The 72,089-nt window shown below is 40.4% G+C and overlaps 1 protein-coding gene and 1 pseudogene across 1 annotated transcript in view; one reads left to right on the forward strand and one right to left on the reverse strand.

Moving 5' to 3' along the window:
• Positions 1-33,680: 33,680 nt before the first annotated feature.
• Positions 33,681-33,907, reverse strand: LOC112134540 (small nucleolar RNA U3; annotated as a pseudogene).
• A 36,640-nt stretch (positions 33,908-70,547) lies between these two features.
• The window catches only part of NPVF (neuropeptide VF precursor), a 3,942-nt gene continuing 2,400 nt past the window's right edge, over positions 70,548-72,089 (forward strand). The window contains exons 1-2 of the mRNA XM_002818115.3: positions 70,548-70,732; positions 72,013-72,089. The exon at positions 72,013-72,089 is cut by the window's right edge and continues 324 nt beyond it. Of these exons, the coding sequence (XP_002818161.2) occupies positions 70,595-70,732; positions 72,013-72,089 (215 nt within the window). The 5' untranslated portion in view covers positions 70,548-70,594. The remainder of the gene's footprint in view (positions 70,733-72,012) is intronic.

A 72,089-nucleotide genomic window follows, 5' to 3' on the forward strand; every position in this document is an offset into this window, starting at 1 on the left:
TTTTTAAGGCTGGGCATGGTGGCTCATGCTTGTAATGCCAGCACTTTGGGAGGCTGAGGCTGGCAGATCACCTGAGGTCAAGAGTTCGAGACCAGCCTGACCAATACGGAGAAACCCGTCTCTATTAAAAATAGAAAATTAGCCAGGTATGGTGGCACATGCCTGTAATCCCAGCTACTCAGGAGGCTGAGGCAGGAGAATCACTTGAACCTGGAGGCCAAGGTTGCAGTCAGCCAAGATCGCACCATTGCACTCCAGCCTGGACAACAAGAGTGAAACTCCATCTCAAAAAAAACAAAAAAAAATGAAAAAGAAAAAAATATTTTTAAGGTATATTTTCCAACTCACTCATACCAAAGTTTAGGAACTAGCCAAAAATGAAGTCTCCCAGAATGCAGGTTTAAGTTACCCCTGGGGGACTCCTATGCAAAATGTTGACTGACCTAAATATGAATCTTCTTTTGTCCTTATCCTTGTATTTTCTCTGAACCACAAATGCTAGCAGAAATAGGTACCTTAAACCGTTCGAGCAGGATGCCCAGTAAAAGCTAGGTAAGGAAGAAAAGAAAAAGATTCCATGTGCTCTGGCAACAGCTTCCATGACTGCTCGTGGTAAGTTCTAATGGCTTATGGCTGACAGTGATGGCTAGAGAGCCATGATGTCGATCATTATAGGAAGATGGGCTTACACAGGAGGTTGATATTGGTATTATCCCTTTGCCCACCTCCTGCTTTAGCAAATACTAGTACAATGAAAACTGGGAGCAGGACAGGGAAAGACATAATAAACAGTTATATTACCTAACATTCTAACTGTCAAAGGGTACATCATTTTCATCTTAAAATAAAATCTAAAACCTTTGTGACAATTTGAATGTAAAATGAAGACTCTCTTCGTAAACCATACTTCCCTTCTTTGACATTTCTATTATCACTAATTTTCAATAATGTACAGTAGATCTTGCTAAGCAATAATAAAACCACCCGTGTTACAAGTTTAGTTTTATGTAACACTCCATATGGTGGATTCATAACAAATTTCTACTGGGAATACAATCATAAACCACTATTTTCTGCTGTAAAAAACCATTAAAGCACAGACATGCACAAACAAGGTAATCTGCAATAAATTTGGAAATGTTAAAATACCACAAATGCAAATGTATTGTGCCCCATTGCAATGCATGTAATTTCCATAGCTTTATTAGAAATCTTGCCTTAGCAGTGGTTTGGCCGATAGGTTATAAATATAGTAGGAATGAGTCAGCATGCAAATCCCTTCTGTGAAAAAACAATTTGAAAGGTTTTATAGCCCAAAGCTGTTTATTATTTTGTAAGAATAGTAATGCAAGTTTCTGTTTGGAACCTGCTGAGAAGAGAATTCTCGAAACATCTTGTTTATAAAACAGCAAGGGGGAAACATCGGCAAATTTAAAATAAAAAAGAACATGATTTATGTAAGGCCATAGAAATAGGATTTCCCAAATAAAGTCTGTAACTGATGGGAGTGTGCACACGTTAGAGTTGCACAAGAGGTGATCAACATATCCCGCCGCGAAGAGGAGAGCAGCATTAACCTGGAACATTTGAATCCTGGGGCAGATAGGTAAATGTCTTTGGAGATGGGAGGAGATGAGGTCACAGAGGTGAGGAATTGAGAAGTGAATTAAGGAAAGAACTGTCAGGAACAACTGCAGGAGAGGACGACATGAGGAAGAGAAATTGGCAGAGCAGGGGGTCACTGTGATACAAAGAATCTGAGGCCAACACAGGGGCTCTGAAGAGAGCAGCAAACTATAAAAAAGTTTATAGCCAGTGAAGGGGACAAGGCCAAAGATGCAAGAGACAGAAGGCATTCCCAACAGGGTGTGAGGTTCAGGCGGGACAAGGAGGAGGTAGGCTCAAAGACGCAGAGGGAGGGATTCCTTTAGACAGGAGGTGGAGCTGTTTTCTTAGAAAGGGCAAAACTACCAAAGATAAAATCTGCAGAGAGTAAGGAAAGAAGTTGGTGGAACTGAGGCCCGATGGCTTTGGACCACTTCAGAAAACCAAGAGGCAAACTCAGCTTATGACTTTCTTAAAGGTATGAGTTCCTTTTTAAAAGGTATTCTCATTTTTGGGCGAATATAAAGAGGGTTTATGTGTATGTTGTCAAGGAGTCAAAGACTATAAAAGATTCCAAACCATCTAAGCACATATGGCCATGCACGGACACACACACAGCAGAAATGCAAGCCCTTCTAAAAACTAGGTATCCCTGCTTATTGAACTGCTCATAGAACCAACTCATGACCTTTTCCCAATTTCTCCTTTCCCCTTGAGAGGCTCTTTCTAGAAAATTCCTGCCCATCTCAAGCAGGACAGAGCTGAGCACCAGCCAAATACATAAGTGCATAAGAAGCAGCACTTGTCTGCATACCAGGGCCAGGAAAGGACCCACTTAGCTCAAATTAGTTGTGGAAGGCCAGACATCTTTAAAGAATTGGAAAAGACAATGTTAAAAAAAAAAAAAAAGAGAGAGAGAGAGAAACAAATTAACCTCACCAAATGAAAAAAAATGGTGCACTTTCTTATCTAATTGTATGAAAAGAGGAGGACAGTGTGAATATGACCAGAAGGATATATGGGGATACTATTTCAGAATTCTGACCAAAAAAAATTAACAGAGTCATTCTTTTACATTAAGAGGATTGGAGAGGATTGCAAGAGAATGCACAAAAATACCAAGAGCTCTTTACTTAAAAGGAATTTAAAAAATTAATTAGAAGAAAATAAAGTGGTGATGTGGGTGAGCACAGAAAATTATTTAGTGAAGGGAAAAGTCAAAAGTATGAGCAAAAAGGTAACCAGAACTCATAGAGCTATTTTGAGAGTGAAAACCAAGTGAAAAATGTCAAGTATAAGATTATTCTTATTTGACATTTTTATACACCAGCAACTTATAAAAACATCAAACACTGACATAATCCTTCCTCTAGCATTTTAACACATCATTATATTGTTAACAACGTCAAATGGCTGTAGCTATTCATGTGACTTTTTAATAGATTACTTTTATCATAAAAACGTCATTTTTAGGATAATCTGCATTCTCACATTTTTATGCTCAGCTATGGTCTTAAAATGTCAAGTATGAGAGATATCTGTGTCTGCAATTCTTGAAATTGTCCTCGAGATCTTGAGAGTATCAGTATAAAACAAGCCTTAATCTGAGGCGGCTGCTGTACTCAAATTATTTTTTTTCTACAGTTTTTCTCCTTTTAAAAATAATTACAAGGTGCAAGGATCTGGTAAAGATGAGATTGTAGGTTAAAACCAGAATAGGCTGGAAATTAAGTCTGCTTTGGCCCACATGAAAAGCATCTTATAACATGTCCAATCATCCAGGGTTACATTCCCATAGGCGTGATTATATACGCAGCGTTTGACCCTCTTGCTCCGTTAGCAATGACGGTAATGTATCATTTCACTTCCAGGGGCTAACATGTGCCAAATGTCCAACCGAGTTTCTTTGACCATTCTTCTTAAATGTGAAGAAAACAAAGCAATTAAATAACGTATCAAAGATTAGGCAGCAAGTCGGTTGCAGAAGGGAGATTAGAACTCAACTGAGTCAATAGTCTAGTGCAAAGATTGGCAAACGCTTTCAGGAAAGGGTGAACAGTCAGTTTTTTAGACTTTGCAGGCCAAACACACTCTATCACAACTACTCAACTCTGATGCTGCAGCACAAAAGACAGCAGGGACTGTACATAAACAAATGGGTGTGACTGTGTTCCAATAAAACTTTATCGACAAAAACAAGCAGTGAGCTGGATTTGGCCCATGGGCCGTAGTTTGCTGACCTCTGATCTTGTGGACTTATCTATATATTCTGTCAAGATTTGCAGCTCAATCCTAAGCAAACAGTAACTTCATTTAGATTCAATAAGAATATCTAACATTACTGAGATCTTATCAAATGCCAAGCACCATGCTAGGTAATTTATACAAATTATCTCATTTTTCTCCTATTTCACTACTGTTACTATTCTCACTTTGCAGATGAGGAAATTCAAGTTCAGAGAGGTTATGTGAATTTCAGAAGGTCACTCAGCTTAAGTAATACAGACAGAATTTGAAACTGGGCATCTGGATCAAAGCCCAGGTTCTTAACCACCCACTGCCTGCTGTTCAATGCATGTAACTTATAGGTGTGAAGAAAACACGAAGCCATAGAAAACATGAGCATTTTCCCAAAAAGGGATCGTGGTGTGAAGTGACCTGTCCTCTTTAAACTGACAGAGCTAGACAGGAAACACTCTTACTGTCTAGGCATCTTGAGTTGGCCCCATCCTAATCTCCCTGATCCTGACTGTGCTACGTCAAGCCCATAAACACCACACTGGAAAACAAGAGCCTCCACAAGTTGAATTCTGCAGCCAGCTGATGCCCAGGTCAGTAGATGCTCTCAGCTGCCACTAGAAAGAGGCTGTTGACTAGGGCAGCAAGAAGAAACACAGTAATGAGCTTAAATAACAAACAAAACTGGGGAGGAACCTACCCCAGTACAGATACCTACAGAAGGGTTTGCGCACTAGATCTCTCACTTCATCCCCCACAACTCCATAGCCCCATGGAGATGAATGAAAGACTCTCCACATAAGTGACAACCAGCATGTGAAGTTTCCAGCACCTATTCGTCTAGCACATTCCTAACTCACAACACCCTCTGAAGCAGGCAAGTATTATTTTGTCTTTGTATTACAGATGGAATAAGAGGGGTCATTATGACTGAGTGAATTGCTTAAGGCCACATGATAAGAAAAGACTCAATGCTAGCCTTCTAAGTCAGTTTCGGGCCTCTTTCCACTCAGACTGCCTTCTCACCTTCCAAAGTGTCCCACAGTGATAATTCAGAAAGGCAAGCCCCATCAAAAATCGAACGGCATTAAACAAACATGGATATTTGTTCTTGTTCTTGAACTGAAAACACTGAAAAGACACGCGGAGTAATCCAAATCTTAGGTGATTCCCTCATCATAGTGAATTTCAGGCAGACTATCTATCATAATGAATAAAGGAGGGGGGATTTCTGGTTAAACTGAGCCCCAGAGGCCCAGAACGTACAAGATCTGCTCTCAACCCTTTTCACCCAAAAATACTCCTGGGATCAGGGTGACCTTAGTTGCCTTGGTCATGTCATGTCCAAGCCAATGTTTCAGTTGGAGGTCATAGGAGGAGGAGGGCAGCACCTCTATTCAGCCTCCCTGCACCTTTCCCATCATCACAGAAATTTACTCTTTGCCTACCTTCCCCAGTAACTCACTTCACTCCCAGACCCAAGGCGAAGAACACAAAACATCAAAGCAAGATCTACTTTTTGTCAACTAGATTATTTGACTATTCCTTCAAATAGTGAGACAAGCTTCTAGTCTAAGCAAAGTTAGCGGGAGCTGCAGATAAATAGCTGAGGACAAAGCTTGTCCCTATTTATACAAGATAAAAACTGTTTATCATTTCTCCTTAAAGCAGATGTGGGTGCTGTTTACATGCACACAGAGGCATTGCTTTTTCAAGTTTCCTTATTGAAGAAGAAAATGCCTAATTTACATGTACAGCCCACAAATTATAGCCATGCCAGACAAGGAAGCAGATGAAGATTGTGATTGATATTCCAAAATTTCCATCCTGATTCCCCCATCCTCAGAATTAGCCACTCTATAAATCAAACCGACATATGAACATCTGATGTCAAAACCAATAGGTCACATCTGCAAAAAGCATCAGAAACAAAGAACTAGATTCTGTTAGTCCAAAAACTACTCCTACTATCCCCACCACCACTTCCAACATTACCTTAAAATAGCCTGTCTGTTCTCAGGAAATATAGTTTTTCATATGCATATAGGTATAAATGATGGCCATTTTTTTTTCCTTCCTTGGTGTGCAGAAAACTGGGATTGGCACTATTTTCCAAGGTAAACCTGAATGAAACCTCAGCTGTTTTCTAGGTAAACAACTACTAGTGAAACACACATGTATATTGTTGACCAGTAACCTGACAGAGATGAAAATCCTTATCTATTATTTGGTAACAAACATTGCCTATTTCCCATTAGACTATGGATTCAATCTCTGAGGTCTATGAACCTTGACCCCTACTAACTGTGGAAATTCCTCATTTTTCAAGAGCATTTCTGCTGACCTGGGAAGTAAAGTATTTTAAAGTTAAAGGCACAGACTACAGATACAGGAGCATCCCCTTAGGAAACTCACTTAGTGATTCTGAGCATCAGGTCTTCTCTCTCCGGAGGCTCTAAGCATGGAAAGCTGGGCTGTTTCTCCTGCGTAAGCACAAATTGCTGACCTGCCATCCTCAGAACATGTGTTCCGAGCTCTTTTCCAGTAGTGGTGATGGGTTTATAATAGTAAAACTTTTAAATTTCAGGCCTCTTTCCACTCAGAATGCCTTCTCACCTTCCAAAGTGTCCCACAGTGATAATTCAGAAAGGTAAACCACCTCAAAAATCGAACGGCATTATACAAATATACTCACAGACCACCACAACCAAATTTCTCATTTACAGCTGTGGAATCTGAGCTATGAAGAAGGTGACTTCAAGGTCATATACCCTGTAGCCAAGCCACCCAGGTATCCTGATGTCCAAGTTCCATTCTTCCTCTCCTCTTTCTCCATTTTCAGCTGAGTTATCTGCACACCCACAAAGCCTCCTTGATGACCTTGGTACACACTTGCCAAATGGCTGGTAAGGATGAAAACAAGCTCTGGTCTTTCTAAAGCTAACTAGCCCCCGAAGCATCATGAGGTGGTCCGTGGCTCACTCCTACGGCCTGAGCCAAATGACTATAACATGTTGCATATACTATGAACCCAGTAAATAATCGTTCAGTAAATAAAATAAGCTAGTCAGCCCAGACCATAGAGCCAGATGGCTTATTTTGGGGTTATAAAGAGGCCAATGTATTAGTTTGTTCTCACGCTGCTAATAAAGACATACCCAAGTCTGGGTAATTTATAAAGGAAAAAGGTTTAATGGACTCACAATTCTACATGGCTGGGGAGGCCTCACAATTACGATGGAAGGCAAAGGAAAAGTAAAGGCATGTCTTACATGGCAGCAGGCAAAACAGCATGTGCAGGGGATCTGCCCTTTTATAAAACCATCAGATCTCATGAGACTTATTCACTAGCACAACAACAGCACAGGAAATCCCACCCCCATGATTCAATTACCTCCCACTGGGTCCCTCCCATGATTCGTGGGGATTATAGGAGCTACAATTCAAGATGAGATTTGGGTGGGGACACAGCCAAACCATATCAGCCAATACATTGTATTATAGCACATTGTAGAAATGAATACACCTTTCCCCATGTTGGGTTGGCTGTGTAGGAGCCATCACCAACTTCAGGGCCACAGAGGTTCTTGCTTTTTCATTTTATGGCTAAAGTTTCACCTATTATGGGAGAATTTAATGAAGTGCCTGTTGATCTGGAATTTGGAATCAGAGAATTACTAAACACATTAGAGAATTTTCAAGATCATGCTCTTATGTGTTTAAAATTCACAGACTCAGCTGATGGAATTCACCATGTTGACCCTGACCTCAAGTACAACTGTCTTTACACCACTGCAGGCTGCCTCCCACACACTGGAAGGCTTTTGCCCATGAGATTCAATCTCTGCAACATGGAAGCAGGGTCTAGAGTTCAATGTTCTACATAGAGCCCTTCAAACATCTACTGGCTAATTAAGGCTGGAAAGTCAGTCACTTTAGTCAGCCCCCACCACTGGGAGGATAAGACCCTGAGATTTCACGCTCTTATGATGTGTGGGTCAGCTAAAGCAAACTGAAGACTTCTTCCATCTGATTCGGACATGGCATCTGATTCAGCACCCCCTGAGAGACAAGCTTTGATTTCTGCTTGCAGGTGGGCTGAAATGCAACTGCCTCCTTTTCTCCTTTCTTATACTTTCCTAAGACTCTGCAAACGGCACCCACAGTGTGGGCAGTGAGAACACCCAGTCAATAATCACCAGGCTTATCATCATAAGTATGTCAGTCAGACCAGATGTTCTCTCCATAACCTCCTCCCCTAACCCCCCTCTTCACAAATATCTACAGGATAGATCGAGCTTTCTGCTCAAGGGGAATGGGGATTCTTTTCTTCCTGACTAACAGCTGAGAAAACAATAACTGTTTATGTGGGAGTGTCCAGAAGACATGGAAGGGAAGACATCCTCCATACCTTCTTCTCTTTATCCTGGGCAAGGGTCAGTCTGTAAACAGGGTCAAGCCCAATCCAGGGAACTACAGACCTTCCCATCCCCTCCAACACAGCCTCCCCAGCTAGAGTTGGTATGTGTACATCCCTACCACCTTTGAAGGTATGAAGGGATTTACCTGTGTGCACATTGCATGTCCAAGAAAACCCCTGCTCTGCCAGCTTCTCAAATGCTGCACCTTCTTCTATAGTCTCACTGATTTACCAGAGCCTTCTGCTTATTGACTCTACATGACTTCAGTCCTTTATCTGAAAGACCCATCTTTTTTAATATGTATATTTTATGTTGACCTGCAATGTAAGTGTTGTCCAGCAGATCATCCCAATCAACCTAGTGATGGGTGGAGTAACATCTTGCATCTAAATTGTTCTCATAATCCATTGGTTTGCTAACTGGCTTAAATTTTTTTTAAGTAGAGAAAAACCTCCTAAAGAAATAAGGTCAAGTAGGAAGGAACATTCTCGTGTCTGAGAAAAAAGTTGGCAGTGTGGAGTCAGCAACCTGGGCTGCAGTGCCAACTCTATTAGGTAGTAATTAATAACAACAGCCAAGCAGAATGAGGGTGATGACAGGTGGCTTCATTTATTGCATATTACTCACATGCCAGGCTACATTCTTAGTGCTTTACACACAATCACCTTTAATCATAGTTTTCAATGTAAGCAAATTGGTCTGATGCCTTTCTCTTTCTAAGGCTTTGAGCCTCAGATCTGTCATGCTGAAGTAATAGTCACATCACAAGGTGGTTGTGAAAATTAAGTGACATAGTACAGACAAATGCAATTATTAAACGCTAAAGTGCCTTAAAATATGCCTTATTGTTATCTTTATTATTAGGAAAGTTCCATTTCTTCTGGGAACACTCAAATATAAAGTCCCCAAGCCACCGCTGAGTTCTGACCAAGTGTAGAGATCTTTGGGTTAAATGTCTCCTGACAGTGGGCCATGTACCCTCAAACACAAACCAAGGAGGCCAAGTACCATATTTTAAAAACCAGCTTTCACAACATTTGACAGAAGCTTCTGAACTGATCATTCTAACATCAAGATTGGAAAAGTCAGTCTTCCAATGATGAAGCTAAAAGAATCTGCCTTGGTTTTGGCCCCCAGTAGATGTTTCCATGACAGCAGAAGGAGATGCCAGCATCCAAGTAAGCTTTGCTCTCTGGAAACTTTCCCAGACTGACCATGCCCTGGAAACCTGCTCCCTCCCACAGGCCCCCTCCAGCAGGGAAGGGCATCTTAAAGAGGCTTCAGGCCTGAGTGCTTCTCTCTGGGCTGCTTGCTCCAGAATAGAGTGTCCTGGTACAAATATGAACCTTGTTTTTAAAAATGTTTTAAATGGATTTTTTTCCTGCTAGTTATGATTTTAATTGTTTCCCCAGGGTTCATTTTTAAAAATAATCCCCTGTTCCTTCAAGAGCTGAATGGAAAAAGTTCACACTTTCCCTTGTTTCTCCCAGCACTGAGTTCCTGAAAAAGTGCCAAACTGAATGGTGCAGTCCTGCCGAAAAAGCCCCTGCGCTGTGCTGTGTTCTCAAAGGAATGAATGCATTTCACATCTCTACACCTCTGCAACTTGGGACAGTGTAGCTTTCCTATGTAAGTTGCCTGTTTAGGTAAAATGATTCACTTGAAGACATCAAGCCATATGTTCTTCTCTGTTGGATTTTCAAGAGGCCTCATGACCACCGCCTTAAAGCACTGAACACTATCAACTGTGGTGGAGAAAGAAGCGCTGGTCCCCCTGACCAATAAAGAAAATACCACACAGAAGTATGATATTTTGCCACCATGATACTGATAGGGAGGAGGAAGACTTTAGAGGTATATTGTTTTTAAGGGGGAGGGGGCTCTGGGTTTGAATCCTAGTTTCACTCCTTATTAGCTGTGTGACCTTGGGCCAGCTATTTAACCAACCTCTCTGAGCCTGAGTTTTCTAACCTGTAAAATGGAAATAATGATAGTACCTACTTCATCACATGGTCATTAAGAATAAAATAATGAATGTAAAACTTATTTAGGACTTGCAATAAATATTAGTGCTGCTGCTATACTCACTGTATTAGGTTCCCATGGCTGCATTAGATTATCATAGACTAGGTGCCTTAAAGCAGCAGAAACTTAGTCTCTCACAGTTCTGAAGGCCAGAAGTTCAAAATCAAGATGTTGTCAAGATTGGTTCTTTCTGGAGGTCCTAAGGGACTTCCCCCAGGCCCCACAGTTGTAAGATCACCTCCAGCTCTCCATAAGCCCATGGGGGAGGCCCACATGTTTCACACCTTACTCTATGCCCTGGTTAATTCTAAAGGCCACATTGATTTGGCCATAATGGGGTTCAGAATGCACTACCCCAAAGTATGGCACTTTGACATTTGAGAAGCAGGAAGAACTCTCTGATCTCCTCCTGCCCTTCTCCCATGAAGCAGGCCATAAAACCTAGAAAAGAGTCTTCTGACCATCTCCTGAAGTAGGTCACAGACCCTCAGGTGAGAGGTACCTGTTAAAAGGAAAACTTTAGCCGAATTAAATTTAAAAGAGTTTAATTGAGGAGGGGCACAGCGGCTCATGCCTATAATCCCAGCACTTTGGAAAGCCGATGCAGGTGGATCGCTTGAGCCCAGGAGTTCAGACAAGCCTGGGAAGCATAGGGAGAATTTGTCTCTTAAAAAAAAAAAAAAAAGAGTTTAATTGAGCAAAGAACCAGGCAACCTCCTGAGCCAGAGTAGGCTCAGATACTCCAGTGCAGCCATGTGGTGGAAGAAGATGATTTATGGACAGAAAAAGGAACATGACAAAGAGAAAATGGAAGCGAGGTACAGAAACAGCTGGATTGGTTGCAGTTTGTTGTTTGTCTTATTTGAACAGGGTTTGAACAGTTGGCCACTTTTGATCCACCAAAACTCGGTGATTGGCACAAGAGTAGGCTACAGTCTGTGTACAACTCCATTTAGGTTATAGTTCACCATGTATAGAGAAGCCTTTAGGCCGAACTTAAAATATGTAAGGAGGCAGCTTTAGGCTAAACTTGACTTAACATACCCATCTTATACAGAAAGGAAAGGAACATTCTTATCTCTGAAGACACAGAGACAGAAGAATCTAAACTGGCCTCAATTGCTCCCCGCCACCCCAGTTTATTACCATTAGATCATGCCCCTTTTTCCTAATCCTACTTCTCCACAACTAACCACTTTTTCATCAAACAGCATAGAAATACACAGGTTTCCCTATTTCTTTGGGTCTTCATTTCTGAAGGCTTTTGTGTCACATAAAACTTGTATTAGATAAATGTGTATGCTTTTCTCTTGTTAATGTGTCTTTTCTTATAAGTGAGAAAAATAAACATTTTTCATCCTCTACAGTTTCTGGCACCCAGCAAGGGACAGCTGATACACCTCTCTCACTCCAGACTCTGCAGATGAGATCTGGGACAGCTGACAAAAAGCTGGAGAAAGGTAAGAATTCTTGCCAAGGTCAGCTCTCCTGGATCTTTATCTGTAGCACCCCACGGAGAGAAGAAGGTTAAAAACTTTTTCTTGTCCCCTACTTCCCAAATTCTGATTATCAAGAGAAAATCATTTGTTTGAATTGTGACTCCTATGTAAATGTGATTTGGGGTACCCATTCATTATTGATCCTTTCCCTCCCAGGGACAGCTATAACTTTCCTGTTTGTCTTGTGTCCTGAGAACTTAGCTTGACTTTCTACCTGTCAGGGCATGCAAATTGTTGGCATTGTAGCCCATAAAATTAAGCTGTAAATAGCTAAAGTTAGACCAGCCAGGATGCCAATCAACTTCTGCTTTGCTTTGCTTTTCTGCATTTTGGGGTACATGGAGAAAGTCTGGAAGATGCTGCCCTGCCTACATAAGGACATTACAATCTTGTAACCTCACTTGAATCTTTGGTCATACAATCTCTCATATTCTAAAGATTCATCTGGTACACCAACTGTTTGAAACTCAAATACTCTGTTCTCTTGAATTGATGTTAACCATGAGTGAGTTACTAGGCTACAGGCCTTACAAAACCATAACAACAAAAAAAGAAATCAATATTAACAATAAATAATTATAGAAGGAAAACTTAAATTAAATTAGAAAGTTAATTCTTTTATTAATTTGCCTGGAATTTTAGCTTGAGGAAAAATGGACTTAATGAAAGGAAAATGAGGTGGAAGGGAGCTTTGGGTAAAGCAGATGAGGACTTCTGGGTATTTTCAAGGGCTTTCAAGGTCAGTTTTATTCCATTCCATTTTGAATTTATACATTTTTTTCCAAATGAAGAAATATTTTATAGCTCTTTACATTTTTTAAACTGCTTTCAACATAAAGTTTCATTTGTGAGAGCAACCAAATGAGTGGAGATTTTATAAGGCAACCACACTAGATGAATTCCAGCAACTCATAAATTGGCAATTGGGAAGAGATTACTGCTGCCCTAGCTCAAAACCTCACTACCCAGAGTTGGTCAGGGGCATCAGCATCACCTAGGAGCTGTTTAACAATAAAGAATTGCAGCTCCTGGTCCTAGGGAATCGGAATCTGCATTTAACAAGATCCCAAAGGACAGTTTGAGAAGCAGTGCTTCTGCCACTGAACAAGGGTGACTTTATGAAATAAAATGGCTAACCAAGGGAAAGTGCTCATAAAGAACATACACTTGATTTTTATTTCCAACAACATGGCAAATTGAACTAAGAAGATCCTCTTGACAAAGATACTAGAGGTGTAGATAAACTATTAAGTGTTTTCTAAAAGCCAAACTCAAAAGACAAAGGGAAATTTCCAGATACCCCCCAAAACACAATGAAATTCATAGCACACGAAATAATGCAGCAGAATCCCAGGGGGTATCAGACATGGTGAGAGGCTCTAACAGCAAGGGACTAGAATCATGAAATCCCCATGAAAATCAGAGATGAGGCCTTGAACCCAAGTGTGAGCTAGAACTCACACACTGCCTGCTTTGTGTAAGGGCAACAGGAGAACTTCCCAAGAGGGCCCAGGGTAGAAGCAAAGAAGCTTCAGGTCTGGTGGGCCCCAAAGCCCTAGCGTGTGCCACATGCAGATATGGACTCCAAATAAGTATCATCCACATGATGTTGGAATCTTAAACTCATAAAATACTGCAAAAATTCATCCTAGACAAATGAAACCCTTGGGATACTCAGCCATGGCAAATATAAAACCTCTAAAGATATTTCCACAGAACTGAACATACATGATTCACACAAATCAAAAATAATTCCAGTCGAAAATAAGCCCACACACAAAAATTAAAGCCACATAAAAAAGGGATTCATTATAAGGGGACATTATCAGGTACTACAATCAGTGGATTAGCATGCCTCAGAACATGAGATAACAGAACAATTCAATAGGGACTATAGTTTGAGTTTAGCTTCAAAGCAATTTACTAGCAGACAATTTATAGATTTTTTTAAAAAGTGAGGCTAACAGATAGCTTACAGATGAGGAAATTGAAGCTGAGAGAGACAGAGTGCTAATAAGGACCGAGAACTTAAAATAAATTTAGTCCCAGTGCCTTTTCTACCACATCACATTATCTGTTTGTTTGTTTGTTTGTTTCTGTCTTGCTTCATTTTTTATTTTTATTTTTTTGTAGATACAGGATCTCACTATGTTGCCCAGGCTGGTCTTGAACTCCTGACCTCAAGCCATCCTTCCTCCTGGGCATCCCAAAGCGCTGGGATTACAAGTGTGAGCCACCATGCCATGACACATTATTTGTTTCTAATAAATGTGTAACTCATACCTACTAGTTGAATCAATTCTTTGACTTGTGTAAAACAAAAGAGAGAAGTGATTCTTAGATGTAGAAAGGAGAATTCTCATCCAGTTTATTTGGTCTCCATCGGTCCTATTTCATATACACAGAAAGCAAACAAATGAGTAGGAATCTTTGTGTGCCCAAGAATTTTTGTTGAGAGAAAAAGGAGGTGACAACAATTTTGAGGCAGTTGAACAAAATAGGAGGTAATAGGTAAATAGACATCTGAATGTCCAGGATGTTTAAACGACAAGGATTTACACTTAGGAGTTGCTTTTATTTTTCCAAAGCAGAATGTCAGGTAATCACTGTAACCTGAGCTGAGCTGAGCTGAGCTTTTGCCTTTACTTCCAGAGCATTGGCATGGTGTCTCTGAAAACCTACTGCAAGCAGCAGCTCTAACTCACAAACCCTCACACACGGTGCTAAGGAATTGTTGTATAGCTCAGGCATTGCTGCAAAGCTGTAATTTCTCATTTCTTACCCCTTCACTAAATTATAATTTAAATTCCATCATTCAAAACTGCCTGATCTTGGGCCAGATGCATATATCACAAAAAGGCATTAAAATCTGACCTTTTATATCCCCAATAAGAAATGTCATGAGTCCATCACAGAATCGTAACTCCCTCTCGAATTAGAGCTAAGAAAGATTTGAACTTCAAAGGGGAACTCTTCAATTACAGGCAAATCTGAGGGCTTTTCTGGTAACCTCTTAAAATTCTGAATTCAAAAAACAAAGATGACTTGTATTTCAGAACAAAAGCAACCGTGAGTAAATAGCAGTCTGTCAAAGGATGCTACATGTGAAAGTGAGAAAGGAGCTCATTGGTTCATTTCTTTGAAGCCAGTCCCAGGATAACTGGCAACTCAAAACTCAGTAACATTTCAGCAGAGGCCCTAAAACCCAAAACAATTACCCACTGGCTCTTCTGCTGGCTAAGATTTACATCTAGTGGGTTCATCAAGACAGATACCACAGAGGCTCTGCAAAGAGTACTATGGGGCTTAGTGACTTCAGAGCTTGCTCTTGGAATATTTATCATTTTAGCTCAGTCAATAGCTAGTCCTTTGCCAGTGAGGAGATAAACAGGCAGTCTTATCAGTCTTGATCCTTTCAAAAGATTTTTGTTCCACAGAACACTGGGGAGCAACCATCTTCCCTCCAATGCCCATCCAAGCCCGGGAGAGCAAACAGGAGATATTTTAGACCTTCATAAAAATGATTCACTTAAATAAGAAAGAAAAATCTTAACTAAATAGGAAGAGATCAGGATAGAAATCATCCAGAGAGAGAGGTTTAAGAGCAGTGCCAGTTTGTTTTGGCATGATGGACAAAAAGGCGGCTTGTTCTAATTGTGACTTGTGGGGCAGTTCTAGTTGAGGAAGGTAGACGGAGGCACCTCCACCTACAGCCACATAAAAGCAGAGCTGGTGTCCAAGGGAAAACTATGACAGAGCAGGATGGGTTTCTCACAGTCCATTTTTGCCTTCATTCATTTAATAAATAAAGCTCCAACTCTGTATAGATTCATCTCTGACATATATAAAATAATATTTGAGCTGGGCTTTAAAGCATAGGTAAGATTTGGACCTACAGACAGACTATTGGAAAGTACAGTATTTTTCTCTGTACGACAAACAAGAAGCCAACTAAATCATTGGGTAGAGTGTTTGTCAACCTTCGCTGCATCTATGAATCCCCTGGGGAGAATTTTTAAAAAGCAGTGCTTGGGCCCCACCCTCAGCTATTTTGATCTAATTAATCTGGGATGAGACCCGGGTATGAGTAGTTTCTTTTTTTTGAGGGCTGCCCAGGTGATTCTAACGTGCAGCCAGCACTGAGCATCTTGAGCTAGAACACAGCAAACGTGGAACCAGTATTTACCTTTGGAAGTAAGTATGTTCCTACTAAAACCTGACAACAATCCAACTGCCAGTGTGCCATGGCTCACGAATTGACACAATTTCCTTATAGACAAGAGTAGGGGGAAAGACAATAATAAAACACTGACTTCAACATAGCCAAAGTCCTCCAGGAATTCCATTTCTCAGAAGAGGCAATAACACAGGAACTTTATGGACACCATTTGGTGCTCCGGTGGACTCGCTGCCAGAACAGCTCCTAGTGAGAGGAGCTGAGGGAGAAACTGGCCACATGGAGTCGTAGTGGGCAAATTCAGGGTGTGCACACGCTGCTTTGAAACCAGAGTCAGGAACACCTGATGGTCTCACCATTGCGATGGCCTCTGTGACAATTTAACAAAGAAAACATGGGATTTTTCTCAGTGAGAAGGAATCTTTCAAAGTTTGAACTTTAAGGGGTTATAATGTCCCAATCTTAGATGAGCCGAGTGCTTGCACTGGGCAACAACAGGGAGTGTTAAGTGTGAGGCTTGGGACTATGTCTGCAATGGATTCACATTGCTTTCAAGTGGTCTCCTACTATAAATAGGGTAACTTGTGTTCTAGTTATCTGTTGCTACATAACCTTCCACCCCAAACATCCAGTGGCTTAACGTGTTGTTCTCTCTGAGTTCTGTGAGTTGCCCGGCTCAGCTGGCTAGTTCTCCCTTGGTTCTGTTACACAGCTGTGGTCAGATAGTGGCTAGAGTCTTCTGAAGCCTCAACTGGACTGGACATCCAAGATGACGCACTCACATGGCTGGTTAGCCATTAGCTAGGAACTCAGTGAGAACTGTCCACTGTAGTGCCCATGTGAAGCCTCTTTATGTGGCTCAGTTCTAAGAGATAGGAAGTAGAAGCTTCCAGTCTCTAAAATCCTCAGAAAATTGCTCAGAAACTGGCAAACACTGCTTCCACCTTATTCTATTGGTCAAAGCAGTCACAGAGCCTGCCCATATTTACAAACAAGAGATGAGACATAGACCCCATGTCTCAAGGGTGAAATGTCGAAAAATGTATAGCAGTCTTTAATTCTCCATAACTTGTGAATAGATTAGCCCTTCTTATTCTCAACGCTGTATATTTGAGCTTTAAAAAGATATTTTTACTTGCTTCTCTGATAGCAACTCCCACAGCAAATATAAAAGGGCAATAACCATACTATTGCTCATTGCAGATGCGTTGCCTGTAAGTTTGAGTTGTTTTTTCCAGCAGTCAGGATGAGTTGGCATCAAGCATCTCTTCTCTCTGTTCAGTCCCCTTTTTGGCCAAAAGCAAACGTCTGCAAAGACAGGTGACCAGGATGAAAAACAGTCAGTGGACCAGGGCACAGGTCAGAGCCACACGCAAGGGCCAAACCCATAGTTTGGGCCTTATAGCTACTCTGGAATTTTTCCACAAATTGTCACTGTTGGAATTCTGCCAACGTCAGCCCCACAGTCCATAATGATCCAGTGCCCAACAGTTTCTGCATCACTAAATGTTTGTGGGGCTCAGAAATCAATATTTAATCACACTTAGCCAGAGCCCAATATTCTGTGCACTCAGCAGTGTATGTTTTTGGTTGCTGGGTATATAAAAGTTAACATGAGAAGCAGAACATTCATTGGAATGAGCTGCATTAAAAATATTACCACTGTGGTACAAATCACTGTTAATGACATTTATCGAGTGCTCATTTTGCAAGGGTCCCACCCTACCAAGAGTTTCAAGATGGTAGAAAGGAAATGGAAGACAGTTTTTTTTTTAACCTCAGAAGCTAATGTTTCTCCTTTTTTTACTTCCCCCTCAGCTCTTCACTAGGAACGTAACAGCTGGATTACTTTCCAAAATCTTTGTCAGCTTTAAAATCCTGTTCAGAGAAATGGGAATATCGGCTACACTTGATTTCCTGGTAGGCAACTGCTAGTTCAGCGAGGAGCGTATTGAGAGACCAAGTAGGCTTTCTCAACAGTCAAACCTTCAGAACTATTTGAAAATCACAAAGATCTGAGAATCCTGATATTACAGTCCGGTCCAGGGCTGGTTGGCATGCATGTTTCAGGCAACACGCTAATGAGGTAAGTCCAGTCTTCAAGTGCCTTAACCCAAAATTCACATAGCAGGTCCTATAGTTAAAACATAAATGATGGGAGTTTACATGAGGAAGTGAGAGTAATTAGCACAAGGGCTCCACTGTGCTTAGCAAACCCACCCAAAATTCACACTGCACAACTGCAGATGTTGACATGGAGATCAGTGGAAACACACACACTCGCAACTTTGGAAGTTATATTCTGCAACTTTGCCTTGTTTCTCTACATAAATTCATCCTGAGAAGAGAAAAGTAGGACTTTGACATCCCAGGAGATAAACTAGTATGATTGGGTAGGGTTTGGCCTTCTCCTGTTGACCATAAACAATTTCACAAGAAATCAACATCAGACAAGATCACTCCATGGCCATATTAGAACAAGATGAAACAGGACCACTCGGTAACTACATCTGAACAAAACCAAACCACAAAATACCAAAAATCCCTCTCTCCCTGCTTACATGAGTGACTCCTGCTTTGTTCCCAGTTACAGCTTTAGCTTTGCTGCTCTCCCTCAAGATTTACTGATGAACGTCCAATTCAGAGTGAACTTCCAATCCTTGGATCCTCCCCAAGTTACCCAGCTAAAGCCCAGATCCTACAAATCCTTTCCAACATTCTCTTACTGAAACTTTCCAGGCTCCCCATGGAGAGATGAGTAATAAACGCAACTTTTTCAAGTATAGGTATGGTCCTTCACCAGAGAGCATTGACAGGAAGTATAGATTTGGAATGAAGGTTGGAAAAGCAGGACCATGGATGTCTTGCCTTTGGCAGAATGGGGTACTAATAATAGTGTAGCATAGCTGGTGTTTTAGTCAGGGTTCCCTAGAAAAATAGAACCTATAGGATACGTAGTGAAATATCAAAGGGGGCTTATTAGGGGAATTGGCTCACTTGATTATGGAGGCTGAGAAATCCCATGATAGGCCATATGCAAGCTGGAGAACCAAGAGAGCCAGTATCATGGCTCAGTTCAGGTCTGAAAGCCTCAGAACCAGGGAAGCTGGTGGTGTAAGTTTCAGTCCAAGGCTGAAGGCCTTTTAATCCAAGTCCTGGAGTCCAAAGACCAGAGAACCTGAAGAGTTTACATCCAAGTGAAGAAGGGCATCCCAGTTCTGGCAGAGAAATAAAATTCACCCTTCCTCCGCCTGCCTTTTTGTTCCATCTGAGCCCTCAGCTGTTTGGATGGTGCCTGCCCACATTGAGGACATGTCTTCCCCACTCAGTCCACCAACTCACACACCAATCTCCTCTAAAACACCTGCACAGGCACACTTGGGGCAGCCTAATCATTCTAATCTAATGCAAAACCATCCTGGTTTCCCTTTCTGCAGAAGTATGGGCTCAGTGCCTACTGAGTACTGGGAATAATTATTGCTTTACCAGCTATCCAAGTATTCCTTAACCCAGCCAAGTAGGCACACAAAATCAACCACCACAGCTGGAATGGTGGTTATGTAGCCATTTTCTTCCAGGTTGCCATTTTGCAACTGCATAAAAACATCACTACTACCATTGATACAATCTGTATAAGTCTATGTAAATATTGGCTGTGCAGTTGGAATCTGCCTTCACCCCTTAAAAAGTAGATGTTCTCTTCAGTCCAAATTGGGTTTCTTCACACATATAATCTCCACACCTTACATGCTATGATGTATCTTTATACTCAAAGACTTCTATATTTTTCATTTTGAATACAAAATAATGACATCCAGACTCTCATTTGAAGATTCCTGGCAGACTAGAGCACCACCTGTTCTTGATGTTTTTTCCCCAATCAATTAAGCATTTAAATTGTTTCTTATCTAAATTGAATTTGCCTTTTTTTTAAAATCCTTTTTCTTTCCCACAGCCATCAGCCATATCTTCGTAAGCAACTGTTTAATATGCCAAAGAAACAAAAGTGTAGTTGTAGGGAGGTGGAAATCAGAGAGGATAGGATAGAATGGTGAAGAAAAACTGTAACCTAGTTCTAGACATGGAACTCACCTTTATAAGGTGAGCTTGGACAGGACACTTCGCCTCTTTAGACTCTAGTTTCCTCTTCCATAAAATGAGGTGAAGATGAGGTCACTAAACTTTCACAAGGTAAAATTGTCACTGTACTCTTATTGCCCACTTTTACTTCCTCACGTCTCAGAAGAAGAGCAGGAGCCCCATCTTCATTCTAAGACTTTCCCTTCCATTTGAGACCCAAGTTCATCCTCCCTGGCTTCCATCAGGATGTTGTTCTTTCTTTTGAATCTTTAATTCCTTTTTTTTTCATTTGCTTCTTCCCTTTTTCTACCAAAAGCCCAGCTTCCAATTCACTGTCAAGAACCAGTAACCACACCTGTGGTCTGTGGCTCACACCTGTAATCTCAGCACTCTTCGAAGCTGAGGTGGGCAGATAACTTGAGGTCAGAAGTTTGAGACCTGCCTGGCCAACATGGCAAAACACTGTCTCTACTAAAAGTACAAAAATTCACCAGGTGTGGTGGCACATGACTGTAATCCCAGCTATTTGGGAGGCTGAGGCATGAGAATCACTTGAACCTAGGAGGCAGATGTTGCAGTGAGCCAAGATTGCACCATTGCATTCCAGCCTGGGCAACAGAGGGAGACTCTGTCAAAAAAAAAAAAGCAACCAATAACAGTTGACTTTCTATGGCTTCTTTCTCCACAATTCAACTAGTAGATTGCCCACTGATTCCACATTCCTTCCTTCACAGCAGATCCATTTGAAACCATCCCAGTTTTCAAGTGACTGGGAAAACAGGAATCAGAGATTCTGATGGCTCAATATAGACTAAATGAAACATTTTGTTTTCAAAGTCACATGTGTTGGAAATGAATTAACACAGCAGCATTACAAGGTATAGTAATCAATATATAATTGTGTTCAATTATTTGTTTGAAGCAGACCATATTTCTATTTTTCCATTAAATTAATTAGAAGCTTTAATGAAAACCTGTTTGGGACACATAATTTGCACGAATTCAGTTTTTAAAATTTAATTGGCATTTAAGCAAGTGTTTTTTTTTTTTCAACCAGCTACCAATTCATTTCTCTTGGTTTATGGTTTTATTTATGGTTGATTTTGTTAAACTAGAAAAATTATGGTAATTTAGCTCTTCCCTAAAAGAAGCTAGGTGGAACTTACAAGGCCTATGCTGGTGAAAGATAACAGAAAATCCGTTTTTTGTAATTTTCTTTCAGATAGAAAGTATGGCATTTACCCATACCTGTATTTTGGGTGTCATCCAAAATAGCAGGTAAGGAAACTCTAGGTTTGTCTCCTCTGCTCCCACACTAACCAAGCCCTGAACCTACTTTCCTGACAATCCTCAGAACTATGGAATTGGCAATGAACAGGACTGGCCAAAACTGTAGCAGCTTTCAAGTGCTTTTAGTAAATAATCTCATTCTATCCTCATCACCCTGGGGAATCAAAAGGGGCAGGTAAGCAATCTATTTTCTCTTCCCAGTTTCCTAGTATCATATAAAAGATCATCTTCCTCACCTTCATTCATGAATTCCAAAGACATTTATTGTGCATTTACTGTATGCCAGCAGCTGTTCCAGGTCAGTGGTTCTCAAAGTGTGGTCCCCAGAACAACACCATCAACAACACCCGGGAACTTGTTAGGCACATTTTCAGCCCTACCCCATATGCCAGACTTTGAAATGGCTATTCTAGACTTTCAGCTACAAAGGTGAGTACTCATGCCGTGGCTTCGAAAGATTCTCTGGGTCAGTGGAATAGACAAGTAAATAAATCATTGCAATATAGTGAGCTACACCACAATAAGAACATAGAAGAAAAGCAAAGTGAGACGACCAATAGCATTCAAGAGAAGGCCCACCAACCTAAAGCATACCTTGTGAAGACCACAAAAAAAGGAGTAGAACAAGCAAAAGCTCTCTAACCAGGTGTGGGGTCTCAGGTAGCCATCTACCTCCCTGGGTCCCAGTGAGCAATGACCCTGGGAAGCAATGACCACATCAAGGAAGCAATGACCACATCAAAGGTGCTGAAGCAGAATCTAGTCCAAATAGATGATCTGTGAAGCTCCTTCCATGTTCTGTGACTCTCTGCCCTCATTTCCAAGGAGATTATGGTCAAACCTGAAGTCAAACATCAAGAATACATGAGAGGATAAATGAAGGGGTTGTTGTGGTTCATTTTCTTTGGGGAAATCCTCTGTGTGGATAGAAGTTGGGAACCTTTCACTTTGTTCAATACCAGTCCCTTATAACACCACAGCTTCCTATTGGGTAAAAATGCAGTGACCATCCTCATCTTTCTGACCTTGACTGTGAGAAAAGGGGCCTGAAGACCTTTCTGTAGTGCTCCTCCATGCAGACTTCTTGATGGGACACTGCATGCAAACGTAAACACATATTCCTTAAGAACGGTTGCCATCTGGATAGCACTTTTCCATTTGGAAAGTGACTCATCTGTGTTATCTTTTTTATGCTTATCAACAGTCCTGTGACCCAAACATCTCTTTCATTTCTCACTAAGAAAAAAACTCAAAAAACTCCGAAGGAGTGGTGTTATGGGTTCAATTGTGCCACCCCCTCCAAAAAAAATCATTCATATGGGGCAGTTGTAACCCCCAATGCCTCAGAATGTGACCATATTTGAAAAATGGTCATTGCAGATATAATTAGTTAAGATGAGGTCATATGGAGTAGGGTGAGCTCCTAATTCAATATGGCTGCTGTCCTTACAAAAGGGAAGATTTGAGCACATATGTGCACACAGGCAAAATGCTATGTGACAGATGAAGGCAGGGATGGAGATGATGTTTCTGCAAGCCAAGGAATGCCAAAGATGGCCAGCAAACCACCAGGACTGAGACAAGAAACATAGGTCAGATTCTTCTTCACAGCCCTCAGAACGCATCCTACCCTCACCTTCATGTTAGACTTCGTTCCTCCAGAAGTGTGAAATGATAAAGTTCTGTGGTTTAAGCCACCCAGGTTGTGGTACTTGGTTATGGCAGCCTTCACAAACTAATACAAGCAGATTCACCAAAATCTATGAGGGGCGTTGGGCGCAAGTGGCTTTCGTGCTGCCCCATTGGAGAAGACACAAAGTAGAGTCAGTGCCCCCCAACTCTGCTGCAGGCCACTAAGCTCCCATGTCTCAGGGACTCCCTGTCATTAGCAGTGATACCCAGGGCCATACTCAAAGGAAACAGCAGAACCAGCTGGCACAGTGGGGTGCTTGAGGGACCTGGCAGTGCCCCAGAAGGAAGAATACAAGTTGAAGGAAAGAGGGAGCGCTAAGGCTGCTACTTGTCTGGGAAGGTGTGTGACAACCTCATGCCCCATGGGAGTCCCATGAACACATTTGGGGGTCTTTACTTAGCAAGAGGCACAATTTCCCCATCAATGAATAGACTAAAAGTCACTGAAACAACCAGTTTAATCTGATCAACATTTTAATTAAGAAAATGACCCATAACAGCGAGTTCTCTGCTGGGATTGCTCTATTCATCTTGGGAAAAGCGGTATACTCTCACTTCCTATATTATTAAGAGAAAGTTGTTAACCGGAATCTTTTTGTGTCTGGAGAACACGGCAGTTTGGCAGGATTGCAGAGAGGATGGGAGGAAATGGGTTCTGAAAACATTAACAACTTCAGTCAGCTATTTTGACCACCAGTCAAGTACAGCTTATACAACTGTTTCAAGATGAAAAATGGGAAATAAAATGAGAAAAGGAAGAAAGAAAAAATAAAACAAAATTATGATGTAAAAATATCGAGTCAGTCACTTGCAATTTTCTGTGTATCCTAAATAAAATATATGCTTCATTGCAAGGTAGGGCATTGTTTAATAATGCAAGATCTTGTTCTTTTTACAGTCTTAGAGCAGAGCCATAAAAAGGAGTGCGGGGAACATTCAGAGGGAAGCAACAGGCTGGATAATTAAGCTGTCAATAAACGTAATACATATATATATATATATATATATATATATATATATATATATATATGTAAATTCAGGGCCCCCCAAATCAGTTTGTGATCACAGACTGTCACGGAGCACTTGAGAATATTAGCTTAAGTTCACGGCAGACACACAGAAAATGGAGATTCTGGTGGTTTAAAAGAAGATATAATTTACAAATATTATTAAAAGTATAACATTTCTAGGTGTGTATTAATTATATAGTTTTAAAAGATATTTGAAATTATTTAATTATAATTATATAATACTATAAGAAATAAGTATCATAGAGGTTTTCATAATACAGTATTGAAAAATTGCTAAAAACTGTCAATTCTGGGTGTTAGAAATATTTGTTACTTATATTATTCTTTGCCATTTTCTGTTTTTAAAAACATATCTCTAAAGCATTTTTATAAAGATCTTTTATCCTCATATCTAACAAACATTCTGACTGCAGATCTGACATTTACTAGCATTGTGAGTTGGGGCAAATGTTTTACTCTTTCTGCATTGGTTCTTCAGACACAAAGTGAAGTTCATAATAACGTAAGTTTACTATGGGGATTAGATGTGTCGCATATAAAGAGGTGATGTTAAATAGCAAGCATGCCCCAAATAGTGATTACTCTTATTCCTGAATCTCTTCCCCAATGTATAGTCATTCAGCCCCACCAGGAACACTTTGAACTCTATGAGAAAACCTCACCTTCTAGGCCAGTCTGTTATGTTTTTAAATTCTTCATTGTCAGAAAGTCCATTTCATGGTCTTCTTATAACTGTCACCAATGGTCCTTGGAGTTACAGAGTTCTTCCACTCAACATTCTTTTGGCATTAAATTCAGCCAAAAACCTTCCAGTCCACTGTACCTTTCCCTATCTCCAAAGCTTCTCTTTTCCAGGTTAAAATGTCTCAATATCTTTATCATCTTAAAAGATATTTAATTTTGAGTTCCTGTACCATGATGGTGAGTTTCCTCCAAGCATACTTCTTCTGACCTTTATCTCTTTAAATTGCAACACCTGGAGGTCAGAATGAAGCTGAACTTCCCTTTCCATCTCATATCTTTACTCTCAATCATGGATGGGCAAACATTTTTTATAAAGGGCCAGATAGTAAATATCTTCAGCTTTACCACCCGTACAATCGCTACTAAATTACTCAACTTTGCCATTGTAACGCAAAAGCAGCCATAGACAGTACCCTGATACATGGGCATGACTGTGCTTCAATAAAAGGTTTCTGTTTTTTTTTTTTTTTTACAAAAACAGTAGGCAGGCCGTATTTGACCAACAGGTCATAATTTGCTGACCTCTGTGTTTGATGGTATTCTCCCAGTAAAGAAGGAGTCCCAATGGCCTTTTTCAATAGCTTCATCACACTATCATATCTTTTGTCATACTTGCCACTGAACTATGTCTCCAACAATATGGCATCAATTTGAGTGCCCTTCTAGGTGCAAAGAAGGACATAGATAAAAGAATAAGAGTTCGCCAACCTCATCTCTGTAGCAGAGAGGAGCATGTCAGAATACTGCAGAACAGATCCTTACTGCCAGTTTCTGCACAGATACAGCAGCAACTAGTCTGCACATATCCATCCAGATGCCACCATAACTAAACTTAACACAGACAAAAGTTAATGAAAGTTTCTACAGATAGGCAGGAGATTTGGAGATCACAAATGGAGACCTTTGCCTTCATCTGTTACACATTATCTTGATAGATTCAGCTCACCTCTCCAAACTGTTGGATCATTCTTGGATAATCATTTTATTATCTAAATGTGTAGAGTCACATCTGTTCTTCTCTTTTGTTCATAAATTATTTTCTTCATTATTCATAAGATGTTTGCATCATTCAGATATTTACATGGTAGCAATTAATTAGTTGCTAATGAGGCACAAAAAGCCATCTAATTCCTTTCAGCAGTAGTTCATAATTCAATCCAATATTTTTTGTTTACTCAGACTCAAGAATGCCCTTAATTAAGATTTGCTGTAATTTCCTACCTTGATAATTCAGCTTCTATAGCGTCACTTCCCTATTATCAGCACACAAGTGAAAAGAACACTGGAGTGTGAGTCAAAATGCAAATACCAGTCCCATTTCCGTTATTTTTTAATTTGAGAGCTTAAGTAAGCTAATTAAGTTCTCTTCAACTGTATCTCTTCATGCATAAAATAGAGAAAATAATACTTTCCCTTCCTTCCTCACAAGGTTAATTTAATTGTCAAACATGGACATGGATTTGAAGGTTATTTTCTCCATATGTGTAATATGCTTATTATATAGAAAGATACTTACATATACTGTTAGCAGAGAAAGTAGGTCACAGACCAGTATTACCATATAATCTTAATTTTTCTAGAGAGAACCACACAAAAATGTTAATAATGGTCATCTCTCTGTAGTAGAATCATGAGTGAAATTTATCTTGCTGCATTTTGCTTATTTGTAATTTCTGTTTTTCTACAATTAGCAATTACTACTTGTATAAAAATAAAAGGTCAAATTTTAGAACAATTGTTTATTGAATTATAAAATAACACATGTTAATTCTATAACATTAGAAAAGTACAGAATTGTATAAAAAATCACAGATATTAAAATGACCTTGCTGGACTGTTAATACAACCCAGAAAAGAGTTTCAGTAAGCCATCTCTAAGGCTGAGTTCTTACATCCCATGGTTCTTGATACTTGGTGAGTTATCCTAAGCAGCTGAATAACTATATGCATCAGTCAACATTTTTAGTAAATTTCCACAGCAATTTAAATAAGGAATTAAAACTGCCATGGCCCATGTAATTACGATTGAATCATAGAGAGCTATTTGGGTTGGCACTGCTAAAACTTCTGTTGTGATACTCTTAAAATGTACAACAAATAAAAAGGTTGGTTTTTGGAGGACCTACATTTTAAATAATTTGCAACAAGTAAATTTAAATATATAAAGAATATATTTTTAAAACCTGAGTAAACAAGACACTAATTCCCTTAAAGAGAAGTAAGTTAAGGGTAAACTTTGAAAAAGTCAGATCTTAAATTCCGTGCTGGAATGTTTTCAAATGGCTTTTAAAGCCTAGCTATTCCATCAGAGTCACAGTCACAAAGTCTAGCTATTCCATCAGAGTTGCTCTAAATCAGCTTCTAAGATCAAATATGGATAAAAACACTAAGGCTAATGCAGAGTAATAGGAGCTTATATATGGTACAAACAAATTTCCTCTACCTCTTGTATTATCACCAAATGGGAAACAGAATGAAATTTGTGACTGACTTTTTTAATACAGGAAGTGCATTTTTCATTCTGCTTAAACCAAAAACTCCTGGATGGAAGAATTACATTGTGATCATAAACGCAGATAGAATCACAGCATTTTTTTTCTTTAATTCTTTTCAGAAGGCTTTCTGCATTAGCTAAATCTATTAACTAAAAATAAATCCAGAGGGAGAAAATATTTGCAAATTATATATCTGATAACAAACTTGTGTTTAGGTAGGGTGCATTAAAAAAACCCTTACAACTCAATAAGAACACAAATAACTCAATTTTAAAATGAGCAAAGATCTGAATAGACATTTCTCTAAAGAATATGTACAAATGGCCAGTAAGCACACAAAAATATGTTCAGTATCATTGCCCATCAGGGAAATACAAATTGAAACCACAATAAGACACTACTTTATATCCACTGGATGGCAATAATAAGTAATATGGAGAATATCATGTTGGCAAAGATGTGGAGAAATTAGAACCTGCATACTCTGCTTGTCAGAATGTAAAATGGTAATAGCCACTTTGGAGAACAGTCTGGCAGTGTCTCAAAAGGTTAAACATAGAGTTACTATCTGTCCCAGCAATTCCCCTTTTAAGTATTTATCCCAGAAAAATAAAAACTTATGTCTGCACAAAAATATGTCCACGATGTTCATAGTAGCATTACTCACAGTAGCCAAAAAGTGTAAACAAGTCCATCGAGTGATGAATGGATAATATATATAACCATACAATGGAATATTACTCTGACATTAAAAAGGACAATGTACTGATCTATGCTACAACATGAATAAACCTTGGAAATGTGCTAAGTGAAAGAAGCCAGTCACAAAAGACTACATATTGTATGATCTTATTCACATAAAATGTCCAGAATTTGCTCCACTGCACTCCAGCCTGGGAAATAAGAGTGAAACTCCGTCTCAAAAAAAAAAAAAAAAAAAGTATAAGAAAATCTATAGAGACAAAAAAATTAGCGATTGCCTAGGGCTGGGGATTTTTTTTTTTTTTTTTTTTTTTTTTTTTTTTTGAGACAGAGTCTCACTCTGTCACCCAGGCTGGAATGCAGTGGTGCAATCTCGGCTCACTCCAACCTCCGCCTCCCAGGTTCAAGTGATTCTCTGGCCTCAGCCTCCTGAGTAGCTGGGATTACGGGCGCATGCCACCACACCCGGCTAATTTTTGTATTTTCAGTAGAGACAAGGTTTCACCATATTGGTCAGGCTGGTCTCGAACTGCTGACCTCGTGATCCACCCGCCTCAGCCTCCCAAAGTTCTGGGATTACAGGTGTGAGCCACCATGCCTGGCACTATACAGAAATTGTCTAACTTCTTTCCCTATCTTTATTCCCATTCTCCATACTCAAAAGTTCCACCTCACTTACCAACTATAGAGTCTTCAGGACTCACTCACTGAGGAGCTGGCTTCCTCTCAATCCTCAGTCTAAGGGACTTAAGATAACCCCAGCTCTGTTCCCATGGAAATACAGACTTCTTTTTGAGAAAGGAAAATGTCATTTGGATGTAAAATTGAGTATTTTGCTTATTCAGACACTGTACTATAAATCCACTATCTAAGTTTATAAAGAAGCCGTATTTATGATTAAGGAATCTCAGCAAAGACTAAGGTCAAGGTCTCAAGTGAGATTAAATTGAACACTCTATCTTACGTGGCAGATTTTCCCCATTACATATCCCTGTAAAGAGATTTGGATTCCCCTATGGCAAATTATTTTACTACGGAACTTATCTTTACCCATTTGAAATGTAAACCTTTATGTTTATATGAACATCCATGTCAAGATTTGTATCTACTGCTATGAATAGTAATAGCTCAGGAACCGCTTTTTAATGCACATGTAAGGTGTTACTGAACTTACTGGTTTATTAAATTATTATTATTATTATTCATTTCTTACCTAGCCCTAAGCCCTTTGCTTTGTAATACTATAAAAGCCCCTACACATCTTCTGGTTTTTGAAATGGCTGTTTTAAAACTGTTAACTGTGTGCTGAAGCATTTTGCTAAAAGTTTGAATCAAAAGTGCTTCTGATGTTGCTGAAGCTAAACTAAGAGGTGGAGCTTCATCTTTTCTCCTACTCCAGTGGCTTTCAGCCCCTCTTCTCTGCAGACTGTCATGCCCATAGTCACACCTTAGACTCTCCTCTTGCTGCTAGATGTTGGCGAGAGCTGTCCATGCTATAAAGAAGATATTTACCAACAACCTGTGGTCTTGGCCACCCTTCCCCAAACCCTGTGAGGCAAATACCTTGGGTTTGGCTAGAGCATGGGGAGCACCTTTTCCCCAGGATCTAGTAAGCCTCACACTAAAGCAGAATATGAGGCCCAATCTGCATCTTGGATCTCTCCACACCCCAGGCAGCTACAAAGAAGAAAAAGACAGAGTGTGAGCCCACAATGCTAACCTTTTAAAGCTGCATAGACAAGAAAGAGAGAGGAAGAAAAGGTGGGCAGTGGTCCTACAGAATAAACCCTGGTCAGCTAACCACTTTTGTCACTTGGGTAGAAGAGAGAAGAGAGTAAGTCATATCCATGAACTGACATCTTTTCTCATATTGACTTCACCATAAGTAAATGTGGCCTCATCAGTACCCTGGAATTTGACCGAGCAGATTAGCATGTCTTCTACCTTGAGGAATGGAAGAAGGGTAGGGTGTAAGAGAGCCTCCCCTCTCCTAGAGTTCTATGATTTGGAATATTCAACTTCTGAAATCCAATGAAACCAATAATCTAATAAATCCAATAGATCACCAACCTCCTTCAACCCCTCCATTTCACTTCCATGATTCTTTTCCAGCATTCTTTCCCCTTTGTCTCTCCACCTGATCTACCCTGGAATCCCCAGCCTTTGTGAAGACAAACAAACAGCTGAGCCGAGCTGTAGGAGACCACATTGCACAGATTGGAAACTCAGAGACATCTTGCACCACTTCTTTTCAGATTAACACCTTCTTCCATTCCACACAGATGTTTTTCCAACTTTCCAACACTCTTATGAGCCTTCTTCCTTTTTTTCTATCCACCACCCTTTCCCCTAGCAGATGTGCTTGACTCTCTCTCTACAGCAGAAATAGGCTTGTGAAGGAAAAGCTGGTGAAGTTGATGAAATTCTTGTATCTGAACCAGTTGTACTTTCTTCCCTCCAGTCTCACACAAAAAGCTCCTCTTCAAATTACTAAGCAATATCCATGTTGTCTCTGAGTAGCATCTACTTATGCTTTTGTGATGTTGCTAAAAATAGAAGTCCTTATCTTAGTGTATGTTTGATGTGCATTTCTTTTACTATGAAGGAGGTCGAGCATCTTTTAAATGGTTTTGTGCACATTCAATCTTCTTTACCAATTCCTTCCATCCAGCATTTTTCTCCCACTCTTTTTCTTTCCTTTTTATTTTTCTTCTTTTCTCAGTTGGCCCTCTATGTTCTTTATTATGCTTGAGCATTATCTATTCTCATTTGCTTTCTTTCACTTTTGCCTTCATTTCTGTGATGGTTTTACCTTTTTCTTACATTTCTTCGTTGAGTTCTTCCAGTTTACATTTTATCATCTCCTATATCTCACTACATTTTCCTCGGGCTCTTACATATCTGAAGTTCCTGTTTCATAAAAGCAGTTGCTTTATTGATTATTTTGAATTCATACAATATATATGCAGTGTTTATCTGCTTCAAGGCAATATTTTTCTCATGAGTATTTCTTGCCTAACATTTTTTTTTGTTCCTTCTTCTCTCTCCCTGTGGTTCATAGTTATGTGGATTTTCACTTTTTGATTCTTCATTATTGAAAGAGATGATTTTTTTCAGACCAATTCTTTACCAGTGCATATTGGGAAGGGACCATTGCCAGGCTCCAACCCGGCTAGAATTTCCTCATTACCCAGGGATTTGTGAATGGTGATGATGGGCAGCAGTGGTTCTTTCTCACAATAACAACTTTCTCTTCTCCCCTGATGTCATAGAGATGGTCCATTTTTTCTACACACAACCTTTCTGTGTGACTTCTCATTTGGCTCTGCTTCCTCCAATTTTTAAAAGCAAGTAGTGTGCAGAAGCACCTCTGCCCCTTATCTGTGCACCCTGTTGCAGTGAGGGTTTGGGGTTTTGCACCTCAAGGAGTACCCCTTTTACCTTTGATGGCTCTTTGAGACCTGCAATCTCTACATCCTCTCTCTCCATTCTTATCAATTCTTACCTTCTCTATTATTGCTTTGGGAATTCACAGCTCCTTACTTTAATCATAGTGGAGTTTGTATTTTTGGTTTTTGCATTCATTTTTTGCCTTTGGATGATTTTTAGGAAGAGCTAGAGGAAATGCCAAATATGTGCTTTAATATCTACGGCAAGTCTGTCCTTTTATACTTTCTCTGAAATCTCGCTCTGTGTATATTTTCAAGCTCTTCTATTTTTTTCTCAAGTTTATTTAAGGAAATAAAAAACCTCCCTGGTATCCCTTGTACTTAATGTCCTTATCTACCACTATGTCTCCTCTCATTCACTAAATATTTATTAAATGCCTACTATGGATGGGGCATAGCATTTGGTATTAGGGTTTTAATGTTGATCAAGGTCAATGTCGCCTCTGCTCCCTCTGAGCTTATAATCTAGGAGAGAGAGCTGAGAATTAAACAAGCAATACAAATACTTTAAATTCACTCTCTCACCTTTCATTTACTTTTCAGCTGTCTGCAATCAAGCTTCTGCCCCTCAGCTCTGCTAATATTGTTCAGGCAAAGGTGCCAGAGAAAATTCCATTAACAAATCCAGTGGAAGATCTTCAGTCTTCAGCTCACCTTTCTCCTCCATGGGGCAGTTCACCATTCCTCTCTCATTGAAACGTACCCCAGATTTCTGTGACCTTTCATACTCTTTGCCCTTGTCATCTGCCCTTGATTTCTCTGTCTACTGGCAGCTCCTCCTGCTTCTCATTAGCAGCAGGTGTTCTGGAAGCACTACACTAGCCAGCACGGAGGAACATGGCGATTCTGAGCTGACCCCAGGCTGCAGCAGGCTGGGCCCTGGCAGCGTCCACAGCAGCTGTGCTCCCTCATGGGCCCTTCAAGGATGGCTGGATGGGCACCCACCCTAAGTGTTTAGAAATGATGGAATGAAGTACAGGAGATGACATCCAAGTTTATATAGCATTCTTAGTTTACCTGGACCTCATGGAGAGTAAAAGTTGGCATGAAGTCAATTGTGTGTGAATGCTAGAACTGCAGCTCATCTGCCTTGTACTGAGCTAGAAGGGGAGGGGCTGCAGACTGTGGTGTCTACCCGCTTCACTGCTTCCCTCAGCCATAACTGCTCAAGGGAGATCTTGAAGGCATCTTGGAACACAAAGATGTTCCCAGTGGCATTACTTTTAATAGCTCAAATTATAAACCACCTAAAAATTTAGGTCAGGAATCAGCAAACTTTTTCTATAAAAGGTCAGAAAATAAATATTTTAGGGTTTGCAGGCCATACTGTCTCAGTCATAACTTGTCAACACTGCTGTATGTAACACAAAGCAGCCACAGACAATATGTAAACAATATGGGCATGGCTGTGTCCCAATAAAACTATTTATAAATGTGGTGCCATAGTTTGCCATCCCCTCGTCCAGGAAATAGTCAATAAAAGGATATATATGAGTGGTACATTAAGTACTCTTTGAAAATTAGTAATCAATATTATTTAAAACATGAGAAAATGTTATATTACATAAAAATTGCAAGATACAAAAGCGTATGAATGGCTGTAATCATGACTGAAATAACACACCCAGCATAGAATAAAAAGATGACAAAGGAAATCAAATTACTAACTGTGGTTGTAGTAGGATGGCAGGACAGTAAATAGATAGCTTTGTCTTTTCTCAATATTTGTTTTCATTTGTATTACTTTTATAATAAGAATATTTTACCTTAAAAAGTTTTTTTAAGTGGATATGCGCTCAAGAGCTTTGTTCTTGGCCCTTTTCTCTTTTCATTCTGTGTGTCTTCCCGAGATATCTTCCTGCACCCTTACAGTTTAGCTCTACTTTCTATGACAAACAACTGCCAAATCTATGTCTTTAGCTCAGGCTTCTCTTCTGAGCTCCAGATTCATATTTCAGCCACTTACTAGACCTCGATACCAGGGTGTCCCTCCTTCAATTCCAACTAGACAGATATAAAACTTCAAAAGTAATAATATTTGAAGTAATATCTCTGAAGTAATATCTCCAAAATGATTACTAAGCCAATATCCCCTTGCCTGGTTTAGTGGCTTTTCTGTATTCTGCATCGCCCAAAACTAAAGCCAAGCATTAACTCTAAATCTTTGCCATTTTCTGATAACTTTCAGTGTATTTTATTTATTTTTCCTTTTTCCTTCTTTTTTTAACTGGAACCACTCCAACTGCTTTCTCCCCCTCTTCCTCTCCCAAAGGAAGAGAAGAACGATCATCAGTGGCAAGTGGCAGTAGCAGCAAAGCAACTCCACGAGCCAGCTTCACGCTCAGGATCACCCTGCGCCTTCTCCTCGTGGGTTCTGCTGCTCTTCTGCAGGTCTGTACGCATTCAGAGAAACTTCCCTAGTAACAAACTATAGAATTGATCCCTGAAAGTATAATCTCTCAATGTATTTTAATTCTGCTCCCTGGCCTCCAAGCCCACCTTGACAGTCCTGGTCCAATCCCTGGTTGTCCCAGGCCCAGAAGACTGCCATCGCCTCTCAGCTGGTCTTCCTGCCTCAGTCTCACTCCCTTCCAGGCAATATTTCCACCAATCTCAGGGTGATCTTCCTAAAATCCAAATTTAATCACAACAGACTCCTATTTAAATCGTTTAATTCCACCCCCCCCCCCTTTCTGGATAAAATATAAACTCTTATCATAATTTTAAAAACCTTGCATGATCTGGCCTCTGCCTACCATCCCAGGATGATGTCCTGCTGTTCCCCTTTCTCCTCTGCCCTATACCTTATGTGCTACTATGCCTCATTACTCCTCAAACCCACCATGACAGTTCAGCCCTGTTCCATCCAACATGCTTTTTCCTGGGATACCCTTCCTGAAATATTTCTTTTCCTGGAACACACATCGTCTATGTTTCTACCTACATGAATCATTCTACAGGATTCACCTCAGTGGCTGCCTCCCCATGGAAACCTGGCCCGCCCCACAGCCCACCCTACAACCTTGTCTCCTCTGAGCTCTTGTTTGATATCCTAGATGCATCTGCCCCATTGCATTGGAATTCAGTTTTTGTTCATCTGGACTTTGACTAGGCTGAAAGCTTCTTGAGAGCAAGGACAGGGTCTTACTCATCACTGCACACTTACTATGTTCCGAAGACCCAAGAGCTTAAACGCATGTGAATGAATGAAGGAGCAAGTGATTGAATGACCTGTGGTGAGATTACGATGCGGGGAACAACCTACACTAGTCAGTGGGGAAAGGCATTTTGTAACGTTGGTGGTGTTGAAAGATGGGAAATACAGTCTTTCTCTCTGGCTATTAAGTATTTTACAGCAGATATTTTCTGAAGTGTTAAAAGTTAAATCAATTTCCAGGAAAACATGACTGGTGATGTAAAATATGTCGTGAGGGGAATATTTCCCCTCCTAATACTTTCCATGCACATGAGAGGGAAAAGTGCACCCACCACATATGCATGATGCTGTCATCTAGAAGTTCATGCTCTCATGTTTCTCCAGGCCCTTTGTGCAGGGTAGCAAATGAGTATGTTGGCTAGGGATTAGTCCACGCACAAAGTTGGCGTGCTCTTTGCCGTGTAATGAGTCATCTCCCTGTCAGTACCTGGTCAGCCCCAGCTCTGAGACAGAGCAGACAAGAAGGGACTCGTTTGATGTCCTAGACGCATCTGTCCCATCGTGTTTGAATTATACTGGACTGATCTGGACAGGCATGAGGAATAGTGCTCCATTTAGGCATGGAGTCACCCCTAGAGCCCTGTCTACTATAAAAGACAGCTATTGGATCCTGGGAGTGCCCACGATGAAGCCAAAAGAGGTATCAGGCCACACACATAAGGAATCCATGGGTGTTGAAAAATATTGTTAAGATGGACATTGTGTCCTATGATGGAAGTCCCACATGAGAGCAAAGGCAGAACCTAAGGCTGTGGTCAGAAGTCAAGGTACAGGTTCACAGTGGACCCCAGGGAGCAGGAAAACCAACAGCAGTTTCCTTAAGAAACAAAACCTACACTACAAGACAATGGCAATATGGTATTGATCCTGGTATTTTTATGTATATAGATAAGGATTGTGTACTGAACATTTTTTTTTGGTTTTGGGTGCCCAGAACCATTTCCTCGTACGGTAGGTAATAGAACCTATCTTTCCTGTGGAAAGCGCATTCCTGTGGCTTGAGTGAAGCTAACCTCACCCTGCCTTGACCCCACGGCGGGCACATGGCCCAGACCTGACCTCACATTCCTCCCCAGGATGCTGGATCTCCAAGGTGGTTGATTGTAAGTCCCAGGCTTCTGGCAGCCATGTTGCTTTCCCATCTGAAGGATGAACAGGCAGAAACAAATACAAGTGTAAGACGCAGAGAGAGCCAGAGACTGGAGAAGAGCATTTGACCCCTGAAGCAAGAAGCAGCCCTGGAATTTCTTTTAAAGTCTGGATTGGGTGTCTGTGGCTTGCAGCCAAAGAAATCCTCCCACTAGAGGCCAACGTGTGTTGCTCTTGAGAGGAGGCTGGACTTGGTCGATACTTGGGGCTGGGTTTGCAGTATGGGCAGGGCACCAGATCTTCTGAGAAATTTTCACAATTCTCTATGTGACCACCAAATTTTACGCTGAGATTTTGTTTCCCAAAAGATAAGTCTAGATGTTTAGTCACTGCTGTTATATTCTTTCCTATGTCTTTGTGTTTCTCATCCTTTTCACACTCATGCTAAACCCTCTGAATGAGAAGAGGGGAAGACATTGGCTGTATAGCAACTTTAAGACCACTTGAAGCCACTTATCCAAAGGATACTAGAAGTCATCCTCTGAATATCCGGGGCCTTCTTGTTTAGTGGAGGGCAAGGGACTCCTAGACCAGAATTACCTGTAATCTGAGAAGTCAGCCTAGGCCTGATTTCCCTTAGGGTTTCATTTCCCCCTGAAACTAAAGCTGGAAATAGAGCTCTCCTTAGTCCTCCTCCTGCAGGATCACATAATGGTCCTGTATAATTAGCCTGAAGACATTCCCTGCTGTTAGTTTGTCACAAAAACAAGCAGAAAGCACTAGAAAGAAGAGTAGTTATTTAGAAGTAAATAGCAAGGGAAGGTTGGAAATGTTTGATCTCATATATAGATACGGCTTTGTGTTCTCCAAGTAATTACTTTTGGTTTATTTTTTTCTTAAAGTGCATTGAGATTGGAAGGTTAGTAAGAATGAACAATAAAATTAGGTACTAAAAACAAATGAGGCTCTCAAGGGATAGAGTCAAATAAGAGAGAGAAAGTCTTGGCCCTACACTAGTTGCAAAACAAAGTTTTGTCAGCCCCTTCGGTATTTATCAAATCTTCCCTGCTAACACCAATTAAATGAGAGAGGGGATCTCAAAGTTTGGGTCAAAGCCTTTGATTTTCAGATAAGAGATCACATCAACTTTCAGAGAAAATCTCAGATGTCTCTAATATTTCTTTACTATAAAACCTCCTCCAAGGTCTCGATTCCAGAAACGTTTGAATCGCATTTCTGCAAGGTACAAATTGATAGCCCTTACAAAGACTGTCAGAGATTTCATTTTAAAAAACTACTAAACCTAGAAGGTAGTAGCCAAATTGGAGAGGATGTTTGATCCTCTCCCAATTTTCCGCCGCTGCAAAGCAGAGACTGATAGTAAATCATTCTTTACAGTCACTTCTCCTGTTTTTTAGGAACAAGAAATAATTTTAGAAGTTTTTCTCTTTTTTTCCTTGCAAGAGCTTCATAACGTTGGCACACAGCTTGTGAAACAGAGGGAGAGAACAGAAACCACATCCAGAAGCAATCATCTCTGCAGCACTGTAATGGATTATATGTGTTAAAGGGGCCGTGGACTAAATTAGCGCAAAGGTATTTCATAAAAAAGTTATGTAAATCTTAAGTGGAGGTAATGCTCTTCTCCTTAAACTTAGGGATGAGGAAAGAGTAGGCCCCAAGACCTTGCTACAAAACAGTAGCTTTGCTACTTCTTGTGCCACCAGATTAAACAGACAATTGGAATGAAACCACTACCTTATATACTCACATAAACTAAGTTTTATTGTTAACCTGGACACACTGAAAAGCATGAGACTGATGGAGCCAAATTTCTCACAATTGTCCAACTTGCTATCCTTCTATTTTTTAATTTTTTAGGGGGGAATAGGGAAGAGCAAAATTGCCTTTTTCTCAGCACTTAGTCTGTAGATAATAGAAAGTTCTTATTCCTTTTAAACTTGCAAATGAGATTCTTTATCTCAGAGGCCCAATCACCATTCCAAAGAGAATATTTTTATTTTCAAGAGATTCTGTTTTTAATTGGTTACTTGGAAAGTCTATTTTAGAAAACATACATACTTGCTGGAGTTAACTTGTTCTATATGGTTCAAAAAAGAAAAAAAATCTACCAAAAGGAAAACAAAATGGACATTGAAATGCTGTTTTCAGGGATAATAATACTTAACAACTTGGGGAGTTGGAGGAAATCGGTCCCCTTTAATATCTCAGTTGGCACTTTGCCCTGTTAGCCCTATGCTAGTCGCATTGTGCTCAGAGGCAATCAGACACTTGCAACGATTGCTTTTTAAGCACCACAGAACTACCTGCAGTAATTTGGTTGTTTTCAACCATTCTCCAAATAAAAATATCCCTTTAACCCAAAGGCTCAGAGTTTATGAGGTTTTTTTGTTTTTTGTTTTTTGTTTTTTGATTTTTTAGAAACTAACATACACATTCCCATGCATTTTTACCACCTTAGGCTAAAAATATAACAGAAGCAAAGACTGAGAAGGAGCTGGAAGAAATTAAGAAGAGTGCCTTCCAACGTCTGGAAATTCCTTGAACAATAATGCACATATAATGTATATGCAATAACCCTGCACTAAAGGAAAAGACATAAAGAAATGAGAGACTGCATAAAAGCCTGGCCAATTCTATATTTTAAATAATAAGGTGAAACGGCAAAATGTTTTGTTCTACGTGGTATCTGTTCAACTGTAATTCTATACTCCACATGACGTGAAAATCTAAGTTTGAGCAAAGTTGGCCTTCTTTTTTTCTTTAATCCACACTGACATTGTGCCCAGAGATGGAGCTCTAGCTGTTGAGGGACTGGAAGAACCTCAGGGAGTGAGTGATTGGCTCAATACCGAATCCTCCGTGTGCCAAGAGGATCACTTTGACCCTGAAGCCATTGCAAATTGTTGCTTTTCTTGTAAGTAGAGTCTGCCCCCACGTGGTGAAAGTGAGAGGCTGCTTTTACACACCCAGACACCTTCCTCTCGCTTCTAGGGCAGCAATTTTTGTAGCGACTGGTGCCCTTTTACCACCATTCTATCTTTGAACTGCTCTTCGTTCTTCCCTCCCCTCTGTCCTACTTCCTCCTTTTCCTCTTCTCCTTCCTTTCATCTTCTTTCTATTTCTTCCCCTCTACTTCTTCCGTCCCCTTTGCTTTCCTGAGCCCCTCATTGTATTATTCAGTGGCCCAGACCCCCTGTCTGGGGGAGGATCTGGACTCTGATTTAAGGAATTCAGGAAAGACAATTTCAATAAATAATTAGAGAATAATCACTTTAAGGGATAACAACATGGCATCGTAGATCCTGAACCAGAAACTGAGAGACCTGGCTTTCACTGGCTGTGGCTCTGTTCCAGAAATAGGATACGGATATGACACGTTTATATGCAAAGTGAGAAATCTAGGCATAAGCACAGCTTCATAGAGAACCAGGAGGCAGAAAGACAAAATGGGTTCATCTCTCCTCTTTTTCAAAAAAGCAGTAAAGACACCTAATTCTGATCCCACCAAATCCTGCTGAGCCACTCCAAATACATGCAATCTAAGCAATCGAAAACCAATGCTCATATGGCAATACAGCCTCAAGACAAAGCTCCTTGTTTCCCTCATGGTCCTATTACAGGAAGCCCCTCATCCCTAGGGCCATCCTGAACAACCAGTCCACCCTGGACATCATTTTCATCATGTCACATCCCTACCCAGAAATCTTCAAAGGTATATTGCCTTCAAAGTCCAAATACCTTATGCATTATTCAGGATCTCTTTCTCTCTCTCTCTCTTTCTCTTTCTCTCTCTCTCTCTCTCTCACACACAAACACACACACCAACACACACACACACACACACCATAGTCTCAACCTACTCAAGTTCTCTACTTCAGCCACATTTCTCTCCTGGGCATCCCCCAATGTCCATCTTTTTCTTGCCTCTGTACTTTTACATTTGCTGATTCCCAGCCCAGAATAGTCTTACTCAAAGCCCACAGCCTTTTGTGGAGCTTCTGTCAGTCTGGAAGTCCTTTTTTTTCAAAATTGAAACTGCATTAGTACACAAAGCAAGACAAGTCACCCAGGGAGATGGAAGTTGAGGGCGCTTTCATATGCATATGAAAGCCTCATATCAAGATATAATACATATATTTTAATACAACTGTAATTTACAGAACTATTAATCTTCCAAGGCAGGAGGTGGGGTGAGGGTAGGGAGGGCAAAGTGTTCATAAACTACCAAGGAAGAGTTCTAGTGGTTTATGCTATTGCCAGAATCCTGAGATGGAATTATGACCCTATAACTCAAAGTTAGCCAGCTCTTTCCATTCTCTAATGGATGCCTTGGAGATGTGGCTTCCTGCTCAATTCCCTGTATACTCTGTAGCTTTCACTCCCTTCCAAATGCACCGGGGAGCCTCCTAACCACCTCATGTGACAAGTTGTTTGAGCTATGTCTTTGTTTGGGAAATGTAGAAGGAAGACTCCCATACCCCTCTCAATCTAAAGATTCTGCATAGGATGGGGGCGGGAAGAACTCTCTTCCATAGCAGCAGACAGAAATGCCATGAAGTGCCCACCCATGGCCTTCAAATTGGCACAAAATATCCACAGGTAAGGGAAGAACTAAATACCACTCAAGTATTGCCCATCGTTTACCTTATGGATGCACAACTAGTATAGTATTACTCGTTGTAATCCATGAACCCTCTGCATTATAATCACCTGGCATGGTTCTTGGAAATGCTGGTTCCTAGGCTGCACCTCAGACCTATACAATCAGAATCCAGGGGGTAGAGCCTTGAAATATGGAGGTGTTATAAATAATTGAAGTCATTCGTATCCATTTGAGCATTTGAGCATCTCTTTTTCAGGTATTCACTGTGTTTTTCTTCATTGTGCTGAATGCAGTACTCCAGAATGCAGGCCTGCCTCAGACAAAATCACAAAGGGCTAAATGTGTCAAAACTCCTGCTTCGTGAACGCACATCTGCGCTTGGACCTGCTGCTCCCAAACTCTGGCCCTGTGGCTATGTCAGTGCACTCATCCTGATCTTGGGCCCCCTGAATGCCAGCCTGGACTTATCTTGCCCATGCGAGCATGTGTGAGCACCTAGGCCATTCCTTTCACCTTCCTGTCTAACAAATTGATTTGATTTGTGCCTGGTTTTCCCAAGGTTTTGCTATTCATTAGACGACGATTAACCAGTTAATTTAATGACTAATCCATATTAAAAGGTTAATGTAGGTATTTGTTACTCTTTGGCTGAGTTGAGGGACATATTCTGAGGCAGATGAAGAGGGGCTTGGCCTTCTCAATCACACCAGTTAGGTTTATCCTGTCTCTACCATTTGCTAGGAGGTCTCAAATTCTATGCAATTTTATTTCTAAAGTGGGTTAATAATCCCCCCACTTATCCCCAAAGAGTGGAGCTTAAAAGCACTTTAGGAACTGAAAAGTGTACATAAGCAAAAGAATTTGTTATTATTCATCTCAAGATCAGCCCCGATTTATGGATACCGTGGAAATTGTTTTCCTGATTTTCACTCTCCTGGTAGTAATAAAAAAATTCTGATGAAGGTCCTTCCAGCCAAGTGTATGTGGAATATGTCCTTTGAAAAGGTGGCCAGCGTTCCCAGAGCTGGCCCTGCCTGGGCTCATCCTCTGTGTCCTCTCCATCCTCATGACACTTGGGCTTAGACCAGCTGCACCATGTGAATATGGCCTATTGAGAATCACCCAGCGAGTCCTACCCAGCACACTGCACAGAAAGGAAACAGCTCCAGAGAGGTGATGGGAGGTACTGGCAGAGAAGGAACCAGAACGTGGACCTTCTGACTCTCAGCACAGGACACCACACTGCCTTGAGGTCACTGTTTCCAAATGTATTTTCAGATGTCTCTGGGACATCTTTATGGTTCTTGGGGATGTGCCCACCTCATCCATTTCCATCCCTTGATGTCTCCCATTCTCCTCATCTCCATGCTATGACCAAATTGCCCTCTAGATAGTTCTTCTCCTCAGCTGTCGCTTTTGATGTTAAGAACATCCTCTAGGAGTGGCACAACACATCCAGATGCTCTGTGAGCAAAACCCACACCCTGTGCTTTGCTGGCCCTTATCTGTGTAGACTGTGCTTTCTCTGGAGTTTCATGCCACACTGACATTTGGCTGCCTACTCGCTGCTGAAAGGCTTATGTGATGGAAGAGTGGTTAGACTGCACTAATCTGCTCTGTACACAGCTACGGCCTCACGTGGATGATGGGAAGAGCTGGAAGGATGGGAAGAGATCTTAAAAGTCATGACCAACTCCTCCAAAGAGATGGACAAGAATCCCACATGGAGTGTGTTGTAATATGTTCAAGAAGCTTTTCTAAAACCTATATTTCAAAAAGACTAAGCTCAAGCCTCTGCCTTTTAGGCTACATCAGAACACTGAAATGAGCCCCACAGATGGCCTTTGTACATGAACTCCTGGCATACTGGTTTTTTTTCAGCCCCAGAATTCCCTTGAACTTTGGAAAATGCTAATTGAAATACAGGGCATATGTTCTTTAGCGTGAGCCAGTGAGAGAACTCTAAGGACTGGACAATGCTGTCAAATAAATATGATGCACAGTAACAGTGGCCGTGGGTAACTAGTAGTGAATTTGAAAACCAAATCCGAGAACATTTGGTGGCTTGATTAATTTGCTTTGCCTATCTGCCATCTGTTGTTGTCTCCAGGAGCCCAGGATGGGGCACCCTGCTTGGTTCTGCTGACTGAGGCCACCTGGAAGCTCTCCTTCTATAGGGAGTGGGGGTGGACTCTGCGGAACAAAAGTCCCCGGCCCTGCTCCTCTGATCCCACTGTGCAGCTGGGAAATCAGGTTTGTAGAAGCAGCTCCTCCCATATGCTTCAGAATGACTTTTACATCCTCTACTGCTGTTTAAAACCAGTGTACATTCACAGGTTCACCTGTTTTATATCTTCCCATGCTGATAACTGCAGAGAAAAGTGAGGTCACTTGGTGACAATCAGCCAATTGCTTCTTTTGAGCTGAACTGTAGAATGTCACATTTGAATTGTGCTACCCACCCCACCCTTTTTGGCTGAATTAACTCATTCTTTTCAGAGCAAAGCTTTTCACCAAATGCCTTATACAAACTTGGTGTGTAGTGCCCTTGATAAATAAGCTCAGCTTTGCTTTCTGAACTAGGTCATGAAAATAATGCTCATCTTTGCCCTTGTGCTGCTCCCCCAACCCAGACACTTAAGTGCCCCATTCATTTTTCAATAGAAACATAGTGAGTGTTCACATGTGAGCTAGATACTGGGGAGTCAGAAGTGAAAGCTTAGTCCTTGGTCCTCACAGGGTTCACAGGCTAGTGGGGAAAGATAAATAAATAAAACTACACTGCAGATATTTTGACAGAGATTTACACAGGCTACTTGTGGCAAAGATTTATTGTGGTCCACCAAACTGATTCCACTCTTCTTCCATATTAATTGAGTTGCCCAGCTCCATTTCACACCTCCTTCCCTTCCTACAAACTCCCTCCCTGCAACTTGGTGTGGTCATATGACCAAGACCTCCCCATCAGGAATATGAGTCAGAAATGATGTGTGACACTTCCAGGCCTGGGCCTTCAACCATGGCACATGTACTCTACAATTTTCTTACCCTTTCTGGTGAGCTGGAACATGATAAGGCCTGTAAGCTAGCATCAACCATGTGGAAGAGGATGATGCTCCAGGTGATGGAGAGAAATGAGATGGAAGGAGCCCTCGTGACTGCACAGAGCAAATGGGCCCCCCTACCAGTTCTGGATTGCTTCGAGAATGAGAATTAAGGGCTTTGTTTCTTAAGCCACTGTGTTGTTGGGCCTCTTTGCTACTACAGCTTAGCTTTCACTCTAATCAGTACAACTCTGTGTGCCACACTGAAGCACTGTCTGAAATGGGAGTAAACAATCTTCATCTGAGATTACACACAAAGAATCTCCATATTTCCTTGATTCAGATTCACCAGATGTTAATGCTTTCCCATATTTGTCTATCATTCTGTTTGTATGTGTAAATATATATACATTTGTGTGTGTATTTCCCCTGAACTGTTCACGAGAAAGTTACAGACACAAATATTTAAGTGTGTATTTCTATCAAAAACAAGGACATGCTTTTACATACAATAGTACAGTTGTTAAAATCTGAAAAAGTAACATTAATACCCACCTTATTATGTTAGCTAAAGACCTTATTTCATTATTAGACCAATTGTCTTAATAATATCTTTTAGAGAAAAAATGTATTACTCAAGGATCCAATCTAAGATCACGTCTTGCATGATCACTGTCTCCTTTTTTTCTTTAATCTGGAATAATTTCTCAGTTTGTCTTTGTCTTTTATGACTTTGACATCTGGAAGAATACAGACCAGTTATTTTAGAGTTTGTCTCTCTCAATTTGGGTTTGTCCTCAAGATTAGATTCAGATTATATTTTTGACAGGAATCTCACAGAAGTGATACTGTGTTCTCATTGCCTCCTATCAGGTGGCACAAAATTTCCATCTGTCCCATTACTGGTAATGTTAACTTTGATTACTTGGTTAAGGTGCCAGATTTATCCATTGTAGTTACTATTTTTTCCTTCATAATAAAGATGAAAAAGGGAGAGAAAGTGAAAGGAAAGGAAGGAGTCATTTTTCCCAAACAATTTTGAAATCCAGCAAGGCAAATTCCATTAGCCTTTAAGGAAAGGGAATGATCCCCTGGGCCTGAGGCTTTGCCCTTAGAGGTATGTTTCTTTTTTCTTAAAGGGCCTCACATGTTTGCAGCTTTTATTAGCCCGCTTCCTGCCAGTAGAATTTTGGAAGTTCTATAGCCTTCTTTCACTTCGTGTTGTCCCTGTTTCTCTCAGTACAAGCTGGCAGTGTTTCTGCTCATATAACATTCTCAGAAACTTTATGGGTCTCCTGTTTAAGTCATAGGGATTCATACCATTAGACAAGAAGGTCCTTTACAGACCTTTCTTTCATAATCCCATCTCTATTCCTGGCTTCTTCTTGGATGGCTTAAGGGACCCATGAATCACATCTAATCTCTTCACAGAGCCCTCTGTGTGACTGAATACTCTGGCCTTTTGGCCCCTCTGATGCACTGGCAAGAGGTTGTCCAGCCACACCCTTGGCTTTCTCTTTAGGACATACTTTCTTGACAGTAAATCTCCTCATTTTAGTGTCTTTTGCAATATGGATTAGCTGAGAACTTCCCAAACTATAAAGTCCTGGTTCCTTTTTGCTTAACAGTTCTTTCTTCAATCCCTCTGTTTCCTTTCACATCTTACTATAAGCAGTAGGAAGAAACAAGGCTGCATCTTCAACTATTTGCTTTCAACACTAAGCTTTCTGCTACTAAATAGCAAGGATCACCTTTCTTGCAGTTTTCAATAAGGTGTTCCTCATTTCTTTTGTGCCTCCATCAGTAGTGATGCTAGCATCCATATTTCTATCAATGGCCTATTTATGGTAATTGAGGTATTCCCTTAGAAAACATAGGTTTTCTCTACCGTGCTCCCCAATTGCTTCTGAACCCTCAGAAGTAAATCTTTAATATCAATATTTTACTTGCAATCTATTCAAGACAATCTAGGCTTCTTCTATTATATTCCTCAAAATTCTTCTAGCATCCACTTATTACCTATTCCAAAGCAACTTTCACATTTTTAGGTATTTGTTACAGCAGCACCCCACTCTTGGTACCAAAATCTGTATTCATTTCTCAGCACTGCTGTAACAAATTGCCACAAACTTTGTGACTTAAAGCAACACAAATTTATTATCTTATGGTTCTAGTGGTCAGAAGTGTAAAATGGAACCACAGGACTGCATTCGTTTTGGGGACTTTAGGGGAGAATTTGTTTCCTTATCTTTTCCAGCTTCTAGAGGCCTCCTATATTCTGTGGCTCATTACATCTTCCTCCATCTTTAAAGCATCTTCTCTCCTCCCTGACCTCTGCTTCCATTCTTAAATCTTCACTCACATTTCTGTCCCTTCTGCCTTCCTCTTATAAGACCCTTGTGGTTACCTTGGGCCCACCCAGATAATCCAGGATAATCTCTCCATATCAACATCCTTAACTCAATCACATCTGCAAAGTCCCTTTTCCCTATCATGTCTCTTATTCACAGGTTCTGGGGATTAGGATGTGGACATTTTTGGGTGGCCAGCTAGAGTGTTCTTGAAGGCCTGTCGGTCATCCATAATGACCCACACAAAAGAAGGTAGTTAATTCATCAACTTAAAGGTGAATTCATTGAATTAGAGGTTAATTCATCTGTCCTTGATATCATTGCCAATAATTACAGGGAGAATAGTTGGGTCAAAAAGGAGCCCCCAGCACAAATGGTGAGACAATTCATGGTCCATTCTCTTCCACATACAAACATAGAACCTGAAAGTTTCCCAGTTACTCCAATTTGATATTTGTTGTTAAACTTGATCTCAATCACAAGTATGTTGAGATAAAAAACACGGGCAGTGCCACTGAGTAGTTACAGTCATACGTTATTTAACCTAACACTGCTCAGGCAGCAGGAGAAGCATATGAATTTATAATCAGTCAGATTGAAACAATGTTGTGCCAGACTGTGTGTTTGTAACCATTGATAGCATCAGACATAGCAGAATAATCCAGGACCAGTCATGTCCCAGGTTTCTTTTGCCCAGGCTGCCACCTGGAAAATGTACCAATCAGGCTGACCCGGATTTGCTATTAGAGGAAGGAAAGACATACCATGTCCATGACTGGTCAGAATGGAGTCCCAAGTTTTCATAACAGATCTATATAACTCTGTACTCCTTTTGTGCTCATTATTACTCAGGAGTAACCAAAAAGGATGACCTTTTCTTGAGACAGCCAAATCAAGTGACCAAATTGCCTTACTAGAATATGTAGACCAGGAAAATGTACTGGACAAAGAGTCAGAAACATTTTTGAGTTAGTTTTTGAGAATGCCATTCTAGCACTCAGCAATACTGGATATAGTAAGGAATATGGAATGTCCATTTAAGTATTTGACTATTATCTCACTGTTAGATGTTCTTTGCAAATGATTCAGAAAGCCTAATGCATGACACAATTTCACTTTAAAGCACAATGGTGTGGCTAGAATCATCTGATTGGACTGAAACTGCAATAGCATAACCTTAAAAAGAAAAATGTCAAAGCAGTGAGACAACAATGGTAGTCTCAAAAGGGGGTCAAAGATTTGATATAGTCAATTTGCCAGGAACAGAGGTAATGTCCTGTGCAATGTGGCCTACTTTATCACAGAACAAACAGGCCAAAATTTGGCAGGAGTCACAAGTCTGGTATACAGTGGAAGCTTCTGCATCAGAAACACATGGTCCTTTACAGTGTCTAGTCTGCAATAGTGGATCTGTTGCCATTTCTGATGAGGTGAGGACACCAGGCAGCAATAGGAGCCATCTGGGCATTGTACACTCAATCAACAGATCAATTCTCATTGTTCCCATCAGACAACAGGCCCTTACAATGCCATCAACACAAGGGACCCAGACTATCTGCTTGGGAGACACAATTTGTTTATACAGTTCATGGCTGCAGAGAGGAATGTCTTTATCTGCCCGTGTTAGTCTTCCAAGTGGCAGACCACATGGCTAGGCCATTGGTAACAGCCTAAGAGTCAGAAATAGTCCTTAGGAGTACTGTCTAAGGTGAGGGTGTGGCTTTCAATTCAGCCCATTGTGCTGCAATTGGTCTTACAGAATTGTCACTGAGGCTGGATGGTTGCTGCCACCCAGTGGACATCATCAGATGTCATCTTAGCTAAACCATCATCAGTGAAAGAGCTCAGGGTTACAGACCAACCTTGATGAATCAAGGGCCCTATTGAGCCAGCAGCTTTCCTTCAGGCAGTGGAGGGGTAGATAAAAGTTTCTTCCAAAGAGATGACTGCTACTGTTTCACGTAAAACTCAGTGGCCTCTCAGATGCCACTAGAGCGGCACTCTTAAATATACTATTTCTATTTAACAAGACAGGCTCACTGGGCGCTTCCCTCCTTGTTTTGTTGAGTCCCGTTTGACCCATTCCAAATGGGAATATCCAGCCTGAGAGTCACAGGCTTCTGTTGGAAAGATTTTCAGTTTAAACAAGAGCTTAGTAGCAGGTTAATAGCTGCCAATAGGGAAGAGTGGGGTGGGAGGAGTACTTGCTGGCTGTGTGAGAGAAGTGGAGCTAAGTACTGAAGAATGGCCTCTCCTAGTACTCCAGCAGTCATTATCCTTCACTAAAGCTGACATTTCCCTTTCTCCCCCAGGTTTATATATTGTTTCTGTTGGACTTGCTGGACAGTACATGTGGTCATCCCTGAACAGGAAAATTCCCTCTGATATTTGTGGACATTCACAGTACAAGCATATAAAATATCATTAACAATCATGCATTCAGCCGTGCAAACCACAACAGGATATTGAATTAGCCCAGAATTTCCACCCAGTAGGCCACATTAGCTCCCCCTCCCTACTTCCAACTGTGTCCAAATCCCACAGGCTACAAGGGGCTGACCTGAGTACATGTCAGGATCTACAGCAACAGCCTCTAGACCACGCTGTTTCCCAGCTGAGAGGGCACGGTTGAATGCCAGCGGGGAGGATAAGGCTATGGTGTTAGCCTTTTCATTTTACCTCTTTTGACCCTTCACCCCCCAGGTTGGTGCCCAAGCACTGGCACTACTTCCTCCTCATATACCCCTGGCATCCAGCAAGCACCAGGGCTCAGGGTCCCCTTTCATTCTGCCCTGTAAACACCCTGGCTACAGCTCCACCATGCTGTTCTGAAGGCCTTTGGAGACCCCTGTGCCTAGTGCCCATCTCTCACTGGCAAAGTTGAACTGTGGCAAGGACCAGGGACATGACTGCAGCACCTCAGTGCTACTAAGCAAGGTTCTGTGTTCACTTTTCCTTCTGAGCACTCTCCCACTCATGGCTTAACCAATGTTTTCAGCTCATATAAACCAATGGTTTTGGTTCATGGAAAGCTCTATGTAAATAGCAAAGTCCTCATTGCTAACATCAGTTGTTTGGCTTTGAGGACTCCTGGCTCAATGTCCATAGAGACGTTGTGTTTCAGCTGGGCCAAGGAGCTTGCTCGCCCATTGTCCTGATAACATTCCTGACACTGCCCACCAAGAGGAGAGAATGAGCAACAATCAAGCACCATTCAGGTGGCTTGTTTAGTCCTGGTTTTTGCAGCTTAGCCTCTAAGCATTAATTCAACTCATGTTTATTAAGAGATAGGACAGTGGGAAACCCCTCCTCCACCGCCACCTTCCACATGCACAATCCTCCCCCTCCCAACTACTTGGGGCAAGAACATTTGCTACCAGATCCCAGGCAGTTTTCTCATCTATCTGATCCTGGTTTATGGAATCCTTGTTCTTCCTTTTCAAGAAAGCCAAGTCTCTTGGGCCAGGCGCGGTGGCTCATGCCTGTAATCCCAGCACTTTGGGAGGCTGAGGCAGGAGGATCACGAGGTCAGAAGTTCAAGACCAGCCTAGCCAGCATGGTGAAACCCTGTCTCTACTAAAAATACAAAAAATTAGCTGGGCATGGTGGTGCACGCCTGTATCCCAGCTACTCGGGAGGCTGAGGCAGAAGGATTGCTTAAACTTGGCAGGCACAGGTTGCAGTGAGCAGAGAACACGCCACTGCACTTCAGCCTGGGTGACAGAGCGAGACTCTGTCTCAAAAGTAAATAAATAAATTTTAATTAAAAAAAAAAAGCCAAGTCCCCATCTGCATTCCTTCCTTATCACCAAAACTGTCAAGGCTGCAATTTTATTTTACCCTACTTTTTTAAGGTACTAAGTTAACCTGTTACTGTGTCATGGATACTGTCAGAAAACACAAGACTCTGGGGTCAGAGACAACAGACTTTGTTATTCACAGCATAGCAAGCATCATGAGCATCAGCATGTTTACACTGGCTCCCCTTGCTTGTATGTCCCATGACAGCTACATGGCAGGCCTGCATATGCAGCATGCTGTGTTATGGGAGAAAAACACTGAACTTCAAAAATCTGCCACTTTTATAGCAAACAGTAAGCAAGCCTGTTCTTTGTCTCAGAGGGAGACATCACCTCATCTTTCAAAGTTGTTCACTACAGATGAAACCCTGAGAAATTACCTAGGTAGAGAGAAGCCAAGGCACATTTTTGGCATACCCAGCAAGACGTGTAAAAGCACAAGAGACCTATGGAGGGGTTTCTCAACAACAACTAGCCCTCTTGTAACCTCCCAATGGGTTCGCCTTGCTTGCTCCCTAGACAGAGCCCATTTATCAAGATGAGGGAATTGCAATGGGGAAAGAGTAATTCATGCAGAGCCAGCTGTGTGGGAGACGGGAGTTTTATTATTACTCAAATCAGGGTAGGGGCTTGGAAGTGGGGAGTGCTGATTGGTCAGGGTGGAGATGGAATCATAGGGGTCGAAGTGAGGTTTGCTGCTGTCTTCTATTCCTGGGTAGGATGGCAGAACTGGTTGAGCCAGATTACCACGGTCTGGGTATTCCCAGTGTCAGGTGATCCATCCATTGCAGGGTCTGCAAAATATCTCAAGAACTGATCTTAGGTTTTACAATAATGATGTTATCCCCAGAAGTAATTTGGGGAGGTTCAGACTCTTGCAGCCAGAGGTTGCATACCCCCTAAACCATAATTTCTAATCTTGTAGCTAATTTGTTAGTCCTGCAAAGGCAGACTGGTGCCCAGGCAAGAAGTGGGTCTTTTCAGGAAAGGGCTATTATTAATTTTGTTTTAGAGTCAAACCATAAACTGAATTCCTTCCCAAAGTTAGTTCAGCCTATGCCCAGGAATGAGCAAGGATAGCTTAAATGTCAGAAGCAAGATGGAGTCAGTTAAGTCTGATCTCTTTCACTGCCATAATTTCCTCAGTTATAATCTTTACAATGGCAGTTTCAATCTGGGAAAAAAGAACAGTAATTTGCAAAGGCCTGCATTGTCATCTTTGCCAACTTCCTGGTTTAAATACTCCTACCGTGGCTGACTTCAAACTACCACTATGTTATCACTCAACTCAGAGTCGGGAAGAGATGTGCACATGTGCTGGCTTGACCAACCTTTGGTAATTCTTGCTTAAATCAATTATTACTGTGATTGTTGTCCTTGACTTTAAAATCCATATCTGAATCTTTCATCAAACATATACATGCATCATGTGACATGCAATCATCTCCCCTGTTTTCAAAATGTATCCCTGCATAACTTTCCAACTGTATATTATCATCTCTTTGTAGTTTGCTTACAAGACTGAATACAAGAGCATTTCTTCCCTGAGGATCTCAAAACAATTTCTGGAGAGGTTTGGAGGGGAAATCTTGGGTTATAGTCATGGCTAAAATAGAACCCAGAAAATCAAAATGCTAAGAACTGGGATGTGACAGATCCAGCCTCTGGCTAGTGGTGAATCTCCCTCAGTTCTTTTTTGCATCTTTAGTAAACCATTATACCTGTGTTTTTAAATTTCTGAATCTGTGATCATCTTCTATAACATTATCTGGTGTTAATTTTCTTCATAGTATTTATCATTCTCTTACATTTACTGGGATTTGTTTTTGTTTGTTTGTTTGTTTAACATATTCATTGATTGTCTCACTGCCTTTAGGGTGCAAAAACAAGAATTTTGTCTATCTTGTTTACCACTTTTTCCCCAGCACCTAGAACGGTGCCTAGCATGTGGAAGATACTCAATAAATATAGGATAAATAAATAAATTCTGATTCCTGATTTGGTATCTATTCCACTTCATTATCTTGCTTTTTTGATAGCAGGCATGGCAGATGGCAATCGAGATGGCAAACAGAAGCTCTAAATTTTTCCTCTTGTAATTAAAATTTCATTGAATTTCAGGACATCTGATATCCTAATGCTGCCTCTCATACACTATATAAAATCAAAGAAGTCATTCAACCATTGCATGCCTCAGCTTCTCCCATCTAAAGTGCTCAAGGATCTCTGAAAGAATTATTTCCATTTTCATTGTTGTTTCTGGAACCATACCATGCTGGGTACATACCAACAAGTTTTTGTCTCATTCTGACGACATTCATCTTTCTGGAGGGTAGCGGGAGAGTAGAGATAAACAGCTGTAGTCTTACATTTCTGTCACGTATTGGAGAAATTCAGAAATTCTTTGAAAGCAATTTCTCAGCTTCTCTGTAACCAGAGTCTAAACCATCACTCTGAAAAATTTCCCAAACTTACCACTCATCCATTTTCTCATCTATTAAATGGGGCTAATAACACCTACATCACAGGGTTGTGGCATTAATTAGATATCCTAAATCAATGGTTCTCAAAGTGGGGTCCCTGGACCAGCAGCACTGGCATCACCCATCAGCTAGTTAGCAGTGCAAATTTTTGAATCCCACTCCAGACCTACTGAAGCAGAAATGCTAGGGTCACCACCTCCAGCTGTGTTTTAATAGGTATTCCAGGTGATTCTGATACACACTAAAGTTTGAGAATTGCTGACAGATGAAATCATCTGACACTTAACCCACAAATGTTTGCTTTTCATTTATTCATTCAGATTCATTAGCCACCCAAACCAATTCCAGATATACTACAGAATTATTCATTCTCACCCCACTTGGTAGATGTAAACCATGGGTAGCAGACGTGGGAGCAGACCCTGCTCTAGAACCCAACTGTAAATGTTTGCTTCAATTGCTGTTCCTCTTCTCCACAATTTTTGCAACTTGACTAAATGTTACCTCCATGATTATACTTTTCTTTCTCCTATATCTTGCTTCAATAGGCCATTTTACACATACATGAGTAGCTAATTGGTCACCTGCACAGTCAGATTCTAAGAAGGCCAGTAATGCTTAGGGCTCCCGGCTTCAGAATCAACCACCCTGGGGCCCACACCATCCAGGTAGCACTAGACAAGTTAGTCTTGGTGGAACCTGAGTTCTTCCAATGAAAAATTGAGTTAACAACAATAAAAGTCTCCATTTATTGAGTGACTAGTATGGGCCAGGCACTATGCTAGGTATTTTACATTTGGTATACATTGTCTCTTTAAAGCAAAACAATGAATTATCTTTTCTTTTCTTCAAACATCTCTTAGTTAAATACTTATAACATTTTCAATATGGTGTTGCAACATTCAGGACCCATCATATCTTTGTGATCATAACCAAATGATAGTAAAGACATTTTGCAGGAAAACAAGAACTTTGTTAATTACTAGCTTTTCAGCAAACCTGTTAGAGTGCCCCAGTTCCATTAAGTGAGCTGTATTACTTGGAAAAATGGGGTTAATTTTGCTGCAGGTTTAGAGAAAGTGGAAATAACTTCTAAATAGTGGTGTATCTGTGCTTTGTAGTAGAAGGTTCCTAGTTCATACTTAATTGAAAAGGCAAGTCACTGTTGAATTGTGAAAATCCTGGAAGAGTTTTTAAAGTAATTTAATGTAGCATTTTATGGTAGCTTTTGTAAGTTTTAAATTTGCGATGGATATCGAGGGATGTATATGCCTTCTGATCCCTTAGATTTAATCAGACTTCTCACTTGCTTGCTTGCATAATGGTTTATGGTACCTTTGATGATTTGCAGCCAACCTAGCACTTTTAATAATTTACTGTAAAAGCATTTAATTTTTAATGGACAAGAATGGGCTAGAGGTAACTTTTGCATTGGTAAGTGCTCTCATGAAGAGTGGGAAAAAGAAACAGTATATTTAAATTCCAAACGTTATTGAAAAGCATTCGTCTTCTATTACCAAAATCAAATGCATAATTGAAGAACATACCTAACCCAAAATTATTGTTCGTGCTTTATTTAACTATAAGATAGCATTGCTTTCATGATGCTATCATGAGAACACTTTTTCAAATTCTCATTTTTTTCTCATCTTCCATAGTTTTCAATATGCTGTCCCACTAGAAAAAGCATAATTGCCACACTTTGTTACAGCTCGCTAATCGAGAAGAGCCCAACAAAAGAATGGCTTGTAATGTCTGGTACATATTAATAAAAAAAAACTATCATTTTATATTCATTGTCCTTCAAAGTTTTTCTAAGAGCTCCATATAATGTGCATACCCAGGAATGACTTCATAACTAGTCTTAAAAATATGAGAGTTTCCATGTGGAAAGAAAAATGGGAAGATGCCAGGATAAATATTTTTTAAAGACTTGATGGAGGACAAAACATATCTTGCCTGCAGAGGCACATAAAACAAAAAATGTTGCAATCACCAAATAATCCCTTTTTCAGATATGCCATATGTAAAAATAAGAATAGCTTCACAGAACTGCTTTCTGGGGAATCAACTAACAACCTACAGCCCTGGAAAGTTTTCTACTCATCTAACATTCCACAGCTGACTATCCCCACACTTACCCTGAAAGGGGCTACAGGGAGAACTCTGATGGTCAAGGGTTAGAGTCTGTGAGCTCTGTTTCTGGAACACCTTTCAGAATTCAGGCATCAGAGCAGTTGCTTGAGAATGTGAAACTCATTCTCTTTGTTTTGGCTTTCAAATAGCCTTAAAGCTAAACCCTGCTACAGAGGATTGGCTCCCAGGAACACTTGGTCCTTAGCCAAGGAATTTGTGCTCAGTCAAAATTACCCCATCTAAAGATAAAAGTTCCAGGATACAATCTCCATTTCCATGCATGGTTTCCCAGGGTGAACCTGCAGGTGCAAGACTTAACTGGTTAAGAAGGACTCTATCTACTGCCTGTGATCTATTGGCTTCCTGGCAGGGGTTATATATAACAATTCCTTTCTCTATTAGCCAGATTCTCAGCTCCACCCCAGCTAATGAACAGAAACTTCTAGAGCTAGTCAATTGTCTCCTGGATTTGAGAAAGCAGGAATTGCCCCTGAGCAATTCAGGGGCAGTTGCTTGTCAGTTTAGCAATTCTCAACTGACAAGTTCAGGGGCACCTGAGTTGGATGATCTTTACCAATCATATCCACACATCTCTTTTCTCCAGCTCTCTCAAATTCTTTATCTCACATCACCAGCACAGACTTTTGGAGGGAGAGAGCCCTTAAAGATTATCCCACAACCCACAGATTTTTTGCAGGAAGAAACTACAAGCTAAATAACTTGCTCAAGGTTACCCAGAAGCTAGAAACTAGAAGGCAGACTCCCTAACTTCCAAATCAAGTGCTTGTCCCATTACTTCATATGATCTCTTTCTCCCCTCCCTCGCCTCCCCAACTGCTATCATCCATTTTGCTTTGGTTTTAGGCCTTGCCGTGGTGCCAGGGGTACTCAGGAGTGTCACTTCCCTGCAGTGGTAGACTTCATTGCTGTGGGGGAGGAAATAATGGGTGTTCCTGACCCCAAGCTAACAACCTTTCTGGCTTAACTTTTTTTCCCTTTTCCTCTTCTAATGAGGTATGCTACCTATTTTTTACATTCTGACAACCTACAGAAAGAGTTGACTTATCCCTACCTAATTTGCCATCCTAGTCTCTATGACATAAACATAATTAATTTTCTTGGACACATTGATTCTTCTTAATATCCTTACCAGGTTATAAGTTTATAAACCATCTTCAAAAAGAGAACACAGAACTGTAGAAAAGGATGTTATAAATGTAGCCTTCTAGCCAAGCTCCATCTTGGCCTGAGTCCTTACATTTCCCCAAATCTATGCCAACAAAATACATGAAGCCATATATCACAGTGTTAACATTCATCATGCATGGGCATAGAACTTCAGTGTAGTAGAGCCAGAGAGGGAGATTATTATCTTCATTCTTGCACATCTTTTAAAAGGTTTTTTAAAATGAAGGAAGGAAGGGAGGGAATGGGGAGAGAGGAAGAGAGGGAGTGGGGAGAGAGGAAGGAAGGAAGGAAAAAAAGTGAGAAAAATGTGCCCAACCCACAATAAAATTTGAAGCCTGAAACCTAGAATACATCAGGAAAAAAAATTAAGTATTATAAATTAAAAGGCTAAAAGCATAATATAGCCAAATCTGTAATTCCATAAATCTATAATGCCAGCTTTTTAATGAAAGGTAAAAAGGTCTATAAATTCAATTTTTTCCCTTAGCAGGTAAAAAAAAAAAAAAAAAGAGGAAATTCTGAGTTATAGACTGGTAGTGAGTATAGATAAAAAAGGTCTCCACTATGAATAGGTACTATGTTCATACAAGGGGGAAAACAGACTGAGTAACAGTCAATCTTGCATTTTTGGCAGACTAAATGATTAACCATTTCACATCAGAGTCTATCTCAATCCAATCAACTCTATGGAAATTAGTCACTATAATGGAGAAAGTACTTAACTCAAAAGGTTCATTCATTAATCACACATCAACACACCAGAAAGATAATCTTTCTGCTTAAGCTCCCAGGTTCTACTTATTCATCCATTCCTTCAGCAGATCTTTGTTGAGCTCTTACAATGACCCAGCCACTCTGTAGGGCACTGACAATAAAAATACACTCCTTAAAATAAAGACAATTATAGATTAGAAGAGGAAAGTAAAAATAAATAAGTTAGTTCATGATCTGAACATTAACATAGATCTGCCACAAAAAAAAAAAAGTGCTAAAGGAGTAGGAAGCAAAAGGGAAAAACCGCACATCCATTCTAGGGCAAGTGGAGAAATCTTCACAGAGGAAATAACATCTGAGCCACGACTTGAAGAATGAGTAGGAGTTCATCACAAAGTTTCCAATGAAAATCAAACCCTGAAAACAAAAAAAAAGAGGCCAAGTTTATGAATACCTCCGTTAGGCCAAGATTTCCCAGTTGTTTACAGATCTTACCTGTAAAAAGGGATTCCACAACCCGGCACAGTGGCTCACGCCTGTGATCCCAGCACTTTGGGAGGCCAAGACAGGCAAATCACCTGAGGTCAGGAGTTTGAGACCAGCCTGGCCAACATGGCAAAACCCTGTCTCTACTAAAAATACAAAAATTAGCCAGGTGTGGTAGCAGGCGCCTGTAATCCCAGCTACTCGGGAGGCTGAGGCTGGAGAATCACTTGAACTCGGGAGGCAGAAGTTGTAGTGAGCCGAGATCGCGCCACTGCACTCCAGGCTGGGCAACAAAGTGAGACTTTGTCTCAAAAAAAGAAAGGGATTCCACCATCAAAATAAAATTTAGAAAATGCTGGATTCTACATTAAACAGTTTTCTTCACAGCAGGACTTCTCAGAACCTTCACATCTCACAAAATGTATGCCATAAGTTAACACTGGTTCCTCCGTGGGCATAAAACTGCAGTGGAGCATAGTCCGTGCACATTATGAATTTAGAAAAGAGGGACACAGTATGCAGTGATATCCAGGCTTAAGGAAAGCCCAGCTTTTTGATAGAACTGAGGGTCTGCTTTTCTGTGTATATACTTTTATGTCTGTATTTGTAGTCTGAACTTATTTTCATGCATGTTTTAGACTAAGATAAGAAAAGATGACTGTATGCTCCATTAATGAAGGTTGGAGTCCCTCTTGAAAAAAAAAGTAGCAGCCAAGCCTTATTTATTATTACTAACTTCAACATTGCAAATATTCTCATTCCAAAAAGGTTGTCCTTGCCTTACAGGATCCTAGGGAGGATGTGCTACCATTTTGTTTGACTTTCCTTGTTACAAGAAGACTAGAAAACCCAGAGTAAGATGCCGAACAATGCAATGCATATAATTGGTGATTGTGTACTAGATAGCTATACCAAATAGCAACCCAGGAATTACTTTTCTTCTTCGGATAATCCTCAACAAATAGATGAATAATCGATTTTTTCCTTCATATCCACTTCATGTGTGTGAAATAGTTTTTATTGAATTCTGTTTTTTTAATTTGTGAAAAAAGTACAACTTAAGTATATTTTAAAGAGTGCTAAATATTAATAAAAAGTAAAAGGGGGAAATGCAGATGGCCCAGGTAATATTGTGAAAGACAAATGACTCAGTCAGTCACTATACCTGTGAACAGAACTTCAGAAACTGCAGCTAAAGAAAGACTTCAGCCCTGTTATATGATGCTATTTAAAACCTGTACTACCTAGGCTGGAAAGGAACTATTCAATTGATGAAAGGAGATTTAGATCTATGACTTACATTACCATGATGAATCCTCTATTAATATTAAAGTTCTATCCATCATATGGGAAATTTCCCTGTAGAGTTTTTAACATGTCCTTGGTGCCTGCCTTAATACATAAATCATTGCCATCCTGAGAAGTCAGCACAGGATCTCTGCTTATAACTTTTTCTATATTACACCTTTTCCCATTTTATTTCTGTGCAAATTTAGTCCTTTTTAGTTTTAGAACACAGAAAGTCGCCCTCTTCCAATTATCCGTGTTCACCTTGCACTCACAGATGCTCTCCTTCCGCGTTTGATACTGTTTTCCCTTTCCCTTTTGTTTGCTGATAGTAAAATTAGCAGCAGTAAGAAGTCTGCCCTGAAGGCTTAGGAAACTTGGCTCAAGCTGTCAGAACAAGCAATAAATGCTGGCCAGCTTATATTTTGTAGCCTGTAAAATTTTGGATACCATAGCTCAGATTCTTTGGTCAGCGGCCACAGTCTGCAAATGTCACATTTCATCAAAATTGTTTCAGCAACTGTTGTTCACAGGCATGTCCAAAGACAGGGGGTGATGCAATAGGATCCTGTGGGACTGGACCTGGAGTCTCTCAGCACTCATTTATCCGGTAGTAAGAACAACGCTGTCGCAGGTTCTCAAGTGTGACAATAATTTGGGAATCTCCAAATTCAAGATGCTCCAAATTCAACTACTTTTGAGATTTTGGGAGGAGGTTGGGGAGGAAGAATAACAGGCCAAGAATCATTCAATAGGCCTGGTTCTCTCTTCTGTGCCAGGAAGAAAACCTAGAATATAAAGGTTCGTCTTCTACCAACCTTCGAAATTATGCTCTCCACCCTTTCAGCCTGAGTCTCACCTCCTCTTCTCTCCATTCACAAACATGCACACACACACACAGTCATTAACTCTGGAAGACTGGAAGAATAACAGCAGCAGCACTAGTGCCACCAGTAATTAACATTCACTGGGAGCTTACTGAGTTGAGCATTTGCTCAACTTTTTCTTTAAATGGGTTCTTCAGAAACCTTGACAGGCTCGTGCCTGTGATCACGCGGATTGCTTGAGGTCAGGAGTTTGAGACCAGCCTGGCCAAACCCATCTTCACTAAAAATACAAAACGTAGCAGGCGTGGTGGGCACACCTGTAGTCCCGGCTACTCAGGAGGCTGAGGCAGGAGAATCCCTTGAACCCGGGAGGCAGAGTTTGCAGTGAGCCGAGATCGTGCCACTGCACTCCAGCCTAGGTAACAGAGTGAGACTCCGCCTCCCCACCCCACGCCCCTGAAAAAAAGAAACCTTGGCTGGGCCTCTGAACAAAGAACACGTGGACACTGAATAGTTGCCCTTCACCCTGTGGCTTAATTTTGTTACAGAATGTGGCCAACCCACATCACCCTCTTCCATTTCAACTCTTGTCACAGTTTACCCATCAGAAGGCTCCCCAAAGAGGGGATGTGTTTCCTCTGCTCAAACTCACTCCTGAGGGAGAGGGGTCAGCATACCTCAGAGCATCCCAAATGTTCTTTGCTAGTATGGAGTTAGAGGAGGAAGGTGCGGAACAAAATGGCCCCAGTCTCTTAGATGGCGGGCACCCACTGCTAGCAATGTAAGGGAGAAATTACCTGCCAGATTTTTCATTCAAAAAACTTTATAAATTTTTAAATCTTACCCTTTCAGAATGAGCCATAAATGGGTCAAATGATACAGAATAGTCTAATAGATGTGGTATAAATTCTTTATAATTATGGAAATGGTAGCTTCCTTATTGGTCAGATGAGTCATGTAACATGTAATTCCCTGTCTCAAGTTATTAATAATGGATACACAGTTATCAAATTGTTCTAATGAACACTTTTAAAATACTTTCTGTCACTGAAAGCAAATATTTTATTGTAGACAGATATGCTTGTATGAGTGAACTTAAATGTCCCATTATCACTACTACTAATTTAGTGTAAATACTGTTTAAAAAAATTGAGAGCAATGACACACTAATTACCAAAATAATAGATACTTACATGTGGAATTATACACAAGGGTCTTATTTTTACTATCTCTAAAATAAACACTCCTTACTGATCTGTACAGGTCATTATATAAAAAAAAGAAATTTGAGATTGTGTCTCCAAGGAAGAATACCCAACTGTCAGGCAGAGATTGGCAAATCTGCCAACTTAATAAAAAAATTAACTTTCTTGCTCAAAAAACCATTCTACTTTGGGTCATAGAACTTACCCCACCTTGGTAAACTCAGCAGGAAGAAATAAGGCAAGCCAGTATCATCGCAGCAAAATAAAGGGTGTAAAATGTTTAGGAAAGAGACCCAAATTGAAAAGAGTTAGGACCATTTAGGGACCAAACCATCTGGTCCTGGAATTCTCTGAGCAGTGCTTCATATCTGGTATGAGCATAACGCTGGAAACAGGAGGACCTCCAAATGCCAGGGAGAAACACCTGAGCCAAGGCTTTCACCTGCCAGGGGAGACCAGAAATCTTATAAGCTCTCAAAGTTGGCACTGCTTTTGATGGATATATGGAGAAATAGCTGGGAATTGTGCCCTCAGCTGCCCCTGGGGAAGGAAGATCTAGAATTTGTTTTGTTTTGGTATTTTTTTTTTTTACCATCAAAGCCCCATATGAGCCACAAAAATATCGCACAAGAACACCTGCTTGCAAAAACAGAGATCCAGATTGCACAGCTGAAAACACTGTTTCCTGGTATCACCAGGCTAGAATGGAGACCTCCACAGCATCTTCAGAGAGACACAGAGAAATACCTGCAGTAACAGAGAATGGTTAAGTCACCCTCTGATTGCAGGTCAGCACTTAGGTTTTCACCAGCTAAGGAAATAGTTTTTCTCAGCACAAGGAATTGGAGTCAGGGAGAGATGAGGCCAGATTCTCCCTGACCTGCTCTCTCTCTCTAGCTGTATTGGACACCTTTTGTATTGTCTTCCCAGTAGTGCCACCCACCCCCAGCACTTCTCAGAGGGTTATAATAGGATCTTCTGTGGTAGTACAATGTGGACCACCCCTGGCCACAGATGATTGGTTCAGATGGGGCACCTTATCTAGACTGGGCCAATCAGAGTCATCCCCTGGTACTTTGAGAAAGCTAAGGCAGTTTTTCACAGGGTAGCCAGAATTGAGGATATGTAAACTCAGGAAGTTTTGACAAATGGATAGAGAAGTCTAAAAATCTAGATAGTAGTAAGAGGGGATAATGAAACAGACTCAGAGAAGAAATGAGAATCCAAGAGAAAGTCTCGATGGTGATTTGAGTCTTTGGTTCCAGATGTTCTATAGGCCCTAATCTCATTCATAAGATGTCCCAGTATCCTCATAACAAATTCCTCATTTTGCTTAAATGCATTAGAAATTTCAATAATGTGCAATTGAGGAGTACTGAGTAATAATATATCAGGTAAATGAGAGCCTAGTTTTGCAGCTGTGCTGATTGGAAAGATTCAACTACACAACATTTACAAGAATAGGAAACTTGGCTGGGTGTAGTGGCTCACACCTGTAATCCCAGCACTTTGGGAGGCCAAGGCAGGAGGATTGCTTGAGCCCAGGAGTTTGAAACCAGCCCAGGCAACATAGCAAGACTCCATCTCTACACAAAATAGACAGATAGATAGATAGATAGGAAGTGGGCATGGTGGCATGTGCCTGTGGTCCCAGCTACCTGGGAGGCTGAGGTGGGAGGATTGCTTGGGCTGGGAAGTTCAAGGCTACAGTGAGCCATAATTGTGCCACTGCACTCCAGCCTGGACAACAGAGCGAGACTCTGTCTCAAAAAAAAAAAAAGAATAGAAAACTACCCAAGAGGCAGGGAGGGCCAATGTGTGCCCACAGTGGTTTCTCTCCTGTTCCACCTCTCGCTGTGCCCTGCTTAGTCTGTATGTTAGGGGCTCCCCTAGCATTCTGGGACTCCTTCTCCGTGGATATTTTTATTCAAGTAAGATCAGATTAAAATGAACATCAGAGGAAGTTTGGGAGTGGTAAATATAAATAAGCAATCAGCCTAAAGTGTATGAAAACATAGGAAGAGCTATTCCACCTAAAGTTTGGGGCATGAGGCATGGACAGAGGGGGTGTTGACTGAAGATCCACATTGCTCTCCTAATTGGATGCTTCCAGATTGTGGATCACCACCTACCTCCATCAGTGAATCAGAAAGACATCTCTACTGAGGCAAAGTTCCCACTATTCTAAAACTGCTCTGGGTCATTCAAGTCTATGTTTATAATAGGCTATCATCCCTAGAACTGTTGTGCCTACTTATGCATTTAAATATTCTCTAAAACCTTTACCGACGTATTTTATTTTTATTATAGGTTCTCAAAAGAGAAATATCTCATCTCTTAAACTCACCAGTTTAAAACCTAGGAAGTTTTAAAACCCAGTATATAATTAAATCCATGATGTATGTTAAAAGAAAAACTTGAGACAAATTAAATGTAACAGTTTAATTGAACAAGAATGAGCCTCAAAACCAGAACAGGTTCAGAGAACATCAGCCTGCAATGTAGTCTGGTGGCATTTATGGACAAAAAATGTAAGTGAGGTACAGAGACAGCTCAGTTAGTTACAGCTTGGCATTTGCTTTGTTTGAATATGGTCTGAGGAGTCGGCCACCTAAGACTGACTGAAGCTCAGCTGCAGTGATTGGATGAGACTCAGTTGTGTGTTACAAAAGTACTCTCCTAAGTTAGGCTTTCATTTAGTTTATGTACTAACTTAGGTTGCAGTTCTTTATGTAAGGAATCAAGTATGGAGGCATCCTCAGGCCAACTTCAGTTTCATTTAACAGATATTTAATGCTGATTATATTAATATTTATTTAGCTCATTTTACCTCAATTAGTACAGAAAATTTCACTTTAGAGTTCATCTTTTAGAATCAGAAGATGGCCAGAAAATCTCCCCCCTTTAATTAAATTTATACCTAAAGTTGCTATAGGTTTAAAAGTGTATTTTTAAGTACTCCTCCAAAGACAGCAGTAACAATTTAGTGGAAGCTTTTCCTGTTTGCTTGCTTGGAATTGGTTGAGTTTTGTCATGGAATTGCTTGAGAACTGCTGTGCTGTAATTCCTGGCATGAACACATCCCTTTGGGGGGATCCAATAAAACCAGTGTTGAAGGGAAGTGCCAACTCCTCAGTACTGAAGGGCAGTCTCTCTGACTCAGGTGAAAGAGGCACCTACTGGCTATGAAGTACCCACAGGTGCTCACAGAGCAGAGGATCATGGAGTGTTGCCAAAGCCAAAGGGCTAAAAACGGAAGAAAGTGCCAGTGTGTTCATGCAAGGACAACGAGAGCCAGGCCAGCTGCTATTCAGAATCTAGGCAATTGCATGGATGCTATGTGGACCTTTGAGGAAATTCTTACCAACAGCACTCAGGAGCACAGCACCAACATGGCCCCCCCTCAAAAAGAAAACAAACAAACAACAACAACCCCTTCATGTGGGCATTTCAATCAGTTCCCTTTTCATCAGAGATGAAAGAGCAGCTGGGAGGACCCACATCAGTGATGATGTTCGTTCTGCCTTTATTCCTATGCTGGAGATGGGAAAACGGCTATCCTTGCAAACATCTTCCACGAACCACATCAGTGTAAGTTTAAGCAACAGATTTCCTCCCCAATAAAGATGTGGCCAGGCACCGGGTACGGTGGCTAACGCCTGTAATCCTAACACTTTGGGAGGCCGAGGTGGGCGGATCAGGAGGTCAGGAGATAGAGACTAGGCTGGCCAACATGCTGAAACTCCGTCTCTACTAAAAATACAAAAATTAGCTGGGTGTGGTGGTGCATGCCTATAATCCCAGCTACTCGGGAGGCTGAGGCACAAGAATCACTTGAACCCAGGAAGTGGAGGTTGCAGTGAGCTGAGATCGCGCCACTGCACTCCAGCATGGAGACAGAGCGAGACTGTCTCTAAATAAATAAATAAATAAATAAATAAATAAATAAATAAATAAATAAAAAGACGTGGCCAGGCTTGTGGAAAAGGGCAGCCTAAGGATTAGGCTAGGTCCTTCCTAAGCCACTCAGAGTCTTAAATTTTCCTTTTTTATTAAAGCAAATTATTACTTGAAGAGTACATTCTACATTTTAGAGCAGAATCCTTCAAAAAAAAGATAAATCAAAAACTTCCAAGATATTGAAAAAGCACACACTTTACAAGAAATTAAATTGTCCTGCTCAGGTTAGAATGACAAGATGGCTGCTTGCTTATTTTAAAAATATCAAAAGCAAGACTGGTCAAAAAGAAAAAAAAAATATGAGGGAAAGTTTTGGTTTCCATTACCTATATTTGTGTAAAAGCTATGTGTTGTTTTAACTAAACATCTGGTCTTTGTCTCTCATGTACAGAATTCTGAGTTTTCTTGACACTTTGGCAAGAGGTACCACAACCCCCTGCCAGGCCAGTAAAAATCACACATTTTTCCTGAAAGAGAAAAAAAAGTCAATAAAAATGAAACATTAAAAAATGTAAAAGCTTGAATTGGAAAGCTGTGCTGTAGAGAACCTCCTTCCTAATCAGCCTTACACAATTGCTTTAAAAAATCTAAAAAAAACTACCATTCTCTATTGTTTGAAAGATCTAACAGAGATACTGAATGTTTGCTCAATATATTGCTCTAAAATATGTCCTTTAGATATAGGGACCTTGCCATTGATTCAATTTTCCAGAGTAAATCATGTGAATTAATTTTTATAAATATTTAATGTTTATTCTTGTACAAACTGATTCTTTAAGTTACTTCAACTCGAGATGAATTTCAACTGCTTTTACTAGATGGAGGAATAATCTTTGTCTTACATTCACATCAGCACCTTCTAAAACCCTGGTGTTATAATCTGTCATAGTAAAAAGCAGAGAAGTAAATACAATCCTGCTCTCCAAATATGACAAGCTGATTATAACAAGCCACTCATAAATCCTGAAAAAAAATTACTACCATACATTTTTAATAAGAATTTTTTACAATTTGCATAGGATGTTTTTATTTGGAACAAAGGTAGGTATTTCTTTCTCCTTGCCACACATAATGCTGAAATGAATTATATGGTAATACTACCACCCGCCTCTAAAGAAGGCCTGAATTAGTTCACAAATGGTTGCAAAATACTTTGCAAACATGAAATGCAAAATAAGACTCTAATGCCTGTAAATACTTCCTTATAACAACTAGGTTATACTTAGATGGAAAAGAAGAAATAAACATTATAAAAAGGCAAGTGCCCTGGAAGTATGCTGCTGGGTTGAGGAGAAGGGCTTTGTAATGGGGCTCCTCCAGATATTAAATTAACCACCTTTTTGGTAGCCCTCACTATGACCTCAAGAAGCATGGAACTATGCATAGAGTGAGCTGCCCTTCTACATAAAGATTTAAGTAGAAACTTGCAGCCCATGGCACAAAACCTCTTATTTTAAATATTTACTAGAAGTGCAAATAGACTAGAACCTTACAAAGTCAAAAACCCAAACTCAAGTCAGCTCCTTTTCTGACTGGTGAAATTGAATTCCCATTCTACCTGCCTGCCCGTGTTAGGATGCGGCTAGTGGGCATAGACAGATAATAAGCAAGCAGAGAACCCTTTTCTGTTCTGAAGTCGGCCTAGTGGGAGACCCTGAAGCATCACCGGGAAGCACTCCTTGGGGCTGCGCAGTCCCTGTTCCTACCCGTCCTGGTGTGTGGGCACAACTGATGGCCATCAACACAGTAAGATCCATCAGAACATGTTGAACTTATCGAGCTGCATATTAAACTGGAAACAGAATAAACCAAAACTCACATTCAACCTACTTATACTTAATTGTATGGAGCTCAGTCTGGGAAAGTCTTCAATGTGAAATCCCAAAAAGATAATGTTAAGACATTATGATTTCACGACAAGCCACAAACCTAGGCCAACACTGGGGAAAAATAACTAAACCACTTCAGTTTTAACTCCTATTTCCCATAGTAATAAAAAAAGTATTAATTCACTTAGAAATAAAATTTCCTGGGCATCTGTGCAATAGAAAATGAAAATACTCCTATGTTCCGGGACTGTTGTGGGGTTGGGGGAGGGGGGAGGGATAGCATTAGGAGATATACCTAATGCCAAATGACAAGTTAATGGGTGCAGCACACCAACATGGCACATGTATACATATGTAACAAACCTGCACGTTGTGCACATATACTCTAAAACTTAATGTATAATAATAATAAAATTTAAAAAAAAAAGAAAAAGAAAATACTCCTATGTTCTACACAAGCAAGCTCCTTCCCTCACAAAGTTTGCAGAGCCATGGACGGTTCAGGACAAGTCAGAGTGATAAGAGCAATGATTAGCAAAGAAAAAACAGCTATCTCTTAGAGATGGAAGTCAAGAGAGACTTTTCACAATATATCATACCTCAGCTGAGGCCCAAACAATGAATAGGTGTGAGAAGGAGAGAGGCCAGTGGATGAACATTAGATGCACGGGAAAATCATGGGAAGAGGCCTGGAGGCGAGAGAAAGCTCGTCTATTTGGAGGAACAGAAAGAAGTTAATCATCAAGCAAGGAGCTGGTAGGGAGTGGCAAGAGTCCATGCAGGCAAATAAACAGAGATAAATAGCGTGCAGATCATGAAGGGTAGGCGACCTGAGTGATTCTGAGGGAAATGGGAAACGGACTGAACGACATTAAGATGGAAAGTCATAAATGCACTTTGGGAGGCCAAGGAGGGCAGATCATCAGGTCAGGAGATTGAGACCATCCTGGCTAACACAGTGAAACCCTATTTCTACTAAAAATACAAAAAATTAGCCAGGCGTGGTGACACATGCCTGTAGTCCCAGCTGCTTGAGAGGCTGAGGCAGGAGAATTCCTTGAACCCAGGAGGCGGAGGTTGCAGTGAGCTGAGATCACACCACTGTACTCCAATCTGGGCAACAGAGCAAGACTCCGTCTCAATTTTTAAAAAAAATTGTCTGATTACACCATGAAGAAAGAATTGGAAAAGATCAAGAAAAAGATCTAGGCAAGAGAAAAATGATAAATTGAGTTATGGCCATGGGAATGGAAAGAAGTGAGCAGATTTAAGAGCCATGTATAAGTTGGAAGAGAACAGACTTTATCAGGCAGACTAGCAGTCATTAAGTTCAGACTGTTTGTGTTCATACCCTGGTTCTGACACTTACGGGGAAAGTTGTTTAATTCCTCTGCACCTCAGTCTCCCTTTTTGAAGAGTAGGCACAATAATAGTAGCTGCTCATGGGATTATTATGAAAGATAAGTGAGTTAATTCACAAAATGCTTAGAAGAATTTCTGGAACTCGATAAATACTTTTAAAAATTGGCTTTTATTATTATTGAGTGTAACAGCCCAAAACTAGAAACACAATTATCATCAACTGTAGAATAAGATGTGGGAGGAAATAGGGATCTCACAAGGGAATTCAGCCTGGATAAATGAATGGATGATGGTAACCTTGCCAGTTATAGACCTATTGCGGCTCAGCTCTACATCTACCCTTCAATGCATGCTTCAAGATAAGGGAGATGGACCCAGTAAGAATTTCTCCTTTGCAGCAGGCATAATTTTAGGTTCTGTCAGTAGAAGTTACTGAAGAGTTACTAAATCAAAGAGGTACTTTTCCTGATCCAATCATGCATCCACTTGCTTCTCTGTGTGCAGCTGCCAGTAGTGAATGTGGGGTCATTTAATGGTGCTCACCCCCATCAGGTTTCAGTGGGAGATTCCTAGGAGTCTCACAGATATTCCACAAGTTGCCTGACCTACCTACATTCCAAAAGTTTCCTGCTTGAGACTATAGATAAGTTCTGGCCTGGAGCAACGCAGCAAACTTCCCTGCCATCATGCTTTCTCCAATATGATCTAAATTCCGACCAGTGTGTTCTTTCCTTGGATATTGTCTCTCAACTGTAGTGTATTCTTCACCCCTTTATAGTTAATTCCCTGTTATAATTAATAATTATTTGTATTAATCGCTTCCTGTTCAAGTTACTGTGTGTTTTCTGTCTCCTGATCGGACCCTGACTGATGCAGCACTATTCATCGAAATGAGAAACATAGGAGGAAAAATAGGTATGGAAAAGATAAATTCCCTTTCAGACATACTGAACTTGAAATGCTTGTGGGATGTCCAAACAGCACTGTCTGGTAGGAAGCTGAGTGTTTGGGAGGTTCAAAAGCTCAGGAGAAGTGACCAGCCTGGAGAGATAGGCTTAGAATTGAGTAGTCCTAGAGCCACTAAAATCTTAGCAAATGAGGCATGTATTTAAATGCCACAAGTCCGAGAGAAAGACTTTTTTAAATTTTTCATATCCTCATATGTCTCATCAAGATACCCTAAACCAATTAATCTGTATGTGTGTATGCAGTAGCACATTTCAACAAAAGATTTATGGTGATTTCATGCTTTGTATGTCCTATATCTGTTAACACTTTCCAAGTTAAATGAAGATATAATTGAAAAGAGCCAAGCCCCATTTTTTTGTTGTTGTTCGTTTGTTTGTTTTTTGTTTTTATTGAGACAGAGTCTCGTTCTGTCACCCAGGCTGGAGTGCAATGGTGTGATCTCAGCTCACGGCAACCTTCACCTCCCTGGTTCAAGCGATTCTCCTGCCTCAGCCTCCCGAGTAGCTGGGATTACAGGCATGTGCCACCATTCCTGGCTAATTTTTGTATTTTTAGTAGAGATGGAGTTTCAGCATGTTGGCCAGGCTGGTCTTGAACTCCTGACCTCAGGTGATTTGCCCGCCTCAGCCTCCCAAAGTGCTGGGATTACAGACATGAGCCACATGCCTGGCCCAAGCCCCATATTAATAAGATAATTCTAATTACCTTCCAAACTTGGAGGCCTAACCTGGCGGAGGCAGGGAGCAATTAGTCATATGTGGATGCTGACTGTCATCAGGAAAACTCAAATGGATATGCCAACACCCATTAGTAGCAGCACTGAAAACTAGTGAGCTGCTTAATTTGCATTTTATTTGAAAATGACAACTAGATAAAAATATATTTTGAAAAAGACCCAGGCTGATGCCTTCTGCTTTTTCTGGGGTGTCAATTCAGTCAACAAAACTTGCCCCTTGATTCATCCATTTCTCAAAAGTTTGGATCTACTGACTACACACACACACACACACACACACACACACACACACACACACACACAAAGAAATTCCATCAGCAGTTTGCAAAAGAACAGTTTGGAAGAGAAATGTATTAAATCCTCAGGGAAATTAAACCCAAATAATCCAATAATGGCATTACAAAATTAACACTAGACTATGAATTGAATTAATTACCTCCTACTGTGGGGTTCTTCGCTACTACAAACCAAAACAAATGAAGCCAATGATGTCAAATGCCTTAAGAGAGACCACAGGCGAGTTTGTATCACAAGAGTTCACCCACTGTGGTTTTTCAACTTTCTGGCTTGTTCTGGAGATCAATATGAAGAAAGTTCTTCACTTCTTCCATCTCATGTCTCAAATCACATATGGTAGGTTGGTGAGAGAGGTGAGAGGTGACACAGTTCTAGACACAACAGAGCAATTTTACTACTCTTTGTGAATTACCTCTAACTGTCTGTGTCTAGAAGTAGCTAGACTGTTGGAAATCCATGCAAGTCTTTTTCTCCTGAAAGGGCTGAAGGGACTGGTGGGAAAAAGTAAAGGTGTCTCTAGAACTCAGGCAGTCTAGTGATAAGGCAGATATCTAAGAACAGTCAGCTGCTCCAAAAGAGATTCACTCTGGCATTTCAGTAAATATGCATTTATTTCTGTAAATTCTCTTTTAATGCCATGATGACAGCACACCTTTGCACCTTTGGCAATACGCGATTACCTAAATAATATGTGTCCTGGGACCAACAGAGTTAGCATGTGTATGACTTACCAAGCCCCTGCTAGTCTTCCTACGGACTTTGTGAGGGAAGGTAGGATGCAGCATCTTGATGGGAAGAAAATTTTGGTGATTGACACAGCTTTACCAAATAAGACCCATAGAGCAAATACAGAGGGCCTGACTGCCTCCAGCTTCTCCTGAGACACCAGTTTGTCAAAATGCCTATCGAGTATTTGCTCGTATACACATCCTTCATGTTACGGCTGACATTGACCCCTGAAGCTTTTTAACAACCAAACAGCATTTTACAAAAAAACTAATTCATGGCATTTTGTTGGGTTATTATAATTTTTTTCACATTCTTAATTTTGCTTGACATTTTGAAAATACTATGCCTAACTCTTTTGTGCAGATTAAAAAAAAAAAAAAAAACCATAGCTAGCATGGATTGAATACATCTTTTTCCTTCCCTCAAGAATTGACACAAACACCAAAAACAAAATACTTTTTGTTTAATCTTAGAGAAATGAAGCATTCTGTTTGTTTGGAATCTTAATTACTATTGCCCCAAACTTACCTAATTAGAAGCTCTTTTATAATGAGGAAAATTATTTTCAAAGTTAATGGACTTGCAAGCACAAACATTGCTGTCTTCCCAGAATGAATTATTCACATTCCTTACATGCATATTTTAGTTGTACACTCTAATTAATATTAGTACTTCAAATGTGTGAGATTTATCTCACTGTTAAAAAAAAAACTTTCCTTTGTTTTTAGACGATATAAAAACACCACAATTTTTTTCTCCTCTCATAAACATTGGGCTGCACATAGAGGCTTAATTTTAGATTTAGACAAAATGGAAATTATTTCATCAAAACTATTCGTTTTATTGACTTTAGCCACTTCAAGCTTGTTAACATCAAACATTTTTTGTGCAGATGAATTAATGATGTCCAATCTTCACAGCAAAGAAAATTATGACAAATATTCTGAGGTAAGTTTTTTAAATCTCTCTAATGTGAGTAGCATTAATTATATAATATTAATCCTAAGTCTAATGATTTTGTAAAGACTAAGAAATAAGTTGGTGTGTACTCTGTTTTTTTGTCAAATTTCAGCCTTCCTCTGACAATGTATAAATGTAACTTGTATTATTTAGCACAACAGCAATCAGGCTGGCCTCTGTCATGACAATTGTACTGGTGAGTATGGTACTTAGCAAGCATACAGTGCATTAATAGTTTTCAATCAACTCACAAGTGCATATTTGTAATAAATGGTTGGCAGAAATAAGATTTGGATACATTTCAGCTGGACATTCAAATTGTTTTAAACTACAAACAAACAAACAAAAAACATGTTTATTTTGGTCTTAGCAATTACAAACTGGCCAATGTGTACTAAATCTATGTCTTAGTAAAGTGTTTACCTGCAGATGGTAAAATTGCAAATTGTTTTTATTTTCTTTTATATGTTTTCCAAATCTGCTGAAATTAGTGTGTATGCTCATTTTACTCAAGGGATAATCAGAAAACAATCATTTAAAAATTTCCATGTAGATAAGCTCCTATGGTAAAGACTAAATCTAATTAAATATCCTCTGTATTTGAGACGGTTCCTACAAAGTTGGCATATTTGTGATGCAGTAACCCATAAACCAATGGGTTCTTTACTAAAAATGTACTTTATATTCTAATAAAAATGCAATTGGTTTCTTGAGAAAGCTTTAGAGTGGAATCCTGAGTAAGATGGAATAAAAAAGAAATTCACTGGGCCTTCTACAACTATACCCTAAAACCTGGCCAGCATCTCTGTTTCGATGTACCATGTTTCCATGTGCAACTTTGGCCTTTAAAGAGAAACATGAAAAATGAGTGGGAGGTTTCTCTAAAATCAAATTATAAAAATGTACAAAATATTCCATAAACAACATGAATCAAAAAAACCAAAAGAGAGCAACTGCAGTAAAATAAACTTTTGCCACATTTCAGTACTTCATTATGTTCCTGCCACTTGAACTCATTGCAATATTCACTATATATATTTTATAAATATGGTATGGTTGTCTTACAATAATCTATGGATAGAGAAACTAGATTGCTTTAAAAAGCTTAATACAAATTATTTATTAAAAAATTCTGCACATATGAACACAAACTTTGTTTATAGCTTTAACAGTTATGCAGATTAAACTCTAGATTTAGGTTAATTGGGGGTTTAAATCTGTTGCTTATAACAGCAGTATGTTATTGTAATGTTCATTTCTAATTATAGCCTAGAGGATACCCAAAAGGGGAAAGAAGTCTCAATTTTGAGGAATTAAAAGATTGGGGACCAAAAAATGTCATTAA

Source organism: Pongo abelii, chromosome 6, assembly GCF_028885655.2.
Source record: "Pongo abelii isolate AG06213 chromosome 6, NHGRI_mPonAbe1-v2.0_pri, whole genome shotgun sequence".
Taxonomy (NCBI): Eukaryota; Metazoa; Chordata; class Mammalia; order Primates; family Hominidae; genus Pongo; species Pongo abelii.